We start from the raw sequence: 72,089 nt of genomic DNA, 5'->3' as shown, positions 1-72,089 counted from the left end.
TCAAGACTTGAAAATGAAATAGAGGCAATAAAGAAAACACAAACGAAAAGAATTATGGAAATAAAAAATCCTGGGCAAACAAAGAGGGACTAGAGATGCAAACATAACCAACAGAATACAAGAGATGGAAGAGAGAATCTCACGTGTTGAAGATACAATAGAGGGAACAGATTCATCAGTCAAAGAAAAACTTAAATAAAAGAAGTAGGGTTTGGGACAGCAGTGTGCTGTGATTGCTGTAGCAGAATCCCACCTATGAGGTGAGTCGACGGATATTTGCTGTGATTCCAAGATCAAAATGTTTGGCAGGTTTGCTTCTCCAGGCACTTTTCTTCTTGGCTTGCCAGTAGTCACCCTCTGGTGGTAGCCTGGCATGAGATTTTCTCCTGTACCACATCCATATTTTATGAGTAGAGCAGAAACCACTCCTACCAACTTAATTTACATTAACTACCACTTTTAAGGCCCTATCTCTAAGCAGAACCACATTGGAAATTAGAGATTCAGTCTATGAGTGGGCCAGCAATTGGGTCAGTGCACAGTTATGTATAATCTAATATGGATCATCTGTGTTTATACAATGGAGAAACTCTTCAGTAAGATCAAGTTTGTATAGGTTTCAATATCAGTGAAAAAAACTTTAGGTATCTTCACTTTCTATTGTTATTTTCTTTTTCCATAGTATACTGCCTTCATGAAAAAGAAATGCTGGCACTAGGTATGAAACAGTTCTTCATTAGGATGAGACATTTCTAACGTCTAGGCAATGAATTAGTTCTTCAGAATAGGCTTTTGTGAGCTTCAGAATTGACTTAGTAGGTACACACTTGCCATACGAGTGTGAGCACCTGAGTACAGATCTCTGAGCTCATGTAGGTCTAAACATAGTAACTAATATTTGTGACCTCAGTACTTCTACTACAGGATAGAAGGCAGAAAAAAATCCCTGAAAGTTCATGGGCCCTTAGACTAGCATGCTCAGTGGAGAACAAGAAAGAGACCTTGTCTCAAAGAGAAATGTAAAGAAGTAACGCAAAGTTGTGCTCTGACTGTTACATTCCCAGTGTTGTGCACCTGTATACATATGCTTACACACACATACACACAAATTATACACACACACACACACACACACACACACACACACACATATGGAGAGAGAGAGAGAGAGAGAGAGAGAGAGAGAGAGAAGGAGGGAGGGAGAGGGGAAGAGAGAGAGATTATTAAAATAAGAAAATAAAAATAGGGGTTTGAGATTGATAAGCAATTAAGAGCACTAGCTGCTCTTCAAGAGGACGTGGGTTCAATTCCCAACACCCACATGGCAGCTTGTAATAATTCCAATTGCTGAGTATCTGGGAAACTTATCTTGCCTCCACATGTATCATGCATGCACATGGAGCGTAGATATGCATGGAGGCAAGACACCCATTTGCAAAATAGTAACAAATTATTTTTATAAAGTAAAAAGAATAAATTTTTGTTTTTTTTAAAAAAAATATTGTTTCATGTAACCCTGCCTAGCCTTGAACTCCTGATCTTCCTGATCTCATGTTCCAAGTAGAGAAATAATACCACCCATCTAAGAATAGATTTTATGGTAGTGTAAGACACTTAACTGTCACTCAAAGCCATCAAATTGCGCCACTCAAACCTATCAGCATCTGCCTCTATGTTAAACATTCCACAGTTTGAGAAATAATAAAAGCTTTCTGTGCTGATATCAGAATAAGGCAGTAGACTTATTCATCCCTAGAACAATGAGTGGATCCAATATCCTCCAGAAAATGCTTTAAGGTAATCCTTTCTCTTCTGACTTTTGAAAAGCACAAAGAATGACTGGTTCAACTTGAGGATCATGCCCCAAGTTGGAGGTTTCACCTGACACTGACTGAATGGCCAGGAACTGAGGCAGGAAAGCCCAGAGACCCAGAATAGAACCAAACACAACTGCCAAGAAAAAAAAGTCAATGAAATGATTCCTGATGATTTTATACTACACTCTTAAATTGTCATCAGCGGGGCATCATCCAGCAACCAATACAAATGCATTGCAGCTGCAGATACCCACAGACAAACAGTAGGCAAAGCCAGAGAAACTCCTCCCCCTGCCCAGCAGAGGGAAAGGAAGAATTGTAGGATCCAAAGAGCTCCAGGACATCATGAGAACACAGCCCAAAGAAACAAAGTCAACTTAGCAGGACTCATAGAGGCTCACAGAAGCTGAAACTGCAAACATGGATCCTGTATGGATCCGAACTGGGTCCTCTGCATACATCTTATGGTTGTAAAGCTTGGTGTTCTTGTGAGACTCCCAACAATGGGAGTGTGGGTGTCTCTGACTCTTTTGCCTGCACTTGGGACCCTTTTCCTCCTACCGGAATGAACCATCCAACTGTGATAAGAGGGTTTGTGACCAGTCTTATTATTATGCTGTTAGGCCATGTTTGGTGGCCATGCCTGGGAGGCCTGATTTTCTTTTAAAACACAGAGGAGGAGTTAATCTTGGGAGAAGCGAGGTGAGGGGAGGACAGGGAGGATTGGAGGGAGGGGAAACTAAGGTCAGGACGTAATGCATGAGAGAAGAATAAAATTCAATAAAAAAAGAAAGAAAGAAACGCAAGGAGAATTGGAGAGAACTATCTGAAATCCTCATTTCTGAGACCGAGTAATTTGGGGCCATCTTTTTTCACCCATGAGACATATGAGCATATTTCAAGATCAATAATTTCTACATCTCAATGCTTTGAAATTTTCTGTTAACTGAACTTGAATTTTATTTAGCTTTGCTGTCTAAAAGGACATGAGAGCAATGCATTTCTAGCATCACACTGTGCCTCCCCTGTTGAGACTACCAGAGTGCAGTGAGCGATAAAGGAGTTTTCTCCACTAGGCTGCATTTGCATGTGTCTGGCAACATGGTGTGGGAAGTACTTCTGTATATGTGTTTCTTTTATTGGTTAATGAATAAAGAAGCTGCTTTGGCCTGTGATAGGGCAGAGTAAAGCTAGGCTGAAAAACTAAATTGAATGCTGGAAGAAAGGAGACAGAATCAGTGAGATGCCATGTAGCTGCTGGGGCAGCAAAATGCACCTGAACCTTGCTGGTAAACCATGAGCCTCATGGTGGAATATAAAATAATAGAAACAGGTTAATTTAAGATATAAGAGTTAGTCATAACGATGCGTAAGCTATTGCACAAACCATATTACAAGTAATATAGTTTCTGTGTGTTTATTTCAGGTTTGAGTGGCTGGGAAATAAATGAGCTGCCTCCACTGACAGATTGGCATGTCAATGTGTGCCAGCTAAATCCAAATAAAACATGAGAAAGTTTGGAAAGGAATTCTAAACACACACACACACACACAAAAAAAAAAGAGTTAAGCACAGCTTCTTGGTAGCTGCCATTTTTTTTCAGATGGACTGTGTTTGCTGGCAGCAAGTTTAAGACAGGTCTTCCTTTAAAGGTGGTGTATCCAAGATACCGAGGCAGATGGATATCTGTGAGTTCAAGACCAGCCTGTTCTACAAGAGCTAGTTCCAGGACAGGCTCCAAAGCTACAGAGAAACCCTGTCTAGAAAAAGAAAAAAGAAAAGAAAAACAAAACAAAAGAGAGGTCTTTCTGACTCAGCTGACTCAGTATTAGCAGTAAAAACTGCATGGCTCCTTTAAGAAGGCTTCCTGGTTCGTGGTAGTTGCACAAACAGCTCTGGCTCTTTCAGGAGACTGATCATTTAAATGGGGTTTGTGAGCAGCATGTTACAAACTGCTTATTGGCGTGACATAGACCTGCTGCATACTTGGAACTGGGGCGGTGTACAAGCTCACACAGGCAATGAACATGCCTCCATCATGTTGGAATGGGCGGAGCCAAAAAGCAAAACAGCTTTAGTCTTATCCACTCTTCTTAGCATTTTAGAAGCGCTCCTGGACAGAAAAGGATTACAGATACACAATAGGTCAGATTCAGACATGAAAGACCTCTAAATGAGACATAGTGTATCTTGGGAGAGAAGAAAAAGAGTACAGAAAGTTATAAAAATAAGTAAATCATTGAAAAAATAAAATACAGTCTTTAAAGAGACACAGTTGAGTCAGTCATAATGAAAGGAGTAAAAAAATTAGCTTTGTAAATATGGAATATATACAGAGAGTCTGTATTATGTGTATTATGTTTTCTTGCTTAGCTTTGTCACTGTAGAATTCTTAGCATTCAGATTGGAGTACACCCAGAGAGACTATTTCCCACCTATTTAACTAAGGAAAGAACCTGTTCCCACTAACTGCTTGCATATAAATCTATGTGAAGTAGGTAGTGTTCAATCATACAAAGAACCTTCCACTGTATTATTTATCAGAATGTCAGTGTTCATTATAGGTATTTCTAATATATTGAACATATTTAATTCATCACAGTCTATATGTGATGGCAGTATCTTGCAGTAGGAAAAAGTTCCAAAGATAGATTTAGTTTCTAATTTCTAAGAAAAGGAGGTCTCATGAGGTGATTTCTTTCTTTCTTTTTTTTTTTTTTCTAGATGTGGAGGCAAGAAAGCTCAATCCTGTGCAGTTCATTTGCTGGACTTCTTAAAGTTAGCTTTCCACGGATGGTCCACCTGAGCCAGATAGGTGTCTAGGATGTGCTGGACGCAGATATTACAGGAATCTCCAGAGTACACTGTCCTCTGTTTTTCTCCTATAGTGATTTCTTAGGAAAGGCTTATACCTGAAGACAAGGAGAGAGTAGATGCAGCAGTAGACTGTTTCTGGGTTTGAAATTCTCATCACTGACAGGCAAGGCATATGGGAGGGCAGTGCTGGTCCCTGCAAATCACATCCAATATAACAACGAAGAACGATGAGGCTAGAGAGATGGCTCAGTGGTTAAAGGCACTAACTGCCATTCCTAAAAATCCCAGGTTCAACTCCCAGCACCCACACAGCAGCTCACACCTCTCTTTAACTCCAGTTCCAGGGTCTCACACTCTCACACAGACATGCAGGCAAAACACCACTGTGCATTTTTTTTTAAGTATAGAAAGGTGTTACTATAAAGGTATTACCTTCTGAGTCTAGACTCTTGGTACAATATCCTGACTTGGAAATATATCTACTACAGAGACAAAAGATCACAACTGAGTTGGTAGAAGGGAGATTATGATCAAAAAGTGGCCCAACCCAATGATGTCAACCCACTAGACAGACTCTATCTACCAGAATGATGATGAGATCCAGGGAAAAAAAAAAGTACTAAGTGACTATACAGATGTCAATCTGATACAGGTCCTTGCCCATGCTAAGCAAGCATTCTGTCGTTAAGCTACAGCCCCAACCTCCAGCTCCCAAATAATGTTAAGGCACTCTACAAATGGCGGGGGGGGGGGGGAGGAACTGTTTCATATGGAATGCTCTCCCCGTCCCCATTTAAGATAGCCTGGCTATTGGGCAAGAATAGAGTGATTAAATGGTGTGTCTAAAGCCATAAAGCTCATCTGTGACAGAGTCAGAGACAGCTTCACCCCTTTTCACTTGCACAAACAGATTTCTCAAGCGAGAGAAAACCATCCCCAGACTGTTTTACTATCATAAAGACTACCACCAGAACTGACTTCAGAGAAAGGGACATGATCAGATGTGCCCACCAGAACAGGAAATAATTTTAAATGAAGAGGTTTACTGGACAAGATATGTAAGAAAGTAGAATCTGTGCCGATTTCTGGACAGCATCTTTGAATCTTAAAGGCAGGAAACAGAAACAAAGAAATGAGATAAACATGGATGGGCCAGGAGTTTCAAAACAAAACTATTCAAGGGTAAGTAAAAGGCAAACGTGAGGTCTAAGCAGCATGCACAGAGCACAGAGATTCGGCAAGATTATATAATGAAGTCAAGAGAGTGTAAAGGCAGGCACCAGCACAGCCAAGTTGAACTATAAAAGGGCGATTGCACCAGAGATTAAGATAAATAAAATAATAAGGCATTGTTCCAGTACATAAGGAAGAGAAGGTCAATGGAAAAATAAACAGGGCCTCTGAGAGGCTACTGGAGTAATTGACAGAAGAAGCAGACAGAGCTCTTTAAGGAAAAAAGAAGTAACTGGAGGCCTTGGCTGCCTCAAAGCTCCCCAAGGCTACTAGAAGGGAGAAGAGGCAAGGACTTGCAATCTGCAACTAGACAGATCCGCAGAGGTTTGTTGCAAGGTAGGAAAGGATCTGTGGAGCAGAATGACCAGAGCATGAAGTACTAGTGACAGAAAAATGCCTCTTCCCCACACCCCCACTGTCTTTGAGACAAGGCCCAGGAGGATGTTGAGACAGAAGGGAAATCCTCAGAGATTAGCAGAGGGACTGTCAGAAGCAGAAGCGAATCTTGAATCTCAGGGAGACCGAAGAGTGTTTGCAATGTATGTGTGGATGTAAATGGTGGGAGTGAAAGAGGAGCTCGGGGCAAGTGTGGGTTAAGAAAAGGAAGAGGAGAGAAAGACAGACAAAGAAACAGAGTCAGAAGAAGGAGGTAGGTAAAAGCAAACAGGGAGCCCAGGAAAGGACATTTTAAATAGTAGGAAGGGACTGCTTCTTAAGGTGGGAGAAAAAGGGAAACAACCCTTTGCCATAAAGGAAGAGTCATGGGAAGAGTAAAGATGACTGAACTGTTTGCTCTGTAGATCCTGCTTAGGACTGAGTAGATGCAGAAGGCACGGCTCTAACTCTGAAGCAAGCTTGACTGTGTGACCTTGTAACTGTAAATATCTTACTTAATTTGTAAACTTAAAATGGCTATAACCAAAATACAGGTCACTGCTTCTGTCATAACTAGATCAAGGGTGAAATTCATCTGAGATCCTACACAGTACTCTCTAGTGATACAAAGTTCCTACAACTAGGATATCTCTTCAATAGCTTCCTTAGCAATATTCCTCCCCTCCCCATAACAACCAGAATTCACAAGTTCAGTCCTAAGTCATCCTCATGATTCACACTGGTCTAATGCCTACACGAACACACACATAGGCACATACACACAGGCACCACACACACACACACACACACACACACACACACACACATTGAATATTCTCAAGTTTCTCAAAAACTGGAAAAGAATTGTTTTCTTTCTTTTGGTTGTTTTGTTTTTTCCTTCCATTTTGAAAGTAAAAAAGTTATTTTAAACAGACGCAAACTTGGCAACAGGACTCTGGCTTCCTTGGGTCCAGAATCTTCTCCTGCAACCTTTCCAATGGAAACCCCAGTTACTAGGCTCTCCCAGAGGCTAGAGAGGTGCCAAAACTTCACCCTTCCCTAGGTGGAAAACAGGTTCTCCAGAGTCCTCCCAGACACTCACTGCTGACCCCTGAAAACCTGTCTTCCCAGGTACCTACAGCAAGACTGGAAGACCTGGAAGAAATGCGGAAGCTTCAAAGGCTAGTGAGCCATCCAGGGTGAGGGACCACACTGGAAGCTTCTACATCTAAAAGTTTTAAGTCAGAACCAGCCGGAAAGCTGAGGACTGAATGTGCCTCAGAATCCACAGGACTTCCAGCCTTAAGTCTTCAAAATGGCTTGTCCCTTGCTGCAAAGAAACGCAAACAGCACTTGGAGAGTTTTCTTTATAAACTCTTGAAAAGGAATGGAGAAAATAATTAATTTTGGAAAAGTTTAGGTGCAGGGAGGGGTTCAGTATTTGGAGATGAAGCCACATTCAAATTCAAAACCCTGGGTAGCCTGGCCGATTATGCAAATCTTTTTAGCTTTGACTTTTTTGAGATAGCCTAGCTGAGGGGGTGAAGTGGGTTGGAAGGTGGAGGCAAGGGTTAGTAACCTTGGGTCCTTCGTACCTGTGTTGTGAGGACGAAACAACTTACTGCTTGTAAAATGCAGGTAACTGCTCTTGCCACGTGATAAGCCCTCGATAAACTTTAGCAGTACAGTCAGGTTTTTTTTTTTTTTTTGTTATTCTTTCGTCTACGCAAAGGTGATAAAAATTACAGCAACTTGTCAATTTGGGCGGTCAAGACACTTGTCCTTGGGATGAAATGTGACAATACATTTTTTTTTTTTTGGTCAAGCTGGCATAAAACTTTTTAAAGCGCTTGGTAAATGGAGGTGATAAAGTCTACCAGAAGGCTTGCCAAACGGACTTTCTAAACCTCTTAAAAGAATGGAGTAAAGTGCAACCTATTTTGGAATGCAAACATTTAGAAAGGAGGAAATTTCTCACGGATAATAACAAGGCATTGAGCGGAAAGAGCTGCTTTCCAGTCTAAATGAGGGCAGCCAGTCGGGAGGACTGCGGGGCATCTCGCCCTCGGGGACCGCGCCCTGCTGCCTGCGGGTGCGCGCTCCAGACTAGACGGACAGGCCAGACAGCTCCAGAGAGCAACTCAGGGAGAAGCCATGTCGCGCCCAGTCTGAGCTCTAGCCCTGGTTAGGCAGCTGTTCCGGAGAACCAGAAGTCACTCAGACTGGGGTCTCAGCTTCGAGTTTCACTGTTATCAAAGAGAAGACTTCAGATGAAAGAGCCCTCCTATTTAATTTTCCACTAATACGTCCGTAAGGCTTTTTAATTGCTTGCAAATGTATTTTCTATGTACAATTATGGAATCTGTGTTGCCTATCGGCTGTAAATCTGAGGCAGAATAGGATCCCCTCCCGGTTAGGCTTTTGACAAATAGCTCGCAGGGCGGGGGTGGGGTCGGGCAGGAGGGAGAAAAGAAAAAGAGGAGGGAAGGGAAATTTTAAAATTCGATGACAGCCCTTAAACCGAAATGACTCGAGAGTCTGACAGAAATGTCAATTTCCCCTACGTATTCTAAAGTCATCTCTTCAAAAAATGGCCTGCCTTTTCTCCTTTGCAACTGGGAAACATTTTTATGTAAAGTGACCACTGGATCGCTGAAGGTGAAGTGGTGAGGTACACGGAGCCGAAAGATGAGCTTAAAAAAACAGAACCAGAAGTAAGCAACTCACTAAAGAGGGGAGGGATAGGGTGGGGGAACACGAAGAGATAAGGGAGTCCATGTAAATCAGTCAAGGGATGGGGAGGGCTCCACGTAAATAAATCGAGGGATGGGATTCCATGTAAATGAGCCAAGATATGGGGGTCTATGTAAATGAGCCAAGAGACAGGGGAACATTTAAATTAGTCAAGAGGTTGGGGGTCCCTGTATTGAGCCAAGAGAGAGAAGGTCCGTGTAAATGAATAATCTTAAAACCCTTTCCGAACAGTCTGGAGCCCTTCTCTCCTCACTTCCAGTGGAGGAAAAGTGAATCCACCAGGGGTTTCAGACACTGGGTGGGAAGTCCAATACGCTTGTCTCTTCAGCCCCTGAAGGAATGCTCTGCTCACTAGCCCCCTGCACCTGGTGAGGGAAGAAGGAAATCAGAAGGAGGGCCCCTTTATAAGCCCACGGACTAAGAGAGGTTCCAGGTCATTAAAACCCTGAGTGACTGAAAGGGCCCCTGAGAGGAAGAGAGTACTGAGAGAACTGTCTTGTAGAGCCAAAGCTCTGGTCAGAAACCTATTCAGGAAGAGTTCCTCAATGAGGTAACAGGGTCCCTATGGGCAGACACCTATGGACAGACACAGTCAGAGCAAGCCCCAAGTAGGACACTGAGGTCTTTCAGCTACTCTGTTCTCTGAAAGTGTCATTTGTATATTCCTCTCTAATAAGGCTCCACAGAGGTAAAGGGCCACACATTCAAACTCTTCTTGTTAGTCATTGTGTAATAGACATCTCTACTTGCCGCTTTCTGTGATAAGCAGCATCTACCTTTTGGGGTATTCAGTGTTTTACTGTTGCCCTGAACAAGATCAATTTAGAAGGCAGGGGCTTCATGACAATGGAAAACGTCTCTTATTTGCAAGTTCATGCTTGGGTTGTGGAGCTAGCTGCATGCACCAGTGGAGCAGAACACACTGAATTCCATACTTAGAAAATGTACACAGATACTTGCTTAAGGCATAACATTAGTGGATCAATCCTCCCTCTACTTTCCTCTTAAAAAAAATGAAGGAAGAGAGGAAGGAAAGAAGAAAAAGGGAGGGAGAGCAGGCAAAGGGAGAAAGAAGGGGATGGAGGGGAAAAGTAAAAAGATACATTTGTTAATGCATGTTGATAAATGTATTAAGTGGAAGGGGGAGAGTATCCAACTATAAGCTAATGTTGTTGCTCAATACTAGGCAATACACCTAGTATAAAGCTTGACTTTAATTCCAAGATAAACACACACTCAGGATAAATCATATTAAATAATTGTAACCATTACTTTATCTAATATGACACAAGAAATTTGGTATGAGGAAGCCTAAAGTAAGGGAAAAGGGGAAAAAAGGAAAAGAAAGAGGAGGAGGAGAAGGAGGAGGAGGAGAAGAAGGAGGAAGAAGAGAAAGAGGAGGAAGACTGAAGAAATACTTATTAAAGTTAGGGATATGGACTGTGATAGCTGTCTGCTAATTGCTTGCCCATATTAGACTTACAGTAGATAAAGAAAGATCCTTTCAGTGAAAATGCTTGAGAATGGATCCAGACTAAGGCAAACTTCATGGTAGCCACCTAGAAACTCAGGATAGGGACCCTCACCTTCCTAAACCATTCTTCCACTCCAGGTTCCTAATCAAGATAACGAGTATATATATGCAGAAGGCTTTCTTAGAAGATTCCTAGGGTCATTTTTGTGGGACAGTCACATCTATGATGTAGAACAGGGAACCAGAAGGAAGAAAAACATAACCATTAAGGCAGACCTCTCCTGCCACAGAGGTGACAGGTAGCAAGGTTGCCTCATGCTCACATGGGCTATTTTGAGTGGGCACTCACTGGCCTGGCCTCTAGTTCAGACTGGGATGCACACCACCAGTGTTCCCTTAGAAGGGGCCCCGGGCAGCCTGTCACCATGAATCCAGCAGGCTGTGGCCAGTTAATTCAATTACAACATCCCCTGGAGAATGTGTAGCCAATCACTCTCCAAGAAAGAAGCAAAACAGAAAAAGAGGAATTAACTTTGCTGAAAAGCCCTGTGTTTGGGTCAAGCAAAATGTCACTTATTAATTGCTCAAGACTATTAATTGGATGACAGGGGGACAGGTGGGGGGGCTGTCTAACAAAAACAAATCCAGAGGCTGCACCTCACACACAGAAGGCATCAAACACACCTGCCTCGATAAATTCATTTATAAAAGGGGCATACTGAGCAACCCCGGAGCAGATGGGAAGGAATACTGACCAATCCGTGCATATGGCACAGATGATTTTTCCCAACTATCCTGTCAAAGTGAAACGGCTTTTTGTAATGAAAAGTTGATATAGACGGAAGGAAACTGAAGTTTCCCTTTGTCTAAGACGCTGATATAAGGAATAGGACATGGGGGAAAGATGAGCATGCCCAGTGGAGCCTGTCAAAGTAGATCCTATACAAAGTTGGTATAGACTTTATTCTTTTTGTTTCTTTTCTCTTAAGTCTACTAAAGTATTCTCTCACTCTATGATCTTTAGTTTCCTCCAAGCCCAATGGTGTTCAGCAGCAAAGAAAAAGAAATCCTTCATACTCTTTATCTAGATGCTTAAAAGTCACTCAGGAAAGTGGGATAGGAATTGGGAAAGCAATGGGGAGATACAATTACTAGAATTTCAGTAATGTCATGAAGTACTCAAGACAGAAGAGGCAGCTAGAAGGCACTCTTTGGTAGATTCTAAGCTTCTTTACCAAGAGCATCATAAGACTCCTTTTTTAAGGGAGGGGATGTCTGTGGCTGTCTCTGGAGGCAGGAATGATTATATGGATCCAAGGCGCTCCACTGCAGACTGAGTAAGAAGCCAGGCTGTCCTGAGAATCCTGATTGTCCTAGAAGAGAAGGTTGTGCATCCTCTCCTCAGATCTAAGCTAAATGCTAACGTTCTTTTGCCTTAACTGAAGATATTCCTGGTGGTTGGAAGGGTTGAGGAAAGATAGGCTTTACTTGTCTGAGAGGTTTGATTCTTTCCTTTTGAGTGCAGAATACTTAAGAACATTTTTTACCAAAAAATGTGTCTCACTACTCCCAAGACAGCTAGCAGGTCCTCTGTAGTCTTCTGGGAAGGATGGGCTTGAACTTTCTCAGGGACAAGATTTCTGAGATATGATTATAGAATCAGTCCTCAGATCCCATAAACTGTCATGTATGACCATATTATTTAGGTCCACTTTTGTTAAGTTATGAGAGCTGGGCTCAGACATAGCAAACAAAGACTCTAGTGCAAACATTTTGGGGCACAGTCTCTAAGTATCAACAGTGTTCCTCTTTCCCTTCCTTCTTAAAGAGCATGTTCTCTATTCTTCTTTTTCATCTTCATTGACCTCACTTGGAAAGTCTTCTGACTTTGTTAGACTACAATGTGGGATTGGGAAGGGAGGGGGTGGTATGTCCACCTTGACATAGAGAACAAATATGGGGTTGCTAATCCTGTGTGGAAGTAAGGCACCTCCGATCTCTATTTCTGACAATGCATTTCAAGTCTTGTCATGTGCCTTTGTCCATTTGTATAGAGTCAAAATCTCTGAGTGACAGCCCCAGTTACCCTGCCTGAGCATATCCTAATAAACCCTCCCAAACCCCCCAACCAAAAAAAAAAGCCACATGTCTGCTTGCCTGCGGCTTGTTATTAAGACACCTTCTCAGTTTAAACACTTAAAAGCTAACCAAATGAAATACCAATTAAGACTGAATTATGCTGTCTATCTCTGAGATGAGTCAGTGGGGTTGGCCAGCCAGCCGGCCAGGCTTTTTTTCCCCCCCTTTCATAGGCAAGTTTGCTGATAAAACCTTTCAAAACCTCCATATTTTGAGCTTGTAGCCATCACACACACATACAGAGAGACACAGACACAGACACTCACACACACCTTTCAAAACAGTATTTAACTCAGTGGAGCCGCCTCAATTTTGAATGAAGTAAACCACTAAAACTGTTTGAAAGTTGAAAAATCCACCAAGAAAAGGAAATGTGTGTGTGTCTGTGTGTGTGCACGCACGCGTGTGCGTGTGCGTGTGCGTGTGTGTGTGTGTGTGTGTGTGTGTGGTCTCCTTCCAGTCCTCTCTTTGTAAAAATGTAACTTCTAAGTATTTGGGGGTTATGTAGCCGTAACGGTGTTCATATACCTGATTCCACTGTCAGGAAACAGAAAGGAAAAGTACTGTTTACAAGACCAAGAAGGGAAGTACCAAAAGAGAAGGGAAATAGGCTGAGTTGCAAGGAGCGAAAGGTATTTACTTAAGTGTGCAGTCTCTTTATTCTCTTGAATTTCCCCAGTTGTCCCACTTCGTTGCGACAGAAACTTAAAACTGTCCATCATGGTTACTTATCTTAAAAACTGCTGAAAAAATGTTAGCCACCACCTGGTGTTGCCTTTCAAAAAGGGAGAAAGAACCCAAATTCAATGTAAACATGAGAAAAACAGTACTGGTTTTACTTGGAAGAAGGCAGACACCCCAACTGGGCAAGATTGAATCTAATGTCTGTAGGAGAAGTCAGCTTTCAGTATCCAGGGAGTGGAACCAATAGGAACAAATGCTCAGTCATGTAAAAGAAAGGTTTAATTAATATATATTTCTGTCTGTAAGGTGTACTTATTGGGGGTAGATTTCCATCTTCACAATAAAAATGTGTAAATGCTCTCAGCAGAGATGAGTCCCCACCTCAGTCTGTATAGAAAAGCACGATAAAGGTTGGGGAAAATGGATAAAAATGTTGAAAGAAGCTCCAGTTCCTTATTAGGCGAAGATACAATATTTATTCCTTGTCTCATGGGATAATCTCCTCTGCCTATTGTCCTCCCCGTTCTCAGTGCTGATGCTTAATTTTCAAAACTTCTATATTACCAAGGGACCTACGACATCAGCCAAAGAAATTCTCAGCAAGTACAAAATCTGGTCCAGGGAGCTGCTTTTGTGCAGAGGGAAAATTTTGTTCCTACAGGTTTTTAAGTGGGTACGAGACAAGGAGCTATCCGATCCGGGCAAAACCATTACAGTTTAGATCTGTATCTACAGAGCATTTTTTTTCCTTTAAAAAAAATTGGAAAATACAAGAAGTTTTGGATTTTTTTCCTGATTCTTTTTTTGGAGGGGGAAATTGCATCGTAAGCTTTTGGAGAAACCCAACATGTCAACTACCTTTCCCGGACTAGTCCACGATGCGGAGGTATTATTACTTTTTTTGTGAGCGCGCGCGCGTGTGTGTGAGTGTGTGAGAGTGTGTGAGTGTGTGGCGGCGGTGGTGACGGCTGTGGTGGCAGCTTCCCCTGCCTCTAATCTATATTGGACCGTTACGTTTAATTATAATCTGGCTTTCGGGAGAAGTTAAGGAAGGGAAGGGAGAAAGTTCGTTATGACATCTGTCGCCAGAGAGGGCAACTCTCCACGATAAGCACCATTTGCTGTAATGAGGGAGAAACATAATCCTAACAATAAGGGGGGGATGAGGAGAAAGCTAGAGACACAGAAAGGATTCTCCGAAAAGCAAAGAAAAGGGACTAATGGGGGGCGGTAGGTGGACATGGGGGATGGGGGAAAACGTACCCCTTTTAAAAGGGGCTTATTCAAGGAATGGGATACAGACGATACAGAAGTCAGCAAGCTGAACAATTTTGCAGACTGGGATTTTTAATATATATTTAATATATATAATTATATATGTGGACGATGATATTTTTGAGCAGCCCAGGCTGAACATCTCCGCATGGTCAGGCGGGCGTTTTCGGCGCGAGGATTTGCTGGAGAGGCAAGGTGCATCCTAGCATTTTCTGCCTGTGGCTTCTCCTGCTCCCCGCAGACCCTAATCACCTTCAAACCTGACTTGGACCCCTAGCTCCAGGCACAAGTTGGGAAGGGAAGAGCGTGTGTGTGTGTGTGTGTGTGTGTGTGTGTGTGTGTGTCTGTCTGTCTGTCTGTCTGTTTTCTGTCTGTGACTACGTGTGTGATATCGCCCCCACCTATATAGGGTGGGGGATTACCCCCACCCCGCTCTCTCTACTGTGAAGACGAGGCCGCCCACCCCCAGTTCAACTGTGCTGGATGTCTGCTTGGTGAAGGAGCTCACTGAGCCCCGGCATCTCTCCCGAACCCAGCCTGCTTGCTCTTGTTCTCCTAGGAGGGCCAGGGAAAGCTCCCGACTCTGGGAGAGTGGCGCCTTGGTTGCAAAATGACAAACCTCAAGTTTTTCTGCTCTCCCCTTTCCCCCTCTTCCTTCCAGATACGTCACGACGGATCAAACAGCTACCGTTTGATGCAGCTTGGCTGTCTGGAGTCTGTAGCCAATTCCACGGTTGCCTATTCCTCCTCCTCTCCTTTAACTTACTCCACCACCGGCACCGAGTTTGCGTCCCCCTACTTCTCCACTAACCACCAGTACACCCCGCTCCATCACCAGTCGTTCCATTACGAGTTCCAGCACAGCCACCCGGCGGTCACTCCCGACGCCTACTCTCTGAACTCGCTCCACCACTCACAACAGTACTACCAGCAGATTCACCACGGGGAGCCCACCGACTTTATTAACCTGCACAATGCGCGGGCGCTCAAGTCCTCCTGCCTGGACGAGCAGAGGCGGGAGCTGGGCTGCCTCGATGCCTACCGCCGCCACGACCTGTCCCTCATGAGCCATGGCTCTCAGTATGGAATGCACCCAGATCAAAGACTCCTGCCAGGCCCCAGCCTGGGGCTGGCCGCCGCGGGAGCCGACGACTTGCAGGTAAATAAGCATGCAGCGGATTTGTCTGCGCCCTCCCCTCGCCCTCCCCCCCTTCCGCTCTCTGTTAATGCTCTCTCTCTCTCTCTCTCTCTCTCTCTCTCTCTCTCTCTCTCTCATACACAGACACACACGCGCGCGCGCGCGCACACACACACACACACACACACACACACAACCAAAACACGATTTAGGGAAAGGCATCAAATTACAGGAGGACTGTGCCCACTGCGTTCCTCTCATTGGATCAATAGCTGCAGCCCCTACCTGGGGCCAGTCATCAAAAGTCAGCTATGAATCTACACTTCTGACCCTAAGAGGATAGGTGTGTGAGGTCAGTGGAGCTGCATTTGAATCTAGAGGTGTCAGAGCAAGACTCTAAAAGCTGACGGCCCGCTAATGATATCCTCAATTTCCATAATTTACAGGGAGTATTCTCATATTTCTAGAGTTGGCCTAGACAGAACCTGCAGTGGAATTTCATGATGCCTTGAGGGAGTCAGGTAGTTCTTAAAAGGTTGTTAGAACAACAAGCTTGAGCAAAAGTTTCACAAACAAATTAGATTGCTGTGTCAAGTAAGGAACCACAAATAAAAGTGTCAAAAGTCAGCCCCAATAACATCATTTGCACGATGCACTTGGCCAGAGTGTAGTTGTATTTCTTTTTGCCTGAGCATTCCCAAGCTGGTAGCCCTGCAGCATGCTTTATTTCTTTATCCTTTCTCTTCAGGTCATTCCATATTACGTAAGATGCAACCCGTTATTCTATCTGAAATGAAATAAAGGAAGCAAGACAAATAGAGAAAAAGAGCTGGAAGAAAAAAAAAAGGAAGGAACAGGGATGGGAGGAAGAAAGGGGGAAAGCATAGAAATGAATTCAAACACCGCAGAGGCCACCACTTAAGCAAGTCTCCTACTTTCTTAACATGCTTTCCACGTTCGTTGCCAACAATAGAATTTTTAATGAAGTGATGCCATTGTCTTAGACACATTTCAGATCAATAAACCCACAAAGGTCTAGAGTAGGAACCCAAAGAGCTGTACTTTCCTCTAGTGGAGAGCACATCTCCTTCCCTTTTTCAGTCTGCACAAAGCCTGCCACCTCCACACACTTCCTGAAGGCCCGGGAGATATTCCAGGAGCACAACTTGGAGACAGAAGAGGTCTCTTGTTGCGCACAGAATATCTTTCCCCCTCCTTTACCCCTGAGCAAGAGATTAATTTTAAATTAAAGTGAAAGCCCTTACAGTTCCAACAAAGAGCCATAACCACATGATTCACGCACAAGAAAGAAGATTTCACTCCTTAAAGCTTGACTTGCTATACTTAAATTCACAAAATAATTTTATACGCTTAGGGCATTTTCTTACATTTTTCACAAGGATCCCCTTATGTCTCAGGAGGGGAAAAAAATCTGCCATTCAATGCTTAGCTCAACTAAAACCTATTTACTCCTTTTAATAGCCACGTCTGCTGCTGATTTTTTTGTATCTGTACAAATTTTTTTTCTGTGCTAGGCACAAAGCTGGGCATTTTTCAAAAGAGAGGATTAGAACATTTGCAAGCACGGGACAAAGGCAGAATCCTGTGCAAAAGGACACCGTAGTTTATCCAATTTTCGACTTAGTGCCATTCAACTGGTCATTTATGCAATGTCATCTGACCAAACAGCATGTTTTACTTATGAGGGGGGAAAGTTTGTTAAGTGAAGGGACCAAGATCTGTTTCTTCGGAGAAAATAAACATCTTAGCAATGCGCCTGAGAGTGAGAGGGGAAATTGGTCCCGCTTCTTTGGAGAACTTGGGTGTCCTTTATCTTTTACAGTTTAGATATCATAAAATCTTTATTTCAGCCTATCTCTTATATATTTATTCTTCCTTTTCTTTGTGTTACTTGTGTTGAAATAACATTACTCATACTGAGGAAGAAAACACTTTAAGATACTCAGTGAAAGAGTATGGTGTGCGATGCCTGCACACATGCATGGTCATAAAGACTTCTATATGTGTATGTAAGTGCATATATTGTAATGTATATGAAGACTAGGAGGAGATTATAACTCTATAATGTTATTCTGGTCCTCCTGATGTACTTAGCAGAGCGGAAAAGAAAGAACCATAGCTATATTTAAGAGAAGAAATGAAGAGGGAGTGTGTGGGGAAACCCATCTCTCTCCTTTTATTTCTTCCTTTTAAAAACATTCATCAGCATATGCCTCATTTCAAATGCAACAAATGTAAATATACTTTTCCCTGCACAGAATTTTAAGTGGAAGTCCAATGGTTTCGAGGGCAGTCTAAGTCTGCCTAACAGATGCAAACGGTCTTGTGGCTTCAGTTCCATCTTTGAGTCCCCTAAAAAGATTTGCTATGGCCAACAAAGGAAACTGTCACACCTTTTCCCATCACAGCTTTAATTTATGCTCAGTCTCCAAGTTTTTTTTTTCATATTGATTTGATAATCACTTTAAGGCAGAACATTTAAAATAAGAAAGAGCTGGTGAGTAGGTTGAAAAGGGGGGTCTTACGGGCCTGCCTCAATATGGTGAAAATGGGGAGGCAAAAGGGAGCCAGGGCTGTAAAGGTTGTTTTGTAAAGTGGGTTTTTATTATGCACCGACTCTCTCCGCATTTACTTAACTCTTCACGGGCTGTTGGGTAGGTTAACACCCTTCAAGGCCTCTTTCATGTCCAATACCTCGTTTGTTTGTAAAGGAAAATGAGCTTTTAACACATTTTGATTCAGAAGGGGGGGGAAAGACAGACAGAGAGAGAAATTTTTATTTTTCTTAATAAAAAATCAGCAAGTCCTTTCTAGTTTTCCAGTTCACATGATCACTCTGGGAGCACCCTAGGAGCTCTGCAGAGAGTGAACCTGAAGGTGTTTCCTCCAGGAGGCCCATTTTGGATAGGATTGTTTGGTGCTCCTGCTTTGGGAAAAAACAGAATCCTGAGAAGATACTCTAAACCCTCTATGTGAAATATTTCCTCTGAACCTCCAAAAAAAAAAAGCCCCTCACAATTTCAGACTTGACACATAAGCTATAATTTTCTTCACCAGAAAAGAAGTGAGCATGCGCTGCCTGTGTGTATGTCCTGTCCCTTCTCGGGGACTGAAAGGACTTCTTCTTCTTTTAGGTCCAAATGAAAATCTCTTAAAACCTCTGAAGTGTGATATTGGGGAGTGATGCACAATGCATACCTTAAGATGGATAAAAGTTGTAGATTGTAGTTTCTATTCAAATATTTTCCTTAAAATGTGTTTGCTCACTGATGCCTTCCATGGTCTCCTGACATAGAGGTCAGGGATAGGCTAGTCTAAAATATTGTACCTGCATAGTGGTCATGTCTACCATATCTGAATGCTCCTATTTCTTTTTTTCTCTTATGAAGGGTTCTGTGGAAGCCCAGTGTGGGATTGTTCTCAACGGCCAAGGGGGAGTGATAAGAAGAGGTGAGTAGAAATAACTTGACCTCAGTTTCTTTGTTTTGAAGATCTGGGGAGACTTGCAAACATCAGATTCTTTGTGTGCTGATTAAGAAACAAACAAAAAAGAGTTATTGCAGATCCACACAGGCATAGGTACATTAAAAATACCCCTTTCTTCCACCAACCCCTCAGTGCTGGGCGAGCCCCAAGTCTCATAGCCCCAAATCTATTCCTCCCCACAAAATGCTGACAGAATCGAAGTTGGGGAGAAAATGGCTGGGATTAAAAACAGAAGTTTTCACACTTCTTTCCCTTTCAGTGGCACTACATCCTGGAGCAAGATTTCTGGTTTCTTTTAGACCTAATGTGCCAGCCACTGCCTTAGTGTTTGGGGTGACGGTGTTAGTGATGGGCCTTGAGGGAGTCTGTGAAAGGCTATATCATTGAGGCTTTCCGGGAGGCTAATGAGTCTCCAATATTGTAGCTGCCTTATTTATTTAATTTTTTTGGAGCGTCCAGAAGATTTCTTTTATTATGGGAGGGTGGGAGGAGGAGGTAGTGTTAAGTGCACTGGATAAAGCTTTCTTGTTCCCATCTGTTGAGGCAAACATCTGAATCCAGAGTTACCCATGGCATTGGGAAGGGGGGTGAGGCGAGAGGAGAGAGTTGTTGCTTTCTGCCAAGGCACTGAAGGGGGCTGTATCTCAGATGGTCCATTTTGACAAAAGGTTTTGAACTATGACATTCACAGGGCCTCAAGGCAGTGCAGATTTCCTGGCTTCCCTGCTTAACTGTACCATGAGCCTCTGAAGTTTATTTTCCTAGCTTGCCCAGTAACCCGAGGAGCACAGGAGGCAAGAGGGACCAGCTGTTATCCCAACTTCATACGAATTAATAAGATGTGGCCTATTCACCAAGACTAATTCCTGCTTCAGGGCCACAGTTGTTTCTGGTAACCAAACCACAAAACTTCTGATGGTACCAAATAGACGTCCTTTAGTCTCTCTCCATTTCTCTCAAAAATAGTCAAATAATTTGTTTTTTCTTTTCTGAAGGAATAGTGTACTCTTCAAAAGCAATGGAAGTTTTGTGTTTGCATGTAGATCTCATAACCCAGCATCCACTATAAACACCAGAAGAAAAAAAAAGGATCCTTTTCTTTGGGAATTTGGCTGTTCCAAAGAGTGTGTGCTTGGAATTTATGTTGAATTTGCAAAAAAAAAAAAATGCTCAAATCTGTTGTTGCACACTTTTGAGATTTTATAATTTTTTAGAGTATGAATATCACTTCTTATAGATATTTAGAAGGAACAATATTAAACTTTCCATTCAGGCCTGTATTCAGCCATACTGGAATTAAAAAAAGAGAGAGAGAGAGAGACAAGTTTCTGAATATTAAATATAGCTGTTCATAACTGTAACAGAAGTAAAATACATACACAGTGAAAGAGAGGTTCAGTAAGTCTTGCTGATTGGGGTCTGTTGGGAAGGAAAGAACACTAAGAACAGGAAAGGTGAAGCCAAGCGCTCAGGGCGCACAGACACCGTGGTGCTGAAGGACAGCGCCACTAATTAGGGAAGGAGGCCGGCTGCTAGGCGAGCCGAGCTTTCCGCGGCGGTGCGTACGTTCCGCTCCGCACTTGTTAAAGTACCTCCCCCAACGGCTTGACTATCACATCCAAATGATTGTAGCATAACTGACAGGATGAATTCCAGGCAGAGAGTTGGAGCCGTAGATGCTGTGGAATCAATAGTTTCCTGGGAGAGTAGGAACACCTTCCTTTCTTCTGGCCATTCAAAAGGTGCCTAAAAGATGGAAGTGCGCTCTTCTCTTAGCACAGCTGCGGAAGCGAAGCTCCTTGGGTGATGTTGTCTTGTTTTTTTTTTTTTTTTTTTGTACCGTTCAGTGCCTATTTGTTTCACCTTTTAAAATCCTTCTCTTAGTCTGCTAATTAAAGCCAAACATTAATTGGTAAGATAAAAGATCGCATAGGAGTTAGACAACAATAAAATCCGTGGTCCCCACCTTTGAGAAATTCGGACTCTGGCATCTGACCATTTTTTCCCACTCCCAGGTCTTACAGGACAGGAGCATTCTCGGCTCTGGAGAGGAGAGTGTGCGTGTGGTGTGTGAGTGTGAATTGATTAGGTGGGTGACTCTGTAGCTCTATCAGCATTCATAATTTCCAAGTGGATAGCAAGCACTTTTCTATTTTCAAAGCACTGGCAAAATCCCCTTAGGTCAAAACACCTAAGAAACCCCTTCTCTCTTCATTGCCGTGGTGAGACACGCACACCACAGATCTCCTAATATCGATAACTGAGGTAATAAAAAATAGAACACCTAAATCATTGTCATCCCTCCTATGGTAACAATGTCTGTGAGTCACAGACTGATCTCCCTTAAAATCTTTGTGCTCCCCATTTTCTCCCACAAATCTCTATGACCCTGAAGCCTGCAAAATTTCTACTACCCTGCGGTCCTGTGAATGTCATAGTTCTGACTTGAGGAAAGATACCTGCCTAATGGTCATACCTGAGGAGGGTAGAAAGAAGTTGGCCTGGTTTGCAGAGGGTGGAGGGATGAGGATTCATTCACTAAATCTGTAGTAAAGAACAAAATGTCATTTCTCAGGCTAACTTTGTTAAGCGTCGGTTACATTTTTCCTTCTTGTAAACCAAGGTCTGATAGCCAAAAGATAACGTGGGCAGACCAGGGTGGTGGCAGTGAGGTAATTACCACCTAGATAAAATATTTGCGGCCGCCTCGGAGGCCCAGCTCCCTGCGCGCTCACTCCCGGTTAATGGTGTGCGCGATTTTGCCCGCAGCTCCGCCGCTCCGACCATCAGAACCAATAATCTTTATTTTAGCCTGCACTCGCGTATCGATAGCTTCTTTCGCCCCAGGCGTTGGCTTTGATATGTTAATATTTCTGAGTAACAAATTCTGCAGAGATCATATTAATGTTGTTCGTACAGAGTGGAGCTTTGCCTTCGTTGAATATTCAGACAGTGGGTTTCAAAAGGCATCTCTTGAAGGAAAGGGGCTTCTATTTACAGGACTCGCCTATGTTTTTAATCATTAAAAAAAGGAAGGAAGGAAAGCCCACTCTTTTTTTTTTTCCTGGTGACTCTTCAGAAGCATCCTTATGGCCCCTCCCTTTTGTCAGACACCCAGACCTTTTATTTCTCTCTGAGCATTTAATAACGCAGTGTTGATGAGGACCACGACGGTGGCGAAGCTAATCATGAATGGACTCCGAATGGAATCACGATATGGGAGTCAGCTGGATAAAGGGGCTCTGGTCTTCACACACGAGTTAGAGATGAGAAGACTCAGGCTTCCTGTATGAGGGTGGATAGTAGTGACTCTTTGGCCCTGATCTCTTTTGTGAAATCGGGATGGCAAACTTAAAAAAAAAAAAAAAAAAGAGGGGGGGGGTATGAAAAAAGTGTAGAGGGGCAGCGCCCTTGTTTCGCTTTCTGATCATCTTGCCTTGCAGCCCCAGGCTAATTTCCGAAGCTTAAATACCGCTGTAGCCTCTGGGCCACGGAGAGGGAACCCACCGGCCACTTGCAGGGAGGAGCGCTTTCCCGATTGCCCTTGGCTACACAAAATACAAACTACTTTGAATCAAAACATTTGGGGGGAATTAATATGATTTGAACTCTGCACGATTTAAGGGAGTATCAGATCGCAGAGGTGACTAGCTCGCCAAGGCTGAGACGTTTACACCTCGGTGCAAACGTTGTCCAATCTGATTTAATTCTTTTTCAAAATAAGTCTTTTCCGCAAAAGCAGCCTTAGCTTCAACCGCCCTGTCTACCAATAATGAATAGGACAGAACTGACACTTTCTGTTTTTTGTTGCCCTCACAGCAACTGGCCTGCTCCTCCTCAGGAGGACACGTGCCTTGCTTTGTTTTTTTCAAGACTCTCCTGGGCCTGATATGGACCTTGGGATGGCGGAGTCCTAGCAATTTCTAGAAGGGGCGAAGCAGAAGGTCCGCGTGTAGCTTAATCTTTCTTCCTTCGTCAGCCTGCCATCAAAGAACGACTACTCCCGAATCTCTTGCAGTTAGGTGACTCAAACTCAACTCTTTGGTTCTGCAACCTCTGTAAATGAAAACAGAGCACATGGCACACTGGAAACGCCACTCGCGCTCTCTTAACACTAAAATGAACGTAATTAAGACTGGAAATTCTATCCGAAAAGCATACCAAAAAGCTTCTACCAAAGCATGTAGAAGCATGGTTTGCTGGACAGTTGTTTTTCATGAGGAAAGAAGTACTTTGCCCTTTTTTGTTTGTTTGTTTGTTGTTGTTTTTTTATTTTCCCCTGCTCAGAAAATCACCACCGTCCAAAGCATGTTACGTTTTGGGAACTCGGAACTGATCCCTGAGCACAAACCAGCAAGGCAGTAGTTACCTATCTGGTACCCAGTTCCTTTTCTTTTGTTCTGCTGGGACCTGGTGCGGGCTCCAGCAGGAAACAGCAGCGACCTGGTGCATCTACACCTGCAAAAGCGCATCCCTCCATCAGGACAGTCCGATTCGCTGCTGTCACACTATCAAAGGCTTGTGTGAAGGCAACTAAGTTACCACCTCTTTGCTGTTTGATCACAATTAATATCTGCTGCCGTGGGGGGTGGGGACCTCACGGGCGGGGTTAGAGCGTCGGTAAAGGGAGAAAGGCTAGAGGGGGAAAACAGCCCAGAAAGATTCTACCCCACCTGTCGGACAAGAGAACCTCGCGGAAATGAAAGCCGCAAAACAAACAGGCACAGGAAACTCTTGTAACCGCTTACACATTTTTAATGTGTCAAAAAAAAATAAATAAATAAAAGAGCGATCACTGGAGATGAAGAAGGGGAGGAAAAAAATCCCTACCGTTTGTATTTCTTTCATTTGAATTGTAAACATCTGTTTGGCTGTAAGGCGAACAGAACATCTATTTCGCTCCTAAGATTTGGTCTAATTATGTCAACACCAACGTTCCGGGGAGTGGGGCGGTGCTGAGGTGCGGCGGCTTTGCGGGCTGTGCGCAGTGGGGCCTAGCGAGCTGAAGCAGGCGAGAAAGTATTGATCACACCTGCAGAGGCGCCAGGGGGCCTCTTGGCACAACTGAGTTTGTTCTTAGGGGTGGGTGGGGCACGAAGAGTCAGCAGTCGCTCAGATGCCACTCCCCTTTGCTCTGCTCCACACGTCTGGGGTAAGAAGAGACTTTTAGCGCTTGGCTTTTCATTAGGTCGCAGTACAAACAACGGGTAAATGAGTATCCAGCTTTATAGCTGTGATGTGGTAGCTGGTGCTGGGTACCATTACTCAGGCTGCTGAGTACGCTGTCCATTTCCTGTGACATCTCATCAGCCATAGGGGGAAGTATAATAGGTGCAAACACCTTCAGTTTTCAAGTAGACTAATTAAGAAAGAATTGGTCTCCAAGCGAGTGTGCCAAGTTCCTATTTGTCACCAGTCCCCCACTCCCACCCCAACCCATAGTCTGAAGGCAGAAAGATAGATTCCCCCAGGCTAATCAAGAGAAGTGCAGTTCCAGGCTTCTTCAAGATATTCAGGATCTATCAGGGTATGAAGGACAGTCTAAACCTATGTTGTTCTGTGTCAGGTATAGTAATAACTACAGATTTAGCTAACTTCTTTTTGTAGCTTTGGCAGAATTGTATATGGCATGCCCTAGACAAGTGATCTTGAGTAGACAAGTCTTAACTTCTTACATAGCTACTTATTAAAATTTGCAGATTTGCAAGAAATAGGATGTTGCTCCAAATTTACAAGCACTGACCTCCGTAGAAACATTGCTTCTCCATGTACTATGAGTGCGGGAGGGGTGAACTCCTGAGAAGTTCTGCATAGCCTATTTGACTCTGTCATCCCCAACTGGAATGACTAAGAGAAAATGAGTGACACCCAACATCTGTAAGAGCTGAGGAGCCTCAGAGACACCACAAGGACCTTGAGTGGCGAACACAGAATGAGTAATGCTAGTAGCCCGGCAAGGTCCAATTCTAATTGTCCTCTGGATTCTCATTGTTGATAGTCTCCGTTCCCTTAGCTATGTTCTACCATGTCACTACCTTCATTACAAATGCAAAACCCTGGCTATCATGCCTTTGTTTTTTCTCTGCCCTCCTGCAAAGTAACCCACTGGGAAGAAAGATATCAGGTTCCCCAAGTTGATGTAAACTCTACAAGTTGCCCAATCTTTAGCCAGAATAAGAGAGTTCCCCAAGGCTGCAACGATGCCCCGTATCAAAGCAACAGAAATTCCCTTTAAAGATTCCATGACATAAAAAATAAAAGAGTCTAGAGTTGATGGATAATCCTGAATACAAAATAAATCCTTGAGGCAATTTGTGTGTGCATAAAATATATTCTTAACATGCAGCCTGTGTAACTTACCTAACACAGGCCTACGTTAGCATAAACCAGAAGCCCAACCTGGATGGAGGAGCAGAAGAAGCTCTCGGGGCCTTCAAGATGGCTAGGTAGTCCTCCCAGAGAACAGCCTACTTTCAACTAAGCCAAAAGGTGATAGATTTTGAATGTAAGAAAACTAGACTTAACTCCTTTTTCAAAAATTGTGACTATTTTCTCTCTAAATTGGGTTTCTAACAGACTACTAAGGACAGGAAAAGCCTAAAATTGTGTGGTTCCAGTTTCAGTCAGATAGAAGAAAGGGAGAAAAAACTCATGTAAATGCTCAGACAGTTCTTTTTCTTCGGTAAAAATACTGAGTGCAATATTAATTGTTAAGATCTTTGTCTGCTTCTGATTCATTGTGATCATTGTGATTCATTGTGATCGCAGCTAGAGTCCTCTTTTCGGAAGAGTGGATGGATATTGTATATACACATTTTTTATTGATTTTTGATATTTCCTTCACACGTAAATCCTAGAGGAATCAGAATCATGATTCTGGTTTACTGGAATTACCTTTTCAGTTCATTTCAGCTTCAGAAAAGTCACTTTCCTTTCTTTTTAAGGGTATCTCTTAAGTACACAGTGCAAGAATTAATGAAAATTAATGAGTAAAAACAGCCATGGCCCCAAGAATCTGTGGAATTTCCCTAACATTTTGCTACTACTATTACTTTTTGAAATTGCGTAGAAATTCCAAGTGGGAAAGAATTAGCAAATTTGTGTGCTTCTATATGCTGACGAAAATGGTTTTCAGACTTTCCTCATTTGACTCCAAGAAAAAAATTTAGTTGATGGACCTTCCGACCTCCCAGACTTTAAAACCTAGGTCTTGTTTCCAGAAAATGGTAAGAGGAATTTTTTGGAATATACAACAGATTTTGCCAGAATTCCTTGACATTCTCTTCTCCCTCTCTTTTGTATTGTCAAAATAATGAGCCATATAAACTGGTTCAGAATTATTAAGGGAGAAAAACCTTGATCATTAGCAATTTCAAAGCTAACTTGGGGAGGAGGTTACTTACTGAAGCCTAGGCAACTTCTCAGTGACAATACTACTGAAAGAAAGATGTCACATCCCCCGGAAACCACTACTTGGAAATAGTTCTTTAGAGACCTTATGAGCCCTTCCCTTACCCATGCTTCAGTAAATAATGCCCCACCAATGCTTATGTAAACAGCCATCATAAAATAGTAGATTCAAGGGGAATCTCTCCTTTTCCCTCTCTCCCCTTGTCTCTCTCACACACAGTGGGGGGGGGGGTTCGGTGTGAGGGATGATGAGAGAAGGTAATGGGAGCTAAAATAACTAAAATTATTTATGAACATTTATAAAGCTGTCAAAGAAAAAAATATTTGCCCGGTGGTGGTGACACACACCTTCAATCCCAGCACTTGAGAGGCAGAAGCAGGCAGGTCTTTGAGTTCAAGGCCAGCCTAGTCTACAGAATGGCTACACAGGCAAAAAATAATAAATAAATAAATTTTAAGGAGAATATGAGTAATTGTAAAACAGCTAGAAAGAATCCCAAACATCATAGGGTTGGAAATATTTTAATATTCTCACTTCCAGGTAAGGATTCCTTTACATATTTTCATGTCGTCCCAGGTTCTTTAGGTGACAAGACCAAGGAACATCCCTGAGTCTAAATATCAGAGGTTTTTTGCTGTAACTGCTCATCTGTATTTCTTAGTAAAAGAAGATAGGGAGGGGATGCTTGGAGGCAAAGGCCTAAATTCTAGTACAGTACTTTTTTTTTTTTTTTTTTTTTTTTTTTTTTGGTTTTTCGAGACAGGGTTTCTCTGTAGCTTTGGTGCCCGTCCCGGAACTAGCTCTTGTATTTCTTAACCTCTAATGGGTATGAACAGCGTCTTTCTTCCTTCACAACCAAGATTCTGAATGAGGACTAATGGGATCTAAGATCCCACACTCATGACTAGCTTCTTCCTAAGAAGCTAAAGTAGATCACCTTCTTACTAAACCAATTTTGAGCAAAAATCTTCTGTCTTTTTCTTTTTCTAATCACTTATTCCTTCCTTCCTTTCCTTTGTAATCCCCGTTTCTGAAAATGTAGCTTACGTTTACCTACAACTACATCAAGAAAATTCTCAGAAAAAAAAATCTGAGAAGGGCTCAAGAGGTGGCTCAACTATTAAGAGCACTAACTGCTCTTGCAGAGGACCTGGATTCATTTTTCATCATCCACATTAGGCAATTTACAACTACCAGTGGTTCTGGTTCCAGGGCATCTAACACCTTCATCTCGCCACACACACACACACACACACACACACACACACACACAGAGAGAGAGAGAGAGAGAGAGAGAGAGAGAGAGAGAGAGAGAGACGTTGTAGGAAACTTTTTTAAAAGAAAATCCAGTTTTGAATTACAATTGGCCTCAGAGGTCTGGGCACATATGAAGGAAGCTTTACATCCCAAGTTCATACGCCCATTATCTTAGCAGAATGAACGTTGACTGGGGATTTTTGCAGTAAGTTAGCATTTGGGCATCAAGAAACTGTAACTAGTATTGCTCACCCATGAGTATCCAAGTCTATTCTTAGCCAGTGGGAACTGTTTTGAGGTTAGAGAATAGAGTATTCTGCTTCTGCAGGAATGTGAGGCTCAAGAGAATCTACCGAACTTGAAGATAGATATTCCTATTCTAGGAAATCCATCACGGCAAAATTATTTGGTGATGTTCTTAATGGTTATCATTTCCCTGCACCCTAACAGCAGTGATGAAGCAACCATCATAATGATAATAACAGACATATTTAATGTAGGTAACTAGCTAACACTGTGTCTTACCCTGTGTTTGTCTACCTATGCTGGCTGACCATGAAGACTGAAGCATTGTGTACAGATTTGACTGTATTGTCAACTGTATTTATTGGAAATTTCTGGTGACAGGCAGATGATTTTTAGTGTACATGGGGATTGGTGTCTTTAGCTGGTAGACAGATGAGGGAAGGAAGAAGATAACATGCAAACATTTTGGAAAAGAAAAGAATGCATCAAAAGTTTTATCCCATTCTGTATGTGTGCACAATCACACATAACTGTGAATCAGTAGGAACAACTTTTGTGGGATTAACTCTTGGATTTGGGGGCAGTAAAGTGCTGATGTGTCTCTTGATGTAATAATGTCAAAATTAACACTGTAGAGGCAACCTGTGTTGTAGGGGGTGATAATTTTGTCTAGAAATACAACGTTACACACAGATTCATTTTCTGTATGATATACAAAACCCTAATTAGTTCTTAGAAGGGTATCTTTGGAGTAGCCTGACGTGATGTATATGGTGGATAGACACAGCTGTTGCGTGTATCTCTTGCTTCTAGCTGCCTCTTAGAAAGCTCTCTTCTTTTGCTATCACTAACATGTACATTTTCCCCTCCCAAGGTGGCACCTGTGTGGTCAACCCCACAGACTTGTTTTGCTCAGTTCCTGGTCGATTGTCCCTTCTCAGTTCTACTTCCAAATACAAGGTGACCATTGCTGAGGTAAAGAGGCGTCTCTCGCCACCTGAGTGCCTCAATGCTTCACTCCTGGGAGGCATTCTGAGGAGGTAAGATGAAGCTGTTTCCTGCCACTGTGTCTCTGGTAATTGAACTGATACTACTCTCGAGCCTCCTGTCTTTTTATACCCCATCCACTGTGGTATCTTCCCCACGAGAGCTAGTCATCTCAGAATTTCTTCCAAGTTTTAACTAACCAAACGGAATTTGCATTTGATTCTGGACAGAGCAAAATCCAAGAATGGTGGCCGCTGCCTAAGAGAGAAACTGGATAGGCTTGGCCTAAATCTGCCAGCTGGAAGACGGAAAGCAGCCAATGTCACCCTCCTCACTTCCTTGGTTGAAGGTATGACTTTCATGTTCTCAAAGAAATAATGAAACACTGGTCTCGGTGGTACTGCAAGCCTTGGTTTATGTTATTGCTTTACTGCAGTTCTTTTAAGGGTAATAGTCAGTGGTAATAGGGGAACTTTCTGATTAATCTTGACAGTGATTGACTTTGCCTTAATAGAAAATATAGCTAATTCATGGGGTATCAATTGACTTACTAACTTGGCAATCATAGGGAAGATGGAAGAAGGCACTGGAAGGTGTGTAATACTTCACCAAGTATTCCTCAGATAACAGCAACATGGCCATGGTCTTCTCATCTCTTTATTAGCTTAGAGTTTGAATAAATCTAGTTTAATCCATTGTTACTCAGTACAAGAGCCACAGGATAAACAACTTTGTAAGGTTGGTATTGTTACCAGGCTTGAAAGCACATTGCATTAGACATTATGGGCATTTTTACACGGTCTCACTATGGTAACCCTAAATGGCCTGTAACTTGCAGACGTCTGTCTGCCTCTGCCTCTCAAATGCTGGGATTAAACATGTAGGCCAACATACCCAGAAGTTTGTAGATTCTTAAAGCACACTGAAGTTGATGCTTCTGTGAAGAGGTACGCTGAGTCAGGGAGAGCATGTGGTTAAGAAGTATACAAGGAGGTGGTAATGAACTGCCAAGAGTTACTTTTTCCCTCATATTTTCCTTCGTCTCTCCTGACAAGACTAACCTGCACATTTTCATGCAATTCTTTTATAAGCAGTAGCTGTAGGGAGCATTAGGTTTTGTGGGTTTTGAATGCCAGAGGAATGCTCCTTCAAAATCCAGAATAGTGTTTGAAATACAAACGGTGGACGGCTTCCTGTCCTGGCCAAGTGTCTTAAGAACACGGCCTTGTGTCTTTTGTTGCATCAGTTAGCTTATGGATGTGATACTGGGGGGAGAGGTATGTGAAAGGCCTAGGTTATCGCATTGACCTTTCCCATCTTATACATTGTAACATATGTTTGTATGCAGCATGAAGGATTTTTTTTGACATTAGTCAGACATCGAGCACACGTTAGTAGCCTAGCTTGGGAGACTGGCAGGAGGCCAGCTTGTGTTATATAATAAATTCCGGAATGCCTATGGCTACTGAGCAAAATGCTGTTAACAACAACGACAACAAAAGCAAACCAATCAAACAAACAAACAAAAAACTGAAAGAAAAGCATATTGACTGCATTCTTAACATTGGTCTTTACCAAAAAAAAAATAGCATTGTTTAATCCATTATCAATAGCTGTCTTTGTTTTTGTTTGATTAGTTGGTTTTGGTTTGGTTTGGTTCGGTTTGGCATTTTAAGACAAAGTCTCACTGGTTTGGAAAGAGTATCCTTAAACTCACATCAATCCTCCTGCCTTGACCTCCTGAGCAATAACATTTTAGGTATCTACCAGTAAGCCTAGCTTCATAACAGTTTTCTTTGCTCCCTGACCCACTCAATGGCAGCAACAATGACAATCACAACATTAAGTTCTTTGGCAGCAAGCATTTCCTGCTAATCAAAGTTACTCTGAGAGGTTGGTCATTGCTAACTGTAAATGTGAATGCAGAAGTGATCCAAATTTTAGGCTTTTTGGTATTTTGTTTTTTTATTTTCCCCTAAAGCTGAGGACCCAATCCAGGGACTTGCTCTTGCTAGGCAAGCACTCTACCACTGAACTGGATTCCCAACCCCAACTTTTTGAATTCTATTATGATACTTAAAAGTTTGACATTCTGAATTCTTTGTGTTTAGAATTTCATGTCAGAGATTGTCAAGTAGTATTTAAGTATTTTAAAATCTGAAACCAGGAGTCTGAGCATTGTAGATAAAGGGTGGTAGACCGGTGCTATGTCCTGAATCTTGCTTTGTGTTTGTTGTTGCTGGGAACTGATCTGTGTCAGAGACATCTTACTTATTATCCATATGCATGTACTGGCAAGGGTAGGACAAGGTTACAAGAACATGGCTAAAAAGGAGATAGTTTCTTGCTCGTTTTAAGTAAATATATTTTAAAAATTATTGTAGGGTTTGGGTTTTTTTTTCTTTTTTGATTTTTTAAGACAGGGTTTCTCTGTTTCTTTGGAGCCTGCCCTAGAACTAGCTCTTGTAGACTATGCTAACCTCGAACTCACAGAGATCCGCCTGCCTCTCCCTCCTGAGTGCTGGGATTAAAGGCATGCGCCACCACCACCAGGCAAAAATTATTGTAGTTTTCAAAAGGTAAAGAAAGTAGATGTAATAGCAGAAATTCGGGACTCATATAAATAGGAGACTATGAATAATTCATTCCCCCATAAGAAATTCTAAAGCTATTTCCTTAACATCTAAAAATTGTCTATTAGCTTTTATTAATGTTTTAAGTTTTATTTATTTTTAATTCATGTGTATGTATGACAATCTTTTGTGAATGGATATTTATGTACCATGTGTATGAATGGTACCCATTGAGGTTATGAAAGGGCATTGAATTCCCTAGGACTGGATGGAGCTCTAGACACTTGTGAGTCACAATTACGAGTGCTGAAAATCAAACCTGAGTACTCTGGAAGAGCAGCCAGTTCTCTTAACTGTTGGGCCACCTCTTCAGCCTCTCTGTCAGCTTTCTTTACACCCTGTAATCGTGTGGAAAAGATCATGCTATTTTTTTAACCATTGTTATGCACTTCTTTGTCTCTGGTATTTCCTACTTTATCCATGCATGCATACTTTTAAGAAATTCATTTTTAGTCTATGGGCATTGGTGTTTTGCCATGACTATCGGGTCCCCTGGAACTGGAATTACAAACAGTTGTCATGTGCCATGTGGAATTGAACCCAGGTCCTCTGGAAGAGCATTCAGTGATCTTAACCACTGAGTCATCTCTCCAGTTTCCCATCCATGCATCTTAATGAACAGGAACTAACCACTTGGGTCCTTTTAAAGATCGCTTAACACCATGCTTTAAACTCTTACACCCAACAGCCAAGATGAGATTAGGAGTTTTTCAAACATCTCTGTGACCCAGTACATGCGTGACGGTCAGTCAGCTCTCATAGTTTGGAATATTTGAACACAAAAGAGGCAAGATCTCGTTCCCATTTCACTCATACATTTTTATCTTTGTAGATTTAAATACACAAGTAAGGATTAAGCACATCTTCTAACATGTCTATTATCAGCTTTTGGTCTTCATTTCTCCTTCTTATTTATACTACTCTCAATTTCCATTTGTCCATTTCAGTATCTAGAGTAAAAGAGCACTTATCAGCCTCTCAATCATATAATGGTTTAAAGTTGTTTAATCAAGTGGGCTTGTCCTCCTGAAGAGACACTGAAATAATTTCAGCGCCTTCTCTCTCTAGAAAACATGCAAGGCACTTGGCCATGGCATTTCTGTTGTGGTTTTTGACATTTTTGCTCTGTGCTTATTAGCTTATTACAGGCTGGTTACATCAGTTTGCCCTGCAGCTCACACTATAACAGCCTCTGCGGAGTTAGTTGTTCAAATGTGCAGGAGGATTCTGTGATCTAGGCCCTGCTGTCCAGCACCTTTTTCTTGCGTGCAGCTTCCTACAGCCATCAGCACTTGGGGTGGGACAGAAGTTCTGTTCACCAGAGTGGACTGCTTGGTGGGTCAGTCTTGCTGCTTCTGTCGAGCTTCTTGTTGCTTTGCCAGGCAACCTCCAGAGTTCCAAAATGCCACTCATTTAAGTTGTTTGATAGAAACGCTTAAAATAGCTGTTGTGACAGAGGCCAAGTTCTCACTTGACTTCTCCTTCTTACTCTTCATCTTCCTGCTCTCCCACCTTTCTCAACAATGTGGAGGAGAATCAGCAAAAGAAATGTTTTATTTCCAAAGACTGCATGTGATTTCCCTTCCACTCGGATAGTTGGAACTCCTATTACTGTTACCGTCTTCTTCAGCTTCAAATATGTACATTTCCAGACCCACTCTGCTTCCTACTTCATGGGAACTAGTTTGCCACCTGCAAAATCTGTTAATCCTTAGGGCTCATTTCTTGACCTTTTAAGAATAGTATTGAAACTGGTATTGAATTTGGAATGGTTGGTTAATGTCTGTACTCCATTTTCCTCACTTATAAACAAAGACCTTAGTATCTAACACAGATGGGGGGGGTGCTAGTTATTACACCTGATGTTGCCGTCTCCTGTGCTCAGCAGCCTAACACAGTGGCAGCTTGCTTTTCCCTGGCTGCAGTCAGATGCATTCCTCATTAGTAGTTTTTCTGTGTCTCACAGTCTCATCAGGGACCAAGAACCCAGAGTTCTTTTCTGTCTGTAATTGCACACATCTGTGGGTCCCAAGAATCTTGTTCATACAGCTTGAAGCGGGTAAAAGACTGGAACTGATCATCACACCCCTTTTGCTCTTTTCCCTATGAAAATCCATTACTTGGTTGAACCTGAATGTAGGGTGAGCTTTGAGCTGTGCTGAAAAATGTTGCCTCTCTCTGAGCAGAGACTTCTCTGCAATAGCTCAAGAATATATGAAGAAAAGAGCTGAGTAGCCAAGGGTTGGTAACAAGGCTGGGAAGATAGAGATGCCTGCCACTAAGACTTACCAGTGACCTGAGTTTACTCACCTGACTTACAGAGGTATGCTGTGTCACGTGCATCCTCAACCCTCCCTCGGAAAATAAAAAATTCAAAATGTAACTTCTTCACTAAAAATACGTTCTCAAAAAAATAATGTTTTGATACTCTTAACATCATATACACACAACACTGTATTTTATGGCTTTGTATAATTAATGATATTAACATCAACTAAATATTTGGTGCCAGGCCGGCACAGAAACACCTGAAGCTGATTAATTACTACACTCTAAACCTCAAAACAAGTTCAGAGTGTGGTTTCTGGGGACCAGTGGGCCTGTTTGGACTCATGTCTACCTATCGCTTACTACAGGGAGGTGCATCAGTTACTGCTGGAAGTGTTCTTATCTGTGATGCAGCATCGGTAGCAGCATCGTACTCAAGAGGTGCTGGTGAAGATTCAGCACAATACGTACAAACCCCTGAGCATGATGAGCAGCCCAAAGGCAGCGCTCAGGATGTCTTAGTAATCACTATTCTCAAACAAGAAAACTAAAGTGAGGAGATTAACTGTTCTGTATAGGATTATACAGTTGGAGACCACAGGGAGAAGAGCCCAGTTCTTCAGCTTTGCAAATGCTAAGTCTGTTTTCCATTCTGATTTGTTTTTGTTGCATAGTGAACTGCCACAGATTTGAGTCTTCACTTGAATGAAAGAACAGGCTGGAGGCTACAGTCTGTTCTATTTTTTTACCTTGTATAGCACCCCTGCCATCCCTGTGAACTCTAAGCAGGCATTCCCACCTTTCTTCTACCACTACCAACTATAAGTTTGTAAAATCTTGATAACTCTTCTGCCACTTAATTTCCCAAAGTTCTTCTAATTTGTAGTAATCAATAACATTATTAAAAAGTTACTAACAAAATTTACAAAACTCTTCCACTAAAAACATAATAGACTTGTATCTTTAAAATAAGTGAAAAGTGTGTGTGTGTGTGTGTGTGTGTGTGTGTGTGTGTGTGTGTGTGTGATTGCTCAGGTATAGAAAATTCAGAGAATAATCCTATGGTGGTCCTCACTTTCCACCTTGTTTATCCTGGTTAATGAACTCCCAGATATTCTCCTTTCTTTACCATCCATCTTGCTGTAGAGTGCAGGAATAACAGAAAGGGACTACATCATTGCCTTTATTTTTGTTCTGGGTATCGAAACACAGGTCTTTTCTTTTGCACAGCAATTGCTTTAGCAGCCGAGGCATTGCATCAACCTATTAGAAATGATCTTATCATTGATACTCGGTCTGCTGTGTCTCTGATCCTGAACTCGTATGTCTGCATTTCTAATAATAAAGAAAACATAACTTACACAGCAGAAAATGTTCTCCTGTAGCAAGAGAGCTGGCAAGTGGAGTCACTAAGTGTTGTAGTCCATGATATTTTTTTTTTCCTTCGGAGAGAACTATTGTCAATTCTTTGTGGCTTGAAGAGAAGAAACCAAACCAAACCAAAAAAGCAAAATAAAGATCCTTAGAATCGTGATTCCTCTGCCTTAATGATACCATTTGTTTAATACATGCTCAACCCTGGGAGTTTAGGAGTTTCCTCCACACAGCCATCAGTAACAGGGGCTTATTTTGTTAAACAAGGCAAAAGGACTAACCTGGAATGATCATGGCAGGTGTGTGTATGTCTAAATGGGCCATCACCCTCCAAACAGCTCCTTCCCAGGCCTTCCAGACATCACATCCTCATTAGTCACAATCACTTGCGTTCTAAGATTGCACGTAATGTGGAAAGCAAAGCTGTAACATCTTTGTTGGTTCTCACTTTAGTTATACAACCGCCAGGAAGAACAGGAAGTAGGGGACCCCAGTTTTCCCCTTCTGCAGAGAGAGAATCTGACACTGTCATGTCTTTGGGGGCATGGTTTTGCATTTCAAAAGCTAACAGTGAAATTGACCTCAATATATTTAATTATAGCAGAACTTACGGTTGTTACGCATTCTAAGGCCTCTTTGGGCTTTTTTTTTTCTTCTCCCTTCAGACCAATGAGAATTACAGGTACATTTCTTCTTAGCACAAAAAGGTTCCTAAGAAGTAGATTCTGCTTTGATACCTGATAATTAGGTAATATTAAATATTGTTATGTAATATCTGAGGTCTCTTTCTTCAGGTTTCAGCAAATGGCCTCAGTGAGTCTATCTGTCCTGTAGGATACCATGGACACTCATACATCACTTGGAGATTATCTCCTTAAACTCTCTACTTCCTTGCTACTCCCCAGATTTCTCTTCTTACTCCTCTTCATTTTACCTTTTGATCCATTTTGTGGGGAGGGAAGTTATTTGTTTACTGAGGCAGAAGATACAAGAGGCTACACAATTTAGTCTCCACTTGAAAATGTGCTCAAGGGGTCCGTATAATCCTCTTCCTCCTGACAGAGAACCCGAGGGTACCTGTGAGTCTGTTGGCCTCAGTCTTTGGTCCATTGTTCATTCCTCACCCTCATACTTAGCAGGCTTTGCTGAAGAATGTGCATCTTTACACCGTTTTACAGTTTCTTTCTTCACTCTTTCAAACAATTTGCTTTACAAAGACTGTGGCTCAGCTGATAAACTGTTCAAAGACTTAATTTCAGAATTTTTTCTACTCCTTACATTTTTTTTTGAAATTCATCTGCCTTTAATCAAATCATAGATTATACTGAATTAACGAAGTCTTAAAATTATCTCTGTTTAATATACAAGGACATTCTTTAGTTCAAAATGAACGAAATCTTTCTAAGGGGGTAGAGAATGATTCTGTTCCCTTATGAATATATTTTTAAACAAACAACACATGAAAATAGTATAAAGTCTAAATGTTGTGAATGGATTTACGGTCTTTTTCCAAGGCAACCAATTATTTTCACAGAAGAAAGCCAACACAACTTGTCGCTTTGCTTCATTCCAAGGATATATGCATATATGTGTTTATTTCATTTCTGATAGATAGTAGTCTATGACATGATTTTGAACTTTATATTTTTGTACTTTGTCTTAATACTCATTCTTTTAGTCACATATATGAGCTGTTGGTTCTTTTTAACATTGATGACAATATATTTAGTTAACACATTAAATTTTATTTTCATTTTTAATTACTTCCATTATTTTTTGAATTTATAATATATTTCATCATTTCTTCATCCCTTTAATCCCTCCAAACCCTCCTGCATACTCTTCCTTGCTCTTTTTTAAATCCGTGCCATCTTTTTTCATTAATTGTTTTTACATACAAGTAAAGTATACAGATTAAGCCCATTGTATTTATGTAAGGAGGAACATAGACACATTGCAATTTGATGAGTCTTATGCTTAATATTTCTAAAGCATTTTCAGCTTTTGACAATTTAAATAGTGCTACAATAAATACCCTCCTATTTATAGGCTTAATTATACAGAGTGGTAAATTCTTAGGAACAATGTTCCAGCCTCAAAGGATAGTGCACTTGCAATTTTGATAGACTATAGGCAGATTATTCTCAGTTGCTGTTATAAATGTGTATTTTTAAAGATAGATTTATTTATTTATTTGTTTGTTTGTTTATATGAGTGCTCTACATGCACATAGGACTTTATGTCAGAAGAAGGCATCTAATTCAACTACAGATAGTTGTGAGCTACCCTGTGGCTACTGGAAATAAAACTCAGGACCTCTGGAAAAGCAGCCAGTGCTCTTTAACTACTGAGCCATCTCTCCAGACCCATAAATGTGTCTTCTTATGGCTATGTGGGTAAGGCATTTTCATGGGAGCCTCCCTGTGTTTGAACATAAGTCATTTTTTCTAGGGTTTTTAATGTTTGCCAACTTGATAAATTAAAGAAAATCTCTCTTAAAATCTAGAATCAACACATGCTTAGAAATTTCTGAGCTTTATTTTCTATATTCTGACTTTGTGTTTAGAGAGTAACTTTTGATACTTTCAAATTCTAGCAAAACTGTTGCAAACCTCCTTAACCCCCAGATTTTATTTTTTTTTCCTGTTACAGGGATATGTTGCTTATTTAAATCTTTTGGTTTAAATTCATTGTCTAATAATTTCAGCCATATATGCTTATAATGTTCTTTAATCATAATCCCTATCCCATTATCCTCTTTTATTCCTTTCTTTGCAGCATTTTCAGGCATTTGACTTTTCTGTTGATGAAATCATATTTCTCACATAGTTTTTGAAGTTTCAGTTTTGATTTTAGTATCTTCAGATTCAAAATCACAAAAGAATCATCCCAGTTTTTCAATTACTTTGTGGTTTAACTTTTTATACTTAAATTTTTATCCATCTGGAATTTGTTTTGTTCTTGGATATATGGTATAGGTCCAACTTTATTTCTTTCCAGATGGCCACCCAGTTGTCTTAACACCTTTTATTGGTAATCCATCATTTCTCTACTAACTTGAAAAACAAGCTACACCTCACTATATTTCTCAATTTGAGTGTTCTTTTTTAATACAGCAATGTCTTTGTTCCCTTAATTATGCTATTTTTATTCCTATTACCACATTCCCCATTTTGATTCCAGAATTTATATCAGCCAATTTTGTCAGTCTTTTAAGAACATACAGCTAGACGGAACTCATACAATTTACCAGTAACTCGGTGACTACTGCCTTCCCCTGATGGAACCCACAGAATTCTTATAGGGGGGATTATATGTAGTCCATCTGCATAATGCTTTTCCCTCCTCTGAGGGGACAGATTTTCAACCACAGCTGAATAGAACAACTTGAGGAGCTTTCGGGGAAAAGCTCATGCCTTAATACCAGAGATTAACTGATATTGGTGAAATCCAGTGGGTTTTTTTTAAAGCAAAAACATGAGTTAGAAGTATAGAAAGGGTTCAGAAACTATGCCTTCAAGTGTTGCTTGTTTTATTAAATAGCTCCACTGACATAATGATAGATTCTTGTTTGCACGTGTTTGTAGTATGAAGTCAGTCTTTCTAGCAAATTTCTTTGGTTTGGTTTTTGTACAATATTTGTTAGAGTATCTCACAGGATGATTATGATTAACCAATAAAATATTTGAGTGGCTGGTTGTCTCAGATCAGGAATTCTGATCATGGCAGGACATTGAAGGAGGTGTAGAACAAAACACAATGTGGATGCCTGAAAACATTCACCACTTTTCTAGAGAAACTCTCCAGTTATGAGACATATGGTTATGTCAAAGATTCAGTGAGGTGGTGCTTAGACTGCTTTTGTTTCAGAATTAGCTAAAACACATAGCAGAAATGTTAACTTTGTGTTTCAGATCTAGGATTTAATGGTAATATCATATTACAAGAGAATTCATTTGCAGAGCCTTGCAGTGCAGACCCATGATCACAGCTACTCAGGAGACAGAGGCAGGAGGATTACAAGTGTAGGGCCTGTCTTGGCTACAGAATGAACTCAAGGCCAGATTGGACAATTTAGTGAGACCTTATCCCGAAAATGGAAAGTGGAAAGGGTTGAGGGTAGGAAAGAAAGTGGATTCAGTGTTAGAATACTTTCTTAGAAAGTGCAAGGTCTTGGGTTGAATCTCCAATAGTGCAGTAGAAAGAGAGAGAGAGAGAGAGAGAGAGAGAGAGAGAGAGAGAGATAGAGAGGAATTTATTAATATAATTATCTAGTTTTAAACTTTCCAATGCTCATAGGTACCCCTTCAAATAACCTGCTCTTTCCCCATACATGAAAATAAGATTGAAATCTTAAGTGAAAAATATTTAAAATATATGAGTTCTTGTCTTTATTACATGCTGCAATAGTAAATTAAAGCTAATTTTGTGGCAACATTTTTACAGTAACCATTGGTAAGGTTTTCTAAGAAATTACAAGGTTAGGCTGGAGAGATGGCTTAGGGGTTAAGAGCATGGCTGCTCTTCCAAAGGACTGAGTTCAATTCCCAGCAACCACATGGTGGCGCACAACCATCTACAATGAGATGTGGCGCCCACTTCTGGCCTGCAAGCATACATGCAGGCAGAACACTGTATACATAATAAATAAATAAATAAATCTAAAAAAAAATTACAAGGATACAGTTTCATTTTCCACAGACCATTATTGAAATTTTAGTTATAGAAATCACACTTTTCCTAAAATAGAATTATTTTTTTTTAAATCTTTCATAGCAATATACAAGTTTCAAAAATCAGGTGTGTTTATTTCTAATTTTAAAGTAAATCCGGGCACTGGAGAGATGGATGTGCAATTACGAGCCCATACTCCTTTTCCAGAAGACAAGAGCTCAGTTCCCAGCACCCACATCAAACATTTCATAGTTGCCTCTAACTTCAGCTGCAGGAAATCCCAGGCCTTCTGGGCTCCAGTTACCCATAAACACATGACATATGCCCACAAAGACACACACACACACGCATACAAGTGAATGGAAAGAAATCTTTAAAAATAATAAATACAGATCCATTCCTTTAGAAGCCCAAACCTCAGTACAATAGTCAATTGACTTTTCATCAGAAAATACGTTGCCATTATCTTTCCCCTTAATTGTTTTTCTAATATTTTCTCACAGAATTATACTTTTGCTTTGATGTATACAGAATCGAATCCCCAGAGACCTGGCAAGCAAGTTTCATGCTGGAGTTCGGCCCATGTTTTGGAATCTACCTGTACCTGCTTTTTAAGATCATTGTTTATGAATATCACTTAAAACACTGTATCAACTCTCCCTCTCTCTGTGGCGGCCCATTTTACAGATGGGAATGGGTTATCAATTGGCACATACACCTAAACCCTTTGCAAGCCTTGAGCTAGGCAGTGTGGACTTGTCAATTGAGACATTTTTTTCTATTTTTTTTAGTTTCATTTTGCATTCCAAACACAGTTCTCCCTTCCAACCCTCCTCCTGACCCCCTCACTCCCCCGCCAAGCACACCTCCCATCAACTCCTCCCAATGTGTAAGAGCTCCCATGGGGAGTCAACAAATTCAGGCTCGCTAATTTGGGGAAGGACCAAGCCCCTGCATTGAATCTGAGCATGGCATCCCACCATAAGGAAAAGACTCCCAGAAGCTAGCTCATGCACCAGGGATAGATCCTGGTCCTACTGCCATGGATCCCTCAGATATTCCAAGCTTCACCACTGTCTCCCACATATAGAGGGAGGCATTCCTGACATGAAATAAAATTAATCTAGTTTTCAAAGTTAAGATGTCACTGTTTGTGCTTAAAGGGTAGATGCCCAAGTGGCACAATAAATTGAAATAAACAAAAAATTTAAACCCACGCAGAACCACGGAACCTTACCTCATCCTTTAGAGGAGGTGTTAGTGGCCACTAATGAGACAGGGAGGGGAAATGTTCTTGTTCCTTCCTAGGATGCTCTCTTCACCACTGGTAACTGCCTATGGCTTAGAATCAGAGAAGCTCACAGATCCTTTTTTTGCACAAACCAACCAAAACTCATAGAAGCTTATCCATACACTTTTGTTTTTCCTAAGCCTGTTGACACTAAGTCATCTGCTATAAAGGATTCTGCTTTGACAGATACATTATCCATTCATTCTTAGATTTCCACACCCAACACTTTTGTGGCATGATACACACTTCTAAACTACATATCAGAATGTCTTCACTTGCGGCTTCTTTGATGTAGCATCACTATCCTGTAACAATGTTACACTCCAAGCTACAGAAAGCAGTGAACAGAGCTAAGGGAAGGAAGGGTGGGGCTGTCAATGTAAATGTAAAACAGCAGCTCTTCTCCTTAAACTGGTTTTAAAACTACCACATGGTGAGAGCCTTGCATAGAATGGAACTAATCATCAAGGACCAGATTCTAGCAAATTCAAGAGGCCTGCTGCTATCCTCCTGTTCGCCCTGTTTACCTGTCGCTGGTTTTCAGCCTGTGAGTTGCCGTCCCTTTGGGGGTCTAATGACTTTTCCATAGGAGTTGCCTAAAGACCACCAAAAAACACAGATATTTGCATTATGGTTCATGACAGACACAAAATTACATTTACGAAGTAGCAACAAAAATAATTTTATGTATGTGGAATCACCACAGCAGGAAAAGTTGTATTGAAGGGTTGCAGAATTAGGAAGGCCGAGAAACGCTGAATTATGTAAAAGTCTCTGGTAAAACATTACTTAAGTATCTGGATCTATGTGAAGGATGAATTGTGTGGCTACTCTGACATATGCAACTTGGCTTGCTATATAAAGCTGCAAGAGAGCGTGGTCCATGCTGTCATTGAGCAGGTTTGAAGTGACCTTTGCACTTAAGAACTGCACATTTATCCTCTGATCAGGTGCAATAACATTCAGTATTTGATGGGTCCAACTTTTGATCTTCAAGTGTGAAATTTCACAAATAATTCATTTTGTCATTTTTTTTTTAGCAAAAGTGATCACTGCATAACGTTGCTATGTCCTTTAAAAATCCTTAGTTCATTTTTTTTTCAAAATATATCTTCTTCCTGAATCAGGGCGATAAACTGTTGATAACCAACATTTTAAAAACGCTGCTTGTTCCATGTAGCATTACTCAAAACAATGGCCCCCATTAAATACTGAGCATACAAAGACCCTTCATATTTAGCCACAGCATCTCTGTTCTAAGTGCAGGGAAACTTGATGTTTCCACACAAGTACTCGCAGCGCTCATTTGTGGTGTGTGGGGCATGCTTAGTCAGCTAATCACAGAACGCTGTCTGTACTGATAGGCTTGTTTCATTGAGACCTTCCCCCCATTGAGTTAGGCTCTTTTGCAAAGTTCTAGAAGAGGTTATCTTATGCTGTGAGAACGAGATAAATGTTCGTCACATGCATGATTAGATGAGAAAATCACTGGAAATATTAGCATCTATCAATAATAAATAAGATGTAAATATACTCACATCCATGAAGCTGCCTTATTTTTTTTTTACCATTTATTGATATTTGTTCACTCTGAAAATTCCAACCAGGTTCCCAACTACATCTATCAGATACAGCAGTTTACCTCGCTGTTCAAATGCTCTTTTCTTTTCTGAAATAGACAAAAAGGAACCCTCAAAAAATTAAAAATCTTCTCTTTTTTGTATTATTTTAGCCTTAATTGTGTGTGTCTGTGTATAGGGATATGCACGTGAGTACGCGTGTCTGAAGAGACCAGAAGAGGGTGTGGGATCCTCTAGAGATGAGGTCACAGGCAGGCGTGAGCCACCCCATGTGCATCCTCTGTGAGAGTAGTGCTCATGCCCTACTCAGCCCCTGCTGCAGTGCTCCACCAGTTCAGACTTAGCCAGTAGACGCAGAGCATGTAAATGAGGGTAGCGGTGTGTCTCGTGGGTACAAATGCTTGCCTAGCATGTGTCCCTGACTTCATGATATCCTTTCCTACTCCTTCCCTCCCTCTCATCCAACGTATCTGCACATCATATCAACAAATCACAATTAAGGCATCTCTAGTCTTGTTTCTTTTATTTAGCATACTGCAGGGGGAAAGTCTGAAAAGACTAAATATAGAACCCAGGTTAGTGATACCCAAACTGATGTCTTTGAGAGGTGTGTGATATTTATTATTTCTTCTGGAAATAACATAGATAGATGTGTAGTACAGTGAATACCTATGCGGCAGAGCACACTTAGTGTTTGAAGCATGGACATATGGATTTTCATTGCAAAATTCTTTCAACTTTGCTCTGTGTTTTCAAAACATGTGTCTGAGAATAAAGTTTTATTACAATATTTTAACTATAAGAAAGGTTAAGAATAATTTTTTGTGGGGACTACTTCCTTAATATTAGTTTCTCAGTGTTCTGTGATCCTCAACTGCCTTCCTGCTTTTTACAACTGTTACCTTTGTGAATGTAAATTATCCAAACCAAAAGGCTTATTTTAAGTAGGAAAACCATTTTTTACTAAGAATATTTTTTTTAGATTTATTTATTTATTATGTATACAGCGTTCTGCTAGCATGTGCACCTGCACGCCAGAGGAAGGCACCAGATCTCATTACAGATGCCTGTGAGCCACCATGTAGTTGTTGGGAATTGAACTCAGGACCTCTGGAAGAGCAGTCAGTGCTCTTAACCACTGAGCCATCTCTCCAGCCCTACTCAAGATATTTTAATGATGTCACCTAGTGTCTCCTCTTAACCTAGTCTATCAACTATCCTTATGCACTTCCAAGTGTCCATTCACCATCTAGTCTGTTGTTCTGTGAGCACACCATGAGTTCAAGTCAGTAACTACTTAGAGTGATACACTGGACAGCTGTTAAAAAAGGGTCATGTGATATTGGCACCAGCCTGATATTTTCTTTGCTTCTCCTTGGAAAGGTTTGATTAACTATGTGCATATTGAGTAACCCTGCCCCATGTATTGTACACATAATAATAATAGTAATAATAATAATAGGTGTAACATTTAATTTTGCTAAGTGTAACAACTTCCAAAGTCTTTTGAGCTCATTTCTGGATATTTTCATCAGTCTCATAGAGAAGTCATCAGAATGGCTCATCTGCAGATAACAGACGTAGGACTGAGCAGCAGCCAAAAGTTATACCCAAGGAGCTTTTCTCTTTGTTGTTGTTGAGCAGCATCTTGGAAGTCTTTTTTTCTGTTATGCCATGAGACATTCAAAGGAAAGAGTCGAAACTCTGAGCCAAACTCTGTTTGCTCTCTTTTCTTCTCAGTCGTCCACGGGTTTGCCTAGGAAGTTCTCTGTCCCTTTGTTTTCATCAGCATTCCTCACAGGTGACATTCCCTCCCAATTTTATTCTTGCATTATTTAAACTGGATAGAAGTGAAGTGATGCATCTGAGCACAGCCCTGTGTGAGAGCTGGGGAAAGGTGGCAGCAGTGCTGTTGTAAGGTAGGGTATCCATAAGACATTCACCTGTGCTTTCTGCCAACAGGTGAGGCTTTGCACTTGGCTCGGGATTTTGGCTACACATGTGAAACGGAGTTTCCAGCCAAGGCAGTAGGAGAACATCTTGCCAGACAACATATGGAACAGAAAGAACAGACAGCACGGAAAAAGATGATCCTAGCGACCAAGTAAGTGCTGTAGGGATGTCTCTGTGGACCCCCATCCCCAGTGTTCCTGTTTCCTTTGACTGAAGATAGTCTAGAAAGCAAGAGTTCTCTAAAAACAAGGGGGCTCACACTCCAGAATATAAACAGATTCACCAAGACTCTCTACCATCCGTACCAAGGCATCAAGGTTCACATGATTAGACATGGGGCTATCAAGGAAATTCTCAGATATACAGAAATTAGGTCAACTATATGACTCCACAGCTAAAGGCACTTCCTGTCAAGGCTAACAAACCTGAGTTTAATCTCAACGGCTCCCATTATGAAAAAAGCAAAGAGAAAAAAGCAAACAGATTGCTGCAAGGTACCATCTGACTTCTGCTTGTGTGTCACGGAGTGTGCATGCACAAACACACACACACTCAAACACAGAGTGTAAAATATAATAAACATTTTAAATATATATGAACTACAAAGTTCTTTCAGTGAGATATCCAATCACCGATTTGCTTTGGCAGATTGATCTGTATGACTCTTTGCTACTTTAATAAATAATAGATTTTATTGTATTTAACTATAATTTATAAAATACACAGTTACAGATAAATAGCATTGATTACCTGCAGTTACCCTCCTAACCCATCTTTATTTCTCCTGTTTGGTAATTGACCAAATAGTTTGGTATAGTTTGCATAGTTGTTTAGGCAGAAAGAGAGAAACCAGACACATTACGAACTAGACATGGTTCTTGCTTACTTGGTTGATAGAAAACACAAGAAAGTCTCATCACTAAATTAGAAATAAGTACACCTCTCATTTGATGGACGGTAAGCAAAGTCATGAAAGTTAGTAATCTTTACTGCCATTACCTTAATAGCTATCACCAGTAGAAACACAGAACTTTAAATCCAGAAATCAGCCAAAAAAAAATGTTACCTCCTTAAGGACAATGACGCAAGTGATAAAGTTAGAACACTGTGAGTCACTGAAGATCATCTTTGTTACATAATTCATAATATGACACTTTGTTTAGAGACAAAAGAGTCTTTCATATCTAAGCTTCAGAAACAAGATACTGAAATAAGAATGAAAGTAGCCAGCATGCTAATTCTGTAACTGTCCTAGGCAGAAGGTGGTAATTAGCGCTGAATCCTGCAGAATTGTCATCTGTGTTTAAGTACCTCCACTGTCTGAGGTCAGCAAGTTAAGGGACAAGACTGAAAATTCAACTGGAAGCCCGGCTGCTGCTTCTGCTAGAGTGTGGTGTCCTGGGCTGCACACCAACAGAGTTCAAGCTTGCCGAGCTTTCATTTCCGTCTTCGGTGACCACATTGGTTATAGCTCCCAGAGTAGTTAAGACAAACATAAGCCAGGCTTGTAAAACTCGAAATCAATGGATTCAGTGACCCAAATAGTCATCAGTGTTTAGTTGCTTAAAATTTGTTTCAATCTGAGAGAAAATTAAGACTTGATTTAAAGTCAGTTTAATCTTTGGGGGGGGGGGGGGGGGGAGGGAGGACTGTAATGATGGACGGCTGCATAAGATTTCATAACATTTGTCAAAAAGGAAAACCTGGGGTATGAGGCTATATTTATGTTTTTTAGTTAGAAATCTAAAGCAAACGTAACAATGTTTCACTCTTATGTAAGATAAAACCCTGGAGATGGTGGCAGAACAAAATGTCTTCAAATACTTAGGTAAAGTTTCACTCAGCTATTAAACTCAACTAGCATCAAAGCTATCCAGTTTCACTTCAGAGAGAGGGGTCCCATTAAAATGAATAAAGAAAATTCTCAACAGCCCACTTTGCAAAAAAAAAAAAACCCAACAACAACAACAAAAATTGACTCTTACTCTTCATAGGAAAAATTACCTCTTGCCAAATTCAATAAAATTTCGCCATCAAACAGCAAGAAACCACACTGAAACTTCATCCCAGGTGAATCGCACTTTAGAACACTTTGCCACTTTTGTTACCTTTATTTGCGTGTGTGTGTGTGTGTGTGTGTGTGTGTGTGTACACGCGCGCATGTGTGTGCTCATGCTAGGGCATGCAAGTGGAGGTGAGAAAACAACCTTCAGGGAGCTGGTTCTCATGCTCCCCCATGTCTCAGAGGTGCGTTTATGAACCTCACCTGCTTAGACACCTGGCCAGCCCTCTTGTCACTACTTATAAATATTTGTTGCTGGAACAAATGTTTCAGAGCAGAGCTGTCACTGCCTTCATGAGCATTCGAGGTGATTTGACCTTTCTGTACTTGCTGTTGATGACAATCAAGGCCAAACCACTGTATTTCACAGAGGCCTCTTGTGAAAACAAGCATACGTACAAAACTGTGTTTGCCCTTAAATATCAGGTGTTCTTGCCATACATGAAGAATGCTGTCAAGACATTTCTCCATGCTTATTGACTTTATTTTATAGCTGCTATGTTAATTCACTGTATTAGATATTTTTTGTAATTTTCTGGCCTGGGAAGATGGCTCAGTGGGTAAAAAAATCACTTGTCCCTCAGCATAAGAACCTGAATTTGAACTCCCAGAAGTCACATAAAGCCAGTTATAACAGCATGGGTCTGTAAATGCAGAGCTCCTGTAGTGAGAGAGGAGGCAGAGACAGGATAATCCTAGGAGGATCACGAGTCAGCTGACCTTCTGCATGCAGGGGCAAAAACAACAGAGGTACTTTTGTAAAAATGTCAAAGGTGAAGTCTGACACTGGGGGTTTTCTCTGACCTCAAAACGTCCACCATGGCACGTGCACACCCACGTACACACACTAAAATGCACACACAAGCACGCACATGCGCACACACACCATACAAAAAAAGATTTTAAAACAGCATTTTCTTAAATGTTACATTTCTTTACAATTATGCCATCATTACAAGAGCTTAACTGTTAGTCATGATACCTAGCAAGGTTTCTGATTAAACAGAGGCTAGAATTCATAGTAAGACAAGAAAAGCAGCAGAAAATTCTCTGCCAAATGCCAGCTGAAACTGGTGAACTTATTTTGGAGTGAGAGATTGTCTGCTTCAAACACTGAGGCATGACAGTGGTCAAAAGTAAATTATATTGCAATATTGGAGAAAAGAACTTTCAAAAGTTGACTTGAATTATGGCTTTAAATTACGCAAGCCTATAACTTTAGTTAAATTTGTCTACAGATGTGATGTACTAAGAACAAATTGTAAGATTTTAAAGATGAACATTAATTACAGTTCTCTCATATGAATTTTCTTTTATCCTGAGATTAACATGTAAAGATTCACTTTAAGAGTCAACGTGGATCCAGTGTCTGGAAACAGCTGTTTGCTGGAACCATTTTAGCATCATCCTGTGGTGTTCAGCACCAAAGTCACTGCATGCTGCCTATGGAACTTTAGACTGCTGACTGAAACATCCTCCCAATCCCCTTTAAAGGGGGGAACAGACTTTGAGACTTTGGTAGATAGTATCATGCAAAACTAAATGTTCATTTCAAGAGTTCAAATTCAGTTTTGTGCTTTTCATTGTAGACAAATTTGTAAAGAATTCCAAGACCTCCTGAGCCAAGACAGATCCCCCCTGGGGTCCTCCAGACCCACTCCCATTCTAGACCTGGACATCCAGAGGCACTTAACACATTTCAGGTAAGATGGAATTTCATATCTGTTCAGATTTGGAGTGGTTAAACCACATCCACCCCTCCAGGGTTTTGTATTGGTATCGCAGTTCCAGTTAAAGATATACTCATATGATAAAACAAAGACTGCAGCAAAGCCGGGCGATGGTGGCGCACGCCTTTAATCCCAGCTCTCGGGAGGCAGAGGCAGGCGGATCTCTGTGAGTTCGAGACCAGCCTGGTCTACAGAGCTAGTTCCAGGACAGGCTCCAAAACCACAGAGAAACCCTGTCTCAGAAAAACTAAAAAAAAAAGACTGCAGCATACTTTACATTGGATAATATGCCAATGATATAAATGTATAGTTTAGATTTTCAGCCTTGGAAGTCTGAGAGCGAGGTGTGGGCAGATTCAGTACCTGGTGAGAACTCTCTCTCTTCAGACCCTTTAGCGGCTGTACTGTGTGATGAAAGGGGCCAACAACTTCCCAGGAGACCCTTCTTAAGAGCAGAAATCCAATCTTCTGTGACTTAATCACCTCCCGGGGCTCTTCATCTTAGTATTGTATTGAGGTTTAGTTTCAATACATCAATTTGAGGAGACACAGACACAAACATTCATGCCACAACAGTGACAGCTTGAATTAAAAACAAAATGACTGATTGAAGCATGTTAGAACAGAATATTTCATATCTTTTTGTATTTTTCAAGAAACGATGACTTCATGAAAATTAATATTATTAGGTCAAAGAATGCTAAGAAGTTTTGGACCAGGATTCTGAAATCTTTTAAATGATTACTTATGATGTAATGGTAACTTGTTGAGCAGACATGACGAAAGTTCACTAAATATCATTAACAATTTTAGGAGTATGTTAATAATTTCTACATACTTAGAAAGTAGAGATGGCTCTTAAACACGGGATCCTCAAATGCATTATTAACTGCACATTTTACGTTCAATTTCTGAAATACTTTGAAAATAAATAGAATTTTTTTCTGGCAAATTTACTCTCTAGATGTAGTAGGAACAAGAAAATGGTCACTGCTTAGTGCTTTCCCATTTCAAACTCTAGAATTATAGTGCTATGCAATATTTCTCCTTCATAGAAAATATTTCATTTTCCTTGAGTTATCATTTGATGAAAAATATAAGCAATATTAATTAAAGATTGATTCACAAGCTATGGTGGTGACCACACATGTAATCCCAGTACTTGGTACACTGAGGCAGCGAGTATTAGGAGTTCAAAGACAGTTCATGGTCCACTAAAGAGACCCCATGCAAAAATGAACAAACAAAATATAATAATCATTAGAATTAAAATGTTTCCAATACCTGCTTAAGTTCTTTTCTGAGGTTGAGAACAGTTTATTAGATTTTAAGAAGAAAATTCCAGGATGGCCAACCTGTGAATTATTTTAAAATATTTTTATTTCTTTTGTCTCTTTTATTGAAAATATATTTTTTTCTTATTATGTATCCTGATTATGATTTCCCTCCACCAACTCCTCCCAAATCCTTACCACTTCTCCAGGTATCCAAATCCATGTCCTTTCTCTCTCATGAGAAGACAACCAGTCTTATAAAAATAATTAATGGTATAATAAGTAAAAACAAAGCAGAGTTGGAAACACAATGAAAGAGAAAGCTTTTTAAGATTATAAGGCTGTTGAAGATGATACACAATTATCTACATAATAGGTGCTGAAATAATGTTGGCTGCGAAAACAGTATTTTAAATGCAGTTATCTATCTTAACATATCACAAGTCTACACAAGATTCAGTAAACATAATCTTTCCAGATTCTGAAAAATGAAATGAAATGTTTGCGCTGGCAATGCTGAAACATATGTGGGCAGCCCGTACTTGGCAGTTGTGTTGAACTTGTCCATATTGGGTTTCATGGTCTAAGTTGATGAGCATGACTGACCAGGTCTCTTCCTCAAGAGGGCACCAGATCTCATTACAGATTGCTGTGAGCCACCATGTGTGTGCTGGGAATTAAACTCAGGACCTTTGAGAACACAGGCAGTGCTCTTAACTGTTGAGCTACTTAGAATTTATTTTTCAAAATTGCACCTGACATCGAATACATTCTTTTTAGAATTTTACCTGCCCCTCAGTGGAGATAGTATGGACAGGTGTAATGAAATGAGGGGGAAAAAATCAAATGCCTAGGTACTTCAGAGTACAAGGTTTTGCAAACAAGAAAGTAATTTTTAAACTTAGGTCTCTTTAGGTGTGAAGTCAGTTGCATGGGGGTGACTTTCAAACCTTGATTTGGGTTCTCATAGATCCTCTGTACTATGTGTAGTAATGAGACAATGAACATAAATTTAGCACTTAGTAAATGGTGTGTTGCTTGTTTCCACCAATCATGCCAGTTTAAGAGGGACTGACACCCCAGGATTGTCTTCACAGTTGTGTTTATGTACACATTCAAGAGATTTGGAACTTTTTACAGGTATTAGATTCAGAAGTTAATAGTTTTTTCTTTAAATCCAAATTGGGGTCTAAAAGAAACTTGTAAAGTTACACATTTACTATTAAGATACAGAGAATCAAGAGCCTCCACCATAAAAAAATGAGAAGCTTATTTCTACTTAGGCATGCTGATGTCTTCAACTGATGGTGACCTCACTCTTCCGGCCCAGAGTGAAATCAGCTTTGACTCGAATATTAGCTTCTGTTAGAAATAAATAGGTAGAAGAGTTGCATATTCAGTACAGGCATGACTGGCTTGCTAATGTGTTGACACTTGTGCAAGCTATAAACCTAAATGTCACAAAATCTGTGTGTGTGTGTAATGTATGTGTGTTTGTGTGTCTGTGTAAGTGTTATATGTGCAATTGTGCATGAGGAGGCGCCAGGGGAGGCTGTCTAGACTCCTGCTTTATCACACTGTACATCTTTTCCTTGATATCAGGTCCTTCAATGAACCCGAAGCATGCTCCTTTGGAGCTAGCCTGGCTGCCTAGCAAGTCAAAGAAATCCTCCAGTCTCTATCTCCCACACTGCTGGGAGGTACAGGTCCTGGCCCAGACATATCTTTTTATGTGGGTGCTTGGAATCAAACTTAGATTCTCATTCTTCAACAGCAAGCAGACAGTCTTTGCCTGTGGGCCATTTCCTTAGCCCACAAAATTCTTTAGATAAAACTTGGATTTATTTATAAAATAACAAGTCAGTAGCTCTCCTATGGACTTTACTTTTTTTTTTACCTTCCTTCTTAGAATATGGTAACAGGGTAGTGTTTGGCAGGGAACTAAAGAACTAAACATCTATGCTGTAGTTGTGGCTCACACCTCTAATCCCAGCTCTCCAGAGACAGAGGCAGGCAGATCTCTGAATTTGAGGCCACTCTGTTCTACAGAGCGAGTTCCAGGACAATTAGAGCTACACAAAAATAGCCCTGTCTCAAAAGAACTAAATAGGATAGCTGGCTGCTTCTACTCTCAGGAAAAATGAGATTATAGCTGAGATATAAAAATCACAAAACAAGTGGCTTTGGATTCTCAGTCACAATTTGAAACATAAAACTATACATTTAGTACAGATGGTGGTGGTACATACCTTTGATCCCAGCACTTGAGAGGCAAAGGCATGTGGATCTCTGTGAGTTTGAGTCTAGCCTGGTTTACAGAGGCAGTTCCAGGAAAGCCAGGGCTACACAGAGAAACACAGTCTCATAAAAATAAACTAAAACAAACAAACAAACAAACAAAAATCCAATTATATGTTTAAATGTCCTAACTCCATACTTAATAACAACAAATTTACAGTAATAGTTTTAAGAATAATTAATAAAGGGGCTGGAGAGATGGCTCAGTGGTTAAGAGCACTGACTGTTCTTCCAGAGGTCCTGAGTTCAATTCCCAGCAACCACATGGTGGCTCACAACCATCTGTAAAGAGGTCTGGTGCCCTCTTCCGGCACCAGAATATTGTATATAATAAATAAATAAATAAATATTTAAAAAAAAGAATAATTAATAAATACAGCAATTAATAGTGATTTTGCAATAGCAGCATCTCTAAAATTTTGATATTTATATGTTGAAGATCTTGAATATCTAAGTTGTGATTTCTTGCTTATTTTGCTTTTTAAACATTTACCAGAATTTTCATTTATTTTTTCTTGCATTCCAGATTGTTTATTGTATAAAACTCACTGGTTTCTTAGGATTCTGGAAGTCACTGGGGTTAGAATTTATTTTATAGTAAGTCTCCTAAAGTCTATCTTTTCTAAATTATACTAAAAATATAAAATTTACATCTTTTTCCTTTTTCAGTAGGATCTAGCTCTAGAGATAAGCATGCTTACATTGTTGTTTAAACAAGCTCCTAGAATTTGTGTTTTACAAAACTAATACATTGTATCTATTTATCAACTCTACCTTTCCCTCCATTTCTGGCCCCTGGAAGGTGCTCTTCTACTTTTGATTTCTGTGACTCTGATTGTAACTAAGCAGATTATACAATAGGTGTTGTTTGTAACTTGTTATTTAATCAGGTACAACTTACTTCAGGTGCATTAGTGTTGCTGAATATGCCATAATTCCCTTCCCTTCAAGGCCATATAATTTTTCAATATGAGTGTAAATCCTACATCTGTTCTATCCATTACCTACTGATAGAAACGTGAGGAGTAAAGTTTCACAAAGCTTTGCATTTCTCAACATCCTCCCCAACACTTCCTGTTGACTTTAAAAAAGTAGTAAACATCCCCTTTCACGGCACATTTAACTTGCATCTTCCTAATGACCGATGACTTCGAACATCTTTTCTAAAATTTGTTAGCTATTTGTTACAGACTTGTAGTCAATCATCTCAGGTTCCCATTAGATTATTTGATTCGAACATCTTTTCTAAAATTTGTTAGCTATTTGTTACAGACTTGTAGTCAATCGTCTCAGGTTCCCATTAGATTATTTGATTCCATGCTGACCTGCAGTACTACATTGTTTATCTTTACAATAACCTTTTATATATCAAATACTAGATACCCAGTTTGCAAATTCTTAGCTTCCTAAGGTCACCTTTTTACTCCACTGCACGTGGGTCCTTGAAGCAAAATTTTTAAATGTAGACTTTTTTGTATTATTACAATGATTGTCTGTGCTTTCTGTGTTATGTCAGAGAATGCTTGCTAAATCCAATGTCTTGAAGCCATCTCCTATGCTGTCTTCTAAGAGTTTCACAGTTTTAGATCTTATGTGTAGGTCTTTGATCCATTTTGTATTAATTTCTGTGAGTAGCTTATAGTGCGCTGCAGCTTCGTTCTTTCCCATGTCAAAATTATATCATTTTAAACACAGCTGTCATTTTTAGGTAAAACCCAGATTGAAGGCTCCTGATGAAGCTTCAGTGGGATTTAAATGTACCCACTATTTCATTTTGCCTGTATTTTTAAAGGCAACAATAACATATTTTAACAAGAGGTTAGTCAATGTAGGCTCACTGACCAGACGTGGAAAGACTATATGATTTATGGTTCTTAAAGTTGGCCTCATAGCAAAACTGCCAAGGATTAGAGTCTATACTTCAAGAAATGGAATTCTGGGATTTATGTTATTCTCAAAATCTGATAGCAAAAGTTTGGAGAAACATAGTCCTTAGATGCGCCTAGGATTTCAGCAATGAAAAAAAAATTTCATCCTTTGAAAGAAATATAATTCTGATGCATTATAAAGCTTTTTGTATTATATTATATTTATTATGCATGTATGTACACACGTTACGGCATGCAGAGAGGTCAGAAGACAGGTTACAGCAGTCAGTTCTATCCTTCTATCATTTAGCTCCTCAGACTGGAAAGCAGGCTGGACAGCGAGTTCTTCACCTGTCAAACTGCCTATCTGGCCCACAAATTCATTGTTCAGAAGAGCCAGTAAAAACGGTGTGGATTTGTGACTTGGATAGTAGCATATTTAAAGGTTTCTGCATATATGATTTTGCTGATAGTCTGGGTAGAATGCAATAGACAAGAGTATCTCTTTTGTTGCTTTTTGCTGAAAGTGGCAATTGTGATGCAAATGGACTCAAGAGAAAAAGCATTGCAGTTAACACAGACAAGTTGCTGAGTCTGGTTCTCTACTGTTCTTAGTACTGGCTAGGAGAGGAGTAGAGAAAGAGCAAGACTGGATAGGCATAGAGGATCTGTCATTAGTAACATCCGTCTACATTACTATTTTGTTCAATCAAATTCATAGCGCAGATTATTAATTGACCTTATACCTTACTGGATTTTCAACTCTTGAGAGCTCTGGCTTCCTTTCCGGAGACTGAATGTATCCAGACAAAGATAGAGAGTGATCTGGCCCTGTAAAGGAGAAATAACTATCTCTAGTTTTTATAGCAGATGACATATCATTGTACTCCGGAAAGCTGTGACTATAGCAGCGACCGCTCTGAGGACTCAGCCTTCGGAGACACTTGTTTCCATCAAAATGACAGGAGGCAGGTTTATTTATCATTTATCACTTCCCAAGTCCCACCAGCATGAGACCTGTCATAGGACACAGCAGACACCACAACGCCTTCCAGAAAGGGAAGCAATTTGACTGATATCTGCAGACTAACTCCCATGGACTCCGTGTCTCCAGACCTGGTGATGTCAATTAGTGCGAGATGGCATCAGACTTCCAGGAGAGGGCAGACAACTCAAGTCAAAACCACAGCCCGAATTTTCTGAACTCATGGTCCAAAGAAACTGTAACACTCTCTCCATTCTTCCTGTCTCATATTCTCATAGTCTCCTTGAGTATGAGGTCACAGGGGCACATGTGTTCATATAAATGAGACGTTTGAACAGTACTAATGATCAAGTCCGAGAGGACAGTCTATCAGAAACATGAGGAAGATTCTTCCTCAGCACTGACCTTGTCTAACAGAAATGTCAGCTCTTCTGCTTCACCGTGCCAATGGAGAGCAATGGAAGGATGAGTGATGGGCACATTCTTCAGGACCTTCTAAATTAATGGAAACGAGTAATAATTCATATAGAGTTGGCTATGGTTGTTCTAATCTGTAATCCCAGCAGTTAAGAGGCAGAAGCAGGAGGACTGGCATGTGATCAAGGCCAGCCTAGGATAGATAGTGAATATCAGGTGAGCCAGGGCTACGGGTCTTACTAAGACACTGTCTCAAAATAGAAATCAATCAAAACAAAAACCTATAAAGAAAAGAATGAAGACAGTATTGATAATTACATGAGGCCAAAAGACATGTGTCTTCTATCTAACCCATGTCAAATGTTACTATGATTATACTCCACTTGGGTCTTGGATATGTCTTGCATGGGTTCGCCTCCCAGGGTCATGAGCTGTGGAAAGGAAGTGATAGACATGCTTAATTCTCCATTATAAGTCAAAGCATCTGCTGACACCTCCCTGTCTTCAGAAATGGACTCCTGCACCATTCCTGTTATGCTTCTTAACTAGAAAATATAGAGACGTGCTTGCAGGTGATTATGGCTTCCTGGTTGGGTCTCTACGTCGGGAGGCCCTCCGTTTCTGACTCTTCTTCAGCATTCACATCTTTTCTACAGCTTTGCTGTCAAGCTGTCACCCATTGCAGGCTTGAAAACTTTAATGACAGCCTGCTCTTTCTACATCTAACAAGTCTATTAGAAACATCTTCCTCCCATTGATAGGATTCTCTCTTTAACATCTGTCTCCTGGAGGGCTTCACACCGTCAATTTCATCCTATTTCCGATTTGTACAAACAGCTAAGTCTTCATGTCCCAAGATTCTGCTCCTGGTGTCATTCACTCCCATTCCCTTCGGTTTTCCGTGTCAGACAGGCATCCCAGGCAATGACAATGGCATGTTCTAAGTGCTCCGCTCTTGACAACATATGCAGACAACAGTCACAGCCCTGTTGTGAGCATCTTCACTTTCATCCTCGAAGCCTTAAGTGCGAACACTTTATTATTGCTGTTTTTACATTTTCTTGTGATAGGACAATGGAGAATTTGTTTAACTCCTCAATCTAGGACCAAGAAAGCATAAAGTATACAGCTAATTTTAGCAGACAAGAAACAAAATTCTCAAACTTTCTTCAGAGAGTTCTTAGGCCCTCAAGAGGGAGAAGAGGACTTGCCACCAAGCCTAAAGAACTGTATTCAATTGCCAGCACCACATGATGGAGGGACCTGATGCCACAAAATTGTTTTCTGACATTCACACATGAGCTGCGGCTCTCAAGCATGTATGTGCAGAAAAAATATTCAATTACATGTGTGGGGAAATTTTTCTTCTAGTCAATGCAATTATTTTTAAACAGTACTAGGAATCATCAGTCTGAATTGGGAAGAAAAAGAATCCTGTTTTCCACATTAACGTCTATATATGGATTGACATTTAATTTTAACTTCAACCCTAAAATGAGGATCACGGCCAAGTGCAAAGAGAAGCTCGTAAGGAGTGAGGTCCGCGCTTGTGTCACCGTTACAAGGACTTACCATCAAAAATGTGAGCTTAACCTTAAACCAGGCAAAGGCTTTAGCTTAGTTAATACTGCAGAGCTGCCCTAAAGTCCTTCTTTTATTAACCTCTGTTAAATTATTTACGTTTCTTAAAATGAAGAAGGAAATTAAGAGGCTGAGATGGTCTCAGAAGTGTCGCTTTACAGTGGCAGCGGGACATTCATCTCCTAACCTGATAGACCCCCTGGGAAGTTACCTCCAAAGTGAGTTTTCAGAGTTCCAGTCTCACAGGAAGGTCCTTGGAAGTGTTTGTCGGCTGTTTTGGTGGAAGGACATTTGACTGTTGTACCCGTACTGAATTATTGCAATGCATGACCACCTGTCATTGGCTCCCTGACTTTTCTGAAGCTGAAATGTCACTTGGCTTCCCTATTTTTAAAACTTGATCACATAAAGGTTTTATAGCTACCAACTTTCCCTGGAACTGAAGTTCTGCAGCTGGTCTGGGGAAATACTGGAGACATTGAAGAAGACATAGCCCAGAGTGTACTTTAGCCCTAGGGAGATATATCCAATTCCCCAGCTGCATTTAAGTTGGATGGGAATAGTTTTTTAAGTACTGATACTTTGAATCTCATCCCAAACCAATTAAGTCAGGATCTCTAGGGTAAGATCCACAAAATGAAATAAGCAGGCTAGGTAATTTTTTAATGTGTGTTTGTGGGTGAAGAGGAAAAAAACAGCTTAAGAAGTCATGGAGTCCTTGTGAGTGCTGCCAAGGCCACTGTAATGAGCAGCTTTGGGTGGTTCTCCACCACCAGCCACCAGGAAACCAAATACCTTCATTATGTACCTTAATTAAATTCTATTGAATAAGATAAGATAATGTATAGAGGGAGTAAGTATCATCCGCTGGTTTTCGACTTTCCTCTGATTCCTTGTTTAGGTTACAAAAGTAGATATCCCTCAAACTATAGCAAAAGTAAGCCCCCAATTCTTTCCCCAGAGCTAGGGTCTCTCTCCCCAGCCTGTATTCAAATGCTCTGTTTGGTCCAAACAAATGCAATTTGGCAGAGAAGACCCAGAACCCTTTGCAGGTATCTCCTGGGGTCTATTCCCAAGACACTTGCCCTGCTGTTGTTCCCATGATTGTAGTTGCACTTTTCTAGCAGACAACACCTCGTACTGTAACGGAAAGGGCACACCCAGAGTCTCAGACTGCATTTCCATTTTGGTCTTCAGTAAGGAAGTATGGGGAGAGGGCAGTGGGAAGCTGGTCTTCCCTTGCAGTCTTGCTGCTTGTTCACCTCCCAGAAGCAAAAGCACAAGGAGCAGCCACAGGCAGCACTAGGAATCACAAGATCCATGGTAAACAGACACTCAAGAATGATGCAAGATAATGTAATGCACAGTAGTACTAACAATCTACACTTTAACACAGCAGTAATAACAACCCACACTTTACTTCAGCCTTCTCAGACACCCAAAGAAGGGCAGGAAAGAGAAATGTGCGTTCAAAATATTTTCTACATAGAGATTTGGAGGTGACGATATAACTCGCTGCAAACTATTTTCTTTTTCACTTGAAATGTCTTGGGTTCAAAGTCCAGTACAGTCAAAAAGAAAAAGTTGAAATCTTACAAATTAACTTAGCTTTAATCTATCTAAATGATTATTGCCTTTTCCTTTTGGTTCATTTCTCTGGTGTGCAGCCTAACAGAATGTACTGTTTTCAACAATTTTTGTAGCCTGAAAAAAAAGCTATTAAAAACCCATCTGCAGTTGGCAGTCACAACATTGTGACCCAGTGCCCAGAAGAAAAGTAATTTTTGCTTTACTTCCTTTAGTTAAAGATTTTATTTCCCACTGAGATTATTTTTCTTATTATATACACTTTTTATTATTTAATTGAAAATTTACATACCCATCCCACTTTCTACTCCCTCCCCTCCTCCCTCTCCTTCCACCTTCTCCTCCATCCCCCATGCACGCCTAAGAGAGGGTAAAGCATATATTAAAAATAAAGTCAACAAAGTTTTATTTTTAATACATGCTAAGTCAGTGTTTGCTTGGCATGTGTGAATTCTGGGTTAAAGACACAACTCTTTTCAAGAGAGAATGGGATTCAGAAGAGATCCCAGGGATGCTTAGATAAAAACAGGCACAGATAAAGCATTTTGGAAGGGAAGGACATTTTGGCCAATGTGGAAACAGCATGGTAACATTTATCCAGCATAGACTAGCAAAATGTGAACCATGCTTACTAGATTAAGAAAATGAAATTAGCTTTGGTTTTTCAGATAGGTGTTATCTCTGTTACCTAGATCTGTGCACATTCTGACTAAGCACTGATAATTGCAATATTTCAAAAATAAGCATGGCTAAGTCTTTGAGCACAGTTAAAAAGAAAGTGCTTAACCAAGAATTACACAGCTCCGGGGGAATCTAACACTCTCTTCTGGTCTCTATGGTCACCAGGCCTGAAAGTAATGTGCAGGCAAACACTCATACACATAAAACAAGATCAAACCTTAAAATACATTATTATATGAATTTCTGCTGGGCATGGTGGTGCATGCTTTTAATCCCAGGACTTGGGCAGTAACAAGCAGGCAAATCTCTTTGAGTTCAAGGCCAGCCTGGTCTACAGAGTGAGTTCTAGGGCTACAGAGAAAAAAAAAAAAAACAGAGCTGCACAGAAAAACCCATTTAGAAAGAAAGAGAGAGAGAGGGAGGGGGGAGTGATGGAGGGAGGGAGGGAGGGAGAGAGAGAGACAAAAGAAGGAAGGAAGGAAGGAAGGAAGAAAGAAAGAAGGAAGGAAGGAAGGAAGGAATTTGCAGGCAGATGTTATGGAGAACAGGAAGTAGCTAGGAGGTCTGTGAGAAATAATGAAGACAGAAGAGAGATACTCATAAGCCAGGTAGTGGTGGCCCATGCTTTAACCCCAGCACTTGGGAGGCAGAAGCAGGCAGATCTCTGAGTTCACAGTCTGGGCTACAGAGTGAGGTTTAAGGTCAAGGGTACACAGAGAAACATTGTCTGGAAAAATAAACAACCAAAAACTGAGAGAAACTCATGATATGATTTAGAAAATGTGGGTTAAGTTACATATAATAAGTTTTATAAAAATTGCTATAATAATAATTTTTTGTCCTCTCAGATTTCATTTTGTAGTCCTGGCTAGCCTGAAACTCTCTATGTAGACCTGGTTGGCCTTGAGTTTGCAGAGATGGATCTGCCTCTGCCTCCCAGGTGCTTGGATTAAAGAGGTGTTCAACCACTGCCCAGTTACCTGCAAGTCTTTACCCAGAATAAGACTACACGGGGCTGGAGAGATGGCTCAGTGGTTAAGAGCATTGCCTGCTCTTCCAAAGGTCCTGAGTTCAATTCCCGGCAACCACATGGTGGCTCACAACCATCTGTAGTGATATCTGGCGCCCTCCTCTGGCGTGAGGGCATACATGCAGACAGATTATTGTATACATAATAATAATAATAAAAACAGAATAAGACCATTGTATACTTTTAGCTCCTTTGGTGGGTGGTCCTTGGACTTCCCACAGGGCAGGGAACCCTGATTGCTCTTTGGGCTGACAAGGGAGGGGGACTTGACTGGGGGAGGGGGAGAGAAATGGGAGGCAGTGGCAGGGAGGAGGCAGCAATCTTTAATAAATAATTAATAAAAAAATAATAAAATAAAAAAAAACAGAATAAGACTTCACTAGGTTAACACTAAGCTTTCTCCCATTAATTATACTATTGCCACTTTTAAATACTAAGCTCTTTGGAAAGAAAGAGAAGTATCTTAATTACTATCTCATCTGACAACACTTGCATTACCTAGCCAATTTCACAACAGCATTGTGCCTACTTTTGTGTTGTTTTCATCCTTGATCTCAGAACATAGTTTTAAACTGACTCTTACTACTCTAGAGATCAGAAACTCCCAAGTGAAACCAAGGAGTATTTAACCTTTGGTTAATTAACGTGTCCATACCCAAGAGCTGGAGAGATGGCTCAGCTGTTAAGAGCTCACACTGTTTTTGCTGAAGATAGAGTTCAACTTCCAGCACCTATGCTGGGTGGCTTACAACCTCCTGTAATTCCAGGTCTAAGGCGAGCCAGCACCTCTGGGGTCTGCAGATTAATTGATGCGCCATCATATCTCCTTGAGGTTTAAATCTGCTATCCCTAATAATTAATTATAAGTTTTTTAATTTTTTAAACTTTTGTTCATCTGTGCAAATATGGGTATTTGCACATGTGTGCAAGTGCACACAGATGCCAGAAAAATACATTGGATCCCCTAGAACTGGAGTCACTGGAGGTTGCATGCTACTTGATGTGGCTGTTAGGATATACTCTCAGACCCTCTAAAGAGCAACAGGTGCTCTTAACCATCGAGGCTATGCCTACCTCCGCATTAATCATCTTTTCACAAACCTATGGGTCAGTGTCCTGTTATGTTTGGGGAAATGTCCGTTTAGACCCTTTGCCTATTATAACAAGATGTCTTGAGTGTCAGGATTGAGGTGTATGAATTCCTTACATGTTTGGGGCATTAACAACACATTGCATTAATGATTTGATAGCAATTTCTACTATGATATGGGTCACATTTTCATTTTGCTGTTTCCTTGACTGTGTCAGAGTGAGTTTGCTGTATCTCCTCTTGTTTACTTTTGTTTTAGTTGTCGGTGCTTCTGGTGTCATATCCAAAAATATGATCACATACGATCTTAGTGATCTAGGACTGAAATTTAGCCTTATAGCCCTGCTTTTTCTTTTTCTGTATAATTTACACTATGTGTCACTATAAAGGAGATTGGACTCTTTTTATTCTGGAGTAGAATCAGCAGAATAGTATGATGATATCAGTACCCATTTCCATCATTTTAAATTATGTATATATATATATAATTTAAATTTATTTTTACATAATATTAAATGTATTAATTTAATTTATTAAATCTATCTATTTAATTTATTATTTTTTAATTTATTAAATTTAATATTATATATATAAATTTCATGAGAAGCTTTAAATTGATATTGTATCACTTTAACTTTCTATATATGTAAATGTTTTTGGAAACCTCTAGGAAAATGCCTGTACCTTGTAGCTGGTATTGTCTCATACAGTGGGTATGCATTTTTTGATGCACAAATAATGTTGATTGAGGTAGCAATGAAATTTACACTTCGATGTCTGTGCAGGAAAATGACAGTGAACGTACACTTTTTTTTTGAAAACTGTGCAGTTGACCTCGGACGTTTCTATAAAGCTGGATCTTTCAGTTTGTATCAAGTTCTTCAAGTTCTAGATTATTAAAAGGAAACCCCTACTCTGAAAGTTAGAGTTGGGAAAAACATAGGTGTTCTAATCAGACCATTGTTCTCTTAGGGGTTCTAATAATTTCCTCAAATCACTAGGAGTCTAAGACCAGAGACAATGTGAAGTGGTGGTTTTTGTGTTCGTTTGAGACAGGATTTCTTTATGTATCCTTGGCTGTTCTGGAACTCATTCCGTAGACCAGGCTAACCTCAAATACAGAGATTCACTTGCCTCTACCTCCCAGGTGTTGGAAATAAAGGTATGTGCCATCACCATCTGGTTTTCCATATGAAGATTTTGAAAATGCCATTCTCAATTGAGAGCAATGATGACATCACAAACTAATGCCAGCTGCATGCTCTGAACACAGAAAGAAGATCCCACGAAAAATCCTGTCTTTTAGCCTGATGACAGTTCCTTTTAGAACATGAACCATTATAACATTTATTCATATCTATGCAGTCTGTATTTGATTTGTATCCGTGGGAGACAGTAATTTACTATGTGACCCCGGCTTCCTTATATGTTCAATCCTCCTGCTTCAATTTCTCAAGTACTTGGATTACAGGCATATGAAGGATGATAGCAAAACAAACAAGGCAAAATTATTTTAGGAAAAAAATGAGCTTCCACCGTTGTCAGGAAAGGGAGCTGTCTTAGAGGTTAAGAGCACTCATTGCTCTTTCAGGGGACCAAGGTTCAGTTCCCTGGACTCACATGGCTGCTGGAAACTATTTAGAGCTCCAGTTCCAAGAAATCCAGTGCCTCTGTGGCCTCTGTGGGCACTGTAAGTACATGGTACACAGATCTAGATGTAGCTAATTAAAATGAAACATTACAAATGGATTTCTCAAAGGAAAGGAGTCAAATATGCCTTCAGGCCAATAAGGACAAAATACAGAATATCTGGTTTCTCGGGCAAATTATTTAGCTACATCCTCTAAGTCTCAGTTCACCTGTAAACTAAAAATGGCCGTGTGTACTCACGGATGCTACAGGTAGGACATGTGGGGTGGCACAGATAGAGAACTAAGAATGAGGCCAGTATCATGTTCACAGTTCCAGTCCTGGCTGTTAAGTTTACCATTTACCCATAGTGACACTAAACACTGTAACCCAGGTATCATAAATAAAACGCACGTATATTTTATTCTTGGGGCTAACTGCCTAGCCCAAAAGGATCTCCTTGTTGAGTGCCACCATAATAGATGTACATATAACTTCAACAGCTCCGTTTACCATCCATATTTCCTATTATATCCCCTATTATGTGTCTTTCCTGAAGCCGTCTCATTGTAGAAATGGAATTAAATAACTTTGCCTAGTTTTCAGCATAAGAGAATGCAGCAAACATACATATTCGACTGAAGTATAGTGGTACATTATAATATAAATTTTATTGCAAACAATGGCTTAAAGTCTTGACTATTCTTATTTACTAGATTATCGGTGACCAAAGCATTGTTTTTCTTTTCGACATATATTAATGTCAGCTAAGGACAGGGTAAATTTTGAAAGCTATCCCAAAGATGATGGAAATCTCTAGAACACCAAGAAGGACGTGCAAAAATTTTACTCTTGTCAAAGAGTACATCACAGCTGTAAACATGAATAAAGGGCACTATGGCACTATAATGGGGCCAGGACACTATAGCTTTAGTGTCAATCTAACTATTTTCATGGATTGATGTCATCGACACCCAATATGGCCAATCCTATTAGCATTTTGACTAAGGTGTGTCAGTAGGCTAACTCAGATTCTTTGTTTGTATTGTTTAACATCTCATTTTTTGATAATAAGGATTATATATCTTGAGTGGTAACATACTAAGATGGGAGTATCTAATGAAAAACTACTATCGTCATCATAACTTAAAAAACCTGTATTTGTACACAGTTAGTAGTTCTATTTATTAGATATAGAATATATATTATATACTATGTTGTATTATGTGTTATAATAATGTCTAACATGTGCCATGTATGCATTCTTTATTATTATAAGATACAAGTTTTGAAAAGAAAACTGACAGTATCTCTTCAGGACAATTTGGCACAAATGAGCAATCTGGATGGTTTTCTTCACAAAAGGGTTAATGTACAGCTATATATTTGTTCAATGAGAGACATCTTTCGTAATTGGAAGTAATATTTATGCTGAGTTTGAAGCAACATTTCCCACATATACTTGCTACTTTCTCCTAGTTATCTTCCAAGCAAAAAATCAGCTTACATAAGGTAGAACTTTATTTCTCAAAATCTCAGAGTCTAGATATAGATTCTTTCTACCTCCTTCTGTCTCTATCACCAGGGAGGTATCTTCACCTGTGTAGTGTATAGATTTTTCAAGAAGAAATTAAGGCTACTCAGTGTATATATAAGAAATGAGAAGTACCTCTATCTAATTTATATCCTCCTGCAAACAGGTTGGTCTCTTAGTCAAAGCAGTACAGAAGAATCTGACAATACAATCCTCAGGTGGATGGGCATATGCCTAGAAAGGCACTTTTGCCATGAAAGGAATGAAATCAGAGGAACCAGCTATCAGGCACATTCTGCCAACTCTGGCTCTCTTATGAGTCATTTTAGTTATACAAAAGGGCGCATAGTTTGTTGTAACAATATCATAGATGCATATGATATATTAATCACAACCACTCCTTACTACCTGACCTGCCAATCCTCCTCCTAGATGCCAAGAGTTACTCTCAATATTGTGAATTGTCTTTCTTAAGTGGGACCTATGCCTTCACATGCATACATGACATTCTCGGGGAAGCAAGATGATCCTTGCTTATAGAAAGACACATGTTCTATCTGTTCCCTAATGAGATAAAGAACAGAGTCATCTGTTACTCAGAGTTACTGATAACATATGCACACAAAGTCTATCAACAGTGAGTCTTTGTCTCAGTAGAGCACAAGCATCTTATTGATCTTATAGGTCAAGGGCATTAATTTAATTGCATTGTTTCCCATAATAAAAAGAAACATCGCAGAACACAGTTAAGTGTCAAATGGAATGTTCTGAATTATAGGGATTTGTGTGTGTGTGTGTGTGTGTGTGTGTGTGTGTTCCAAATGATTCATCTATTTTTTCCTACTTCTTCTCATTTCCAGTTTGATCACTCATGGTTTCGGGACGCCAGCAATATGTGCAGCTCTGAGCACTTTCCAAACAGTCCTCAGTGAGATGCTTAACTACTTGGAAAAACACACTACTCACAAAAATGGTGGTGCGGCAGACTCTGGCCAAGGACATGCCAACTCGGAGAAAGCCCCGCTGCGGAAAGCTTCAGAGGCTGCCGTGAAGGAGGGCAAAACAGAAAAGACAGACTAGCAACATCAAACAGAATCTATTTCCAGAGAGTCTTGCTGCTCATATTTTTTTTCTAAAATATATATCATTGAGGGTGACTAATTTTCAGTGGACAAAATCTTTACTCTCCCCAGCCCTCCATAAAAATAAAATCAAAATGGAAATTTAAAAAAAAATGAAACAAAAAAGGACAAGTCTAGAAAAATGGAAAAAAAGGAAAACAGCAGTGTAACTGTGTGATGAAATTGTTACTTTGAATTTTCTGTTATGATAAAACTCCTTTTGTGCACGTAATTTATTGTTCTGAATTATATACACCACAGTTTTCAAGCACGTCTGGACTTTGGAGGGGCAGCACATGCTTTTTCACATGTAACTGATGCACTTTCTAATCCAGCTATGTAGTTAGGGATCAGAGAACATGACCAAACTGGAGGCTGCCACCAGTGACTGCAGCTCCAACCATCTTTGACTTAACCCCCTCTCACTCAAGAGTGCCTCTTTCCATTAAACAGGCCAATCTGAAATCCATCCACTAGGACTTGTTTGGGGGAACTGACAAAGGCAGTCAAGAACTTTTGTTCTCTGCACTGACAGCAGATCTAAATATTTAGTCACCCCCAGATAACTGAATTATCTGTGCCTTGGTGGTGTTTAAAAATTCCAGAAACTGCCTCCCTTCTACCTACCATTCCCTTCCCCTTAGGCCCCCTCCCCCATTTCTGAGAAGATATTCAGAAGATTTATATGACTCTGTAGGGATGAGAGACGAACTCTTCCTTGCTAACCTTACAGTTCAAAGACACGCTGAACTTAGTACATGGGGTATATGGACACAGGAGAGGGGAGCTTTGCCACTCCTGCGATCTCAGTGGGATGCAACATTGTTTTGCCTGAAAATTAAGAGAAATGGGAACAGTAGTATTTCTGAGAAGTCCTGCCTGTAAGACTTGGGGTCCCTTTAAAGTACTGGTGTCAATGACTGTGTGGTTGAAGCGAGAGCTATGTTTTTTTTTTACTTCTTGCTACTTCTACCTGTCCCACGTGTTCTAAACCTTTAGAGGCACAAAAGCATCCAGGCTATGTTCAATAAAGAAAACAAACAGAATAATCCCAGAGAAGACATTTATGTTGAAACCTTTTTGTTCTTACAGATTTCTTGTCTTTCAGTTAAGACACTACACATGAGAAATTCCTGACTGCAAAGGCCAGGGATAATTGAAAGAATGTTGGATCCATATAAACCTGTATATGTCAAGAAAGTTGATTGCCATCATGTTGTTCTAGCATTTCTACTGTTAACAATTAAGCTTTTATATAGGCCAATAAAAACATAGATCATTATGTAACAAAGGAATTATCTTCATGTGTAGACACTCAACACTTAGTATAGCATGAAAACATTAACATGTTTCAATTATTTTAAAAATCTCTGCCATATTATAACTTCCTGGAGAATATTAGCATTATAGCTAATGAGAGGAGATATCTGAAACTCTCGTGTATGAATCAAAGAAACTATTTTTACCTGACAATAATTCTTAAAACAGTTATCTTGAGTCTTGTACAGAAAAGAATCATAATCACTGAAAACCTAAAGTGTTTTGATTAAATTTATATAGCAGGAGACATGCTGAGGAATTCCATAACAATGGCACTTATAGTAATACAGTAGAAGAGCTTAAAATAAAAAAAAATGTAAAAGAAAAGAATTATGATTTCATGTGTTTAGTTCCATTTTTCTAATTTACCACTATTCATGGCTTTACTTTCTTAAATAAAATAAACATAAAACAAAGCCAACATTCTTCCACAGTTCCAAATTTTATGAGAAAATAAGTAAGACCATGTATCAAGTTTCCCATACTGTAAAATACACATACCAAGAAATGGTAAATATCCCAGTTTAGCAAGTGGTAGGAAAGTTACATCTAGATAATGTGGACTACTGTTTCCTCAATAAAACCTCCACACGAATTGTTCTTTATCCCATTTAGTATTAATAATACACTTGTATTTAATATGGCATTTTGAGATGCATACTACTAGTACTTGATGTAGTTATAGACCATGCCAATTGTTCACCAATCATCAGCTGGAACTCCAGGTCTGGCTTATGTTACCAGTCTACTTCTTCACCCTTAGTTATAACTAGTTTGGGTTCTGAACACCTCAGTGGGGTGTTATTATTTATTAGCCTTGAAACAAGATGTAACTATAACTACAGTGCTTATTACTTACCAGGATTGCGGGTGTTTTAAGAGCCTTAATGGACAACACCCATCATTTCACTTAACCAGCCATTAGAACATAAATGAGTTGATGGACTGGTCCTGTTTAGAATCATCATTTATTATCATATTCTAACAGACATTGTTAATACCAGCTTTTGCCTTGTATATAATAGGTAATCAACACTTTTTAAATAAATGAATAAATGAATGTGTGTTTGTTCTTTGTCCAAAATGGGCCAAAGGACCTCCTAAGTTTTGATGTTTTCTTTCTACGCTCAATGTTTCAGTTGAGCTTGTTTCCTTCCCCTTTGGTAATTTGTGGTTAAATTTTATTGGAATAATGAAAACTTTTCATGATAGCTCATTAGTTACATATAGATATATTTAATATGAAACTACATGGAAACCTAGTTAGATATCAAAATTTCAATAAAAATCAAGTTAAAATATTTTCATAGTTTATAATGAAGATAAGTAACAAAAATTTGGTTTTCCATGTTATAAGTAAAAAAGGAGCCTATTCAGATAAACTATTACAAAGACAAAAAACCAATTGTACAAACGTATTAAATTTACTAAAACAATAAGAATTTAACATTTCAACTTGGTGGAGTAAGTTAAGTTTCTATACGAAGACATGCTTGCTTTGCAGCTGTTTAAATGTCACAGTTGTAGCTATATCATTAGATTTACCATCGGGATTAAGTGTGGTCGCTCTAGAAAAATAAATAAAAAGTCTGAGTTACTCTCTTCTTTTCTTTGGAGAGATCAGGCGATGGGAAATGCTGATCGGTGCCCCCTCTGCCTTCATTGTAGATTTCTTTTTTTTAATTAATTAATTTATTAAAGATTTATGTCTCTTCCCCACCACCACTTCCCATTTCCCTCCCCCTCCCCTAATCAATTCCCCCTCCCTTGTCAGCCCAAAGAGCAATCAGGGTTCCCTGCCCTGTGGGAAGTCCAAGGACCACCCACCTCCGTCCAGGTCTAGTAAGGTGAGCATCCAAACTGCCTAGGCTCCCCCAAAGCCAGTACGTGCAGTAGGATCAAAAACCCATTGCCATTGATCTTGGGTTCTCAGTAGTCCTCATTGTCTGCTATGTTCAGCGAGTCTGGTTTTATCCCAGGCTTTTTCAGACCCAGGCCAGCTGGCCTTGGTGAGTTCCCGATAGAACATCCCCATGTTCTCATTATGTGGGTGCACCCCTGGTGGTCCTGAGTTCCTTACTCGAGCTCTCTCTCCTTCTGCTCCTGATTTGGATCTTGAGATTTCAGTCCGGTGCTCCAATATGGGTCTCTGTCTATGTCTCCTCTCACCGCCTGATGACGGTTAATATCCAGGAGGATGCCTATATGTTTGTCTTTGGATTCACCTTCTTATTTAGCTTTTCTAGGAACATGAATTATAAGCTCAGTGTCCTTTATTTATGGCTCAAAACCAAATATGAGTGAGTACATCCCATGTTCCTCTTTTTGGGTCTGGCTTACCTCACTCAGGATAGTGTTTTCTATTTCCATCCATTTGTATGCAAAATTCAAGAAGTCCTTGTTTTTTACTGCTGAGTAATACTCTAATATGTATATATTCCATACTTTCTTCATCCATTCTTCCATTGAAGGGCATCTAGGTTGTTTCCAGGTTCTGGCTATTACAAACAATGCTGCTATGAACATTGTAGAGCATATACTTTTGTTGTATGATAAGGCCTGTCTTTTGTATATTCCCAAGAGTGGTCCAGGGGTAGGTTGATCCCGAATTTCCTGAGAAACCGTCATACTGCTTTCCAAAGTGGTTGCACAAGTTTGCATTCCCACCAGCAATGGATGAGTGTACCCCTTTCTCCACAACCTCTCCAGCAAAGGCTATCATTGATGTTTTTTATTTTAGCCATTCTGACAGGTGTAAGATGGTATCTTAAAGTTGTCTTGATTTGCATTTCCCTGATCGCTATAGAAGTTGAGCATGACCTTAAGTGTCTTTTGGCCATTTGAACTTCTTCTGTTGAGAATTCTCTGTTCAGCTCAATGCCCCATTTTATAATTGGGTTGATTAGCCTTTTACAGTCTAGTTTCTTGAGTTCTTTATATATTTTGGAGATCAGACCTTTGTCAGTTGCAGGGTTGTTAAAGATCTTCTCCCAGTCAGTGGGTTGCCTTTCTGTCTTAGTGACAGTGTCCTTTGCTTTACAGAAGCCTCTCGGTCTCAGGAGGTCCCATTTATTCAATGAGGCCCTTAATGTCTGTGCTGCTGTGGTTGTACGTAGGAAGTGGTCTCCTGTGCCCATGTGTTGTAGAGTACTTCGGAACACAATGAACCTGATAGAAGAGAAAGTGGGAAGTACTCTACAACACATTGTAGATTTCTTATCCCTGGATGAATTCCTCCTTGACCTTGCAGGTTCTCTGCTTCCTGTTTCTTGAGGGGTGTGTAACAGGTAAGGCTGAGCCCCACAGGGAGAAGCTGCAAGCATTCTTATCTAACAGTGACACTGACGAGAATTTCACCCTTTGCTACCTGGTGCTTCTAAGATAAATATTTCAATAAATTATCCTTAGTATTAATGAATGAAAAAACAGAATCCATTTTCTCATATTTTCTCCCCTATGTGCTTCTTTGTAAGCATGTTATATGAGAGAAATTTTATAAATGATCAAAACTCTGAGTCTGTAACCTTCTTAGCAAGGACAAGCCAATGTGTGAGAGCAGGCTGACGTCACCATTCGGGGCCAAACTACCTGGGATCAGTCAACAGTTCTTTGCTTCGCATTGTGTGATCTTGAACAAATTGTTGGATTTTCTGTGCTTTGACTCTTCCCTCTGTAAAATGAAGATATTGACAGTCACATACTCCCAGAATTATTATCAGGGCTGCTTATCTCCAAACAAAAAAAAAGATTAGTGCTATGTAAATGTTAGCTATTCTCTTCAATACTTAAAATTTGGACCATTGACTTTTACTTACAGATCAGTTTCTTGGCAATCTATGTAGCCTCTTTGATGGCAAAATATCTCCTAAAGACTGGGGATCCAGAGGGAAATAGAACTTTATCAAAGTTTGTGTGACTGATACCAGTCGTTGAAACATGGGGAGTGCCATAGCACAAGCAAATACAGAATACTATAGTTCAAAGCTGTCTAACATCTGGAAAACAGAAGCTGGAGCCAGGGAATGAAATCAAAGCAAAGGGTTATATTCAGGAAAGGGGGAAAGTGAAAATAAGGACAGGGAAGAAATGCTGGCTGTGAAAGAGCTTAAACACTAAACACTTAGGGAAAGGATGCTGCACAAATGTCAGCAGACTCACGTCGCTTCTGGTTATCCCTACCTGCTTCTCTATTGGGCAGCAATACAGATTTTGGCCACACTATCTCAGAAAATAAGTATGACTCAAACACAAAGAATGCACGAAACCAGAGGAAAATTTCTACACAAGTTTTCCGTTTCAAACCTGAAACACCTTCCCTTTTTAGAGGAGTGAGATATGGTTCAAGGTTAGGGCACTAACCTACCATCTCAGAGGCACTGAGTTAAATCTCTAGAACCCCAAACAATAACACTATCTTAGGTTCTCAGTAACTTAGGGTTGAAAGGCTTACTCCAAAAGGACAGTTATACTGTGCACAATCAGAGACACAGAAAGAGACACAAAGACCGAAAATAGCCTAGTGGTTTGGGAAAGAGGGGAAGGGGAATTTTAAACAACTTCGGTATCATTGATTCTCTGATAAGTTAGTAAAATGGTGATGGCAGAGCTTATGCAAGAAACCAGCTAATATCTGATTTCACTTAGGGCCCATTCCATGAGTGGGAAGCCATATTTGACACAGCGTGGGTAATTAAGAATCTGAGACTAGATAGCCCAGGGACCTAGGGCAAAACCTAATACTATGATTTGCCTAAAATAACATAGCAATAAATTGAATTATTGCATTCTGCTTTACTTGTAGATTAGTACCTTTGCTCAATCATCCTCAGAGAAGCTTTCTCCAGCAGCAAATGGGAACCAACGCAAATACTCTCAGAGCCTGAGAATAGAAACATCACCGAGCTCAGCACTAAACAGGATGTCTCCATCAGGTCTCTCGCCTCAAGGCTTAGGGAACGATGAGGAAGAGGAGGTGGAAAGGGTTCAAGGGCCAA

General features: G+C 40.3%; 1 protein-coding gene across 2 annotated transcripts; it reads left to right on the top strand.

Annotated features, from left to right (window-relative positions):
• The first annotated feature begins 13,990 nt into the window (after positions 1 to 13,990).
• Tfap2d (transcription factor AP-2 delta) lies at positions 13,991 to 68,145 on the top strand. Of its 2 annotated transcripts, XM_041656144.1 has the most exons (8): positions 13,991 to 14,180; positions 15,231 to 15,728; positions 19,118 to 19,178; positions 29,003 to 29,168; positions 29,346 to 29,464; positions 44,898 to 45,039; positions 48,540 to 48,653; positions 65,515 to 68,145. In XM_041656144.1, exons 1-8 carry the CDS (start codon positions 14,142 to 14,144, stop codon positions 65,732 to 65,734), a joined length of 1,359 nt encoding a protein of 452 aa, XP_041512078.1. In that variant the 5' UTR covers positions 13,991 to 14,141; the 3' UTR covers positions 65,735 to 68,145. The 2 variants fall into 2 exon arrangements, with proteins under 2 accessions (XP_041512078.1, XP_041512077.1); XM_041656143.1 differs by lacking the exon at positions 13,991 to 14,180 and having other exon boundaries at positions 15,180 to 15,728.
• The last annotated feature ends 3,944 nt before the right edge of the window (positions 68,146 to 72,089 follow it).

The sequence above is a fragment of the Microtus oregoni genome, unplaced genomic scaffold, assembly GCF_018167655.1.
Source record: "Microtus oregoni isolate MIOR12 unplaced genomic scaffold, Mior012 000007F_ref0000211, whole genome shotgun sequence".
Classification (NCBI taxonomy): domain Eukaryota; kingdom Metazoa; phylum Chordata; class Mammalia; order Rodentia; family Cricetidae; genus Microtus; species Microtus oregoni.
Note: the sequence above shows the minus strand (reverse complement) of the source record. Positions and strands in the feature narration are given on the sequence as shown.

Excerpts from the sequence above, each read along its gene's own strand:
- Tfap2d (XM_041656143.1), top strand. The coding sequence starts at position 15,180 with ATGACAAACCTCAAGTTTTTCTGCTCTCCCCTTTCCCCCTCTTCCTTC. Across the intron at positions 29,169-29,345 it reads CTGGGAGGCATTCTGAGGAG|AGCAAAATCCAAGAATGGTG; the intron begins GTAAGATGAAGC and ends GATTCTGGACAG. Across the intron at positions 45,040-48,539 it reads AAGATGATCCTAGCGACCAA|ACAAATTTGTAAAGAATTCC; the intron begins GTAAGTGCTGTA and ends TTTTCATTGTAG.